The sequence below is a fragment of the Pinus tabuliformis genome, chromosome 5_1, assembly GCF_031772625.1.
Source record: "Pinus tabuliformis cultivar Carrire ecotype Pingquan chromosome 5_1, CPIR1, whole genome shotgun sequence".
NCBI classification, from domain to species: Eukaryota; Viridiplantae; Streptophyta; class Pinopsida; order Pinales; family Pinaceae; genus Pinus; species Pinus tabuliformis.
In genome coordinates, this window is record NC_142305.1 from 479,498,144 (window position 1) to 479,570,232 (window position 72,089).

The following is a 72,089-nucleotide window of genomic DNA, read 5'->3' on the forward strand; positions in this document are numbered from 1 at the left end:
TGATGCGAAAATTGCGATTTAATTGGATTTTCGCGATTTGTATTTTTTCCCGATATAATTGCCTGATTATTAAACCGAAAATTTATTTATTTTTATTTTTATTTTTTTTCATGATTTTATTTATTTATTTTATTTTTTTTCGTTGTCAAATTGTTTTCTGAAAAAATCGCGATTTTTTGAAATAATTGCGATAACAATGCAAAAAATCGAGATTCGATTAGTAAAAATCGTTGGGTCGGCGGACAGCGGGTTTATATTAGCAAAAAATGATTTTTTTTTTATTCATTTCGACAGACAAGGGCAACGGTGGATTGGGAGTGACCTAGGAGAAAAAACTTGTCGATTGGGAGCTGATTGGAGGAGAAAAACGACTCAAAAGCCCTGGCGGATTAAGAGCTGAGGGGGAGAGGATCAATTTTCTCCAGCAAACCGGTATGGGCACCAAATTTATGTGTGTGTGTGTGTGTGTTTTTTTTTTTTTTTTTCTATGTTTTTGGTTGGGTTTGGATAACCCATTGTTTATCAAATATTTTTGAATTGATTTGATGGGGTTTTTGTTTGTTAAATTTGTCAAAATTTCCATGTGTTCTGTCATGTTACTCATATATGTAATTTTTTTAAATCTTTGTAACTTGCAATCATTATTTTGCCATAGGTTCACCATTCAACTTCAAAGTTCAAAGTTCAAATTTCATCTTATAAATTTAAAACTCAAGAGTCAAGAGTTCAACCAAGTTACAAACATGTCAAGGAAATTGGACCCGCTGTGGGAATTTGGTGAACTTGATGGAGGGTTTGATAGAATGAACTTGAGTTGCAAGTTGTGTGGGCATCATATGTCGGGGGGGTTTATAGATTGAAGTATCACCTTGCACAAATCCTTGGATTTGATGTAGGGCCTTGCACAAATACAAATCCGGAAATCATCCGAAGAACCATGAGATCATTGGAAGAATTAGAGCACGACAGAGAGGCCAAAGCAGAAATGAAGAGACAACTAGCAAAGACGGTGTTAGGTTCAGGTGAAGGAAGTGGCATTGGTTCTACTTCAGCATCAATATCTACAATCAACCCGGTAGCTGCCTCATCATTTTTTGTTCCTAGAACCACGCCTGGTTCACAACCATCTATCACTTCAATGCTTAAAAAAACTAAGAAGAACATGCTGACAAGTTGTTGGCCAAATTTCTCCTTTGGAGTGATATTCCTTTCAGCGTTGCAAGGAATAATCCATTTTTCCAGCCTGTTGTTGATGTTATTGCAACTATTGGCCTAGGGTACAAAATCCCTTCTTACGATGACTTTAGAGGTCAGATTCTTCAAAATGAAAAGGTTGACTGCACCAAAAGATTGGAGGAGTTTAAGCCATCATGGGCACAAACAGGATGCACTGTGATGTCAGATGGTTGGACCAACCAAAAGGGGATGACCCTTATAAACTTCTTGGTTAGTTGTCCCAAGGGGACAATGTTTATGAAATCTATTGATGCATCTTCACATGTCAAAGATGCAAAAACTTTATGTGATTTTTTGGATGTGTTTATTTTGGAGGTGGGTACAGAACATGTTGTCCAAGTCATAACGGACAATGCTGCAAATTATGTTGCTGCTGGCAGGATGCTTATGGAGAGGCATCCTACTTTATTTTGGACACCTTGTGCCGCACATTGTATTGATTTGATGTTGGAGGACATAGGAAAAATTTCCTTTGTCAAAGATATTGTTGAGTCATCAAAAAGCATTACAAATTTTATATATAATCATACATCTGTGCTTAGCTTGATGAGAAAATTCACCAACAATAAAGAGTTGGTGCGCCCTGCCATTACACTGTTTGCCACCAGTTTCATATCTTTTCAATCCCTCTTGAATTCTATGTGGGATGTGAAGAGAATGTTTCTTTTAGAGGAGGCATGCTTTGACAATGAGCCGCAAACCAGAGGGAGAGGCCATATGCAGATTAGTTTCATACCAGGAAGACTTCTGGGCGGGAGTGCAGGAGGTGTGCACCATTACTGAACCTTTGGTAAAGGTTTTTCAATTAGTTGATGGTGAGAAGCCCGCAATGGGCTATTTGTATGAGGCCATGGACAGGGCCAAAGAATCCATTCGGGCCTACTATGATGATAAGGGAGATGAGGGGTTTTAGAAACAACTCCTCCTATGGGAAGTGATTGATGAACGATGGAACAACGCACTCCATCGTCCCATTCATGCTGCAGGGATCTACCTGATTACCGCATTTTCTTACCCATGTCGGTTCGTATTTGATGCTGAGATCATGGATGGATTCTTAACCTGTGTTCAGAGGATGGTGCAATTTCCAGCAGAATGTACAGAAATCTCCAAAGAAATGGAGACATACAGGATGGCAGGTGGCACATTTGGCTTTGAGATGGCTGTGACTAATAGGACGACTAAAATGCCAGGTATTTTTTAGTTTGTTTCAAATTTCATCCTCTTCAGATTCATAACTTCATGCTTTGCTTCAATTTTCAAATTTATTTTTTTTTCTTATGTTTATTTAAAATTGTATTTGTAATTTTGTTGTAGATGCATGGTAGAGAATGTATGGTGCCAGGGTACCCCTTCTGCAAAAACTTGTCATTCGAATCCTCAGCCAAACATGTAGCTCCTCAGGATGTGAGCGCAACTGGAGTGTATTTGAAAAATACACAACAAGAAGCGCAAGAGGTTAAACTTAAAACTTAAAATATTGCAAATTTCCAAATAATTTTTTGAATTCATTAAACAATATTTTTTTTTTATAATTATTATTTCATGATCTTTGTACAGGTTGGAGTCCCAACGACTTAATGACATGGTCTACGTCTACTACAATATTCAATTGTGGGTGTGGCAACTTGAGAGGACACTTGATATGGAGGCCATCTCATTAGATGGGATTGACACCACTGCTGCATGGAGGGTTGAGGCCGAGAGGCCTCTCATGGATTTTGTCGATGTTTGGTTAGAGCAGGAGGTAGTGGAAGGCGTAGAGGGGGAGGAGGAGGAGGAGGAGGAGCAACAGGAGGAGGACGTGACACCACCTACCCGGACTACCCCTGCCACCAGTAGAGGATGTGGTATACCTCCTATAGCTCCTAGTTCTTCAACTTTTAGAGCACAATAGAGTCCACTGCCAACTCCATCGACATCTACATCTAGAGGGAAAGGGAAAGCTATTGCATTTTTTCGCAAGAGGGGCAGAGGAAACCAATAATATTAGTTTATTAGACTTTAGTTATTTTGTTCATTTCATTGTATATGACATTATGACTCATGATATGAGATACATTATTATATTTTTTGTTGATATTTTGAAGCTGAGTTGGGACTCAGGAGTCAAGAGTTAGGACTTACTATTCAAGACATGATTCAATGTTATGTGTGATGTAGCACTAGAAATGATATTACACATCTTATATATTAGTTCTTTTATCATATTTATGTGTCAATGTATTTATTTTATGTTGTAGATGCTTTAGATATTAAAAAAATTGAAAAAAAAAGAAGAATATTTTTGTATTTTACGATTTTTTCCCGATTTTGACGATTTTTTCTGATTTTTTCCCAATTTTGTCCCTTGCCAATAATATCCCGATAACGATAACTGCAACATTGCTTATGACACAAATAAATCCTCTTTCACAATGTGTAACATACCCAAATGGGTCTTTCATCTTTGACATTGACTCTATGGACTTTTATGACATGATTACTAATCTTAGAGGCTCACAATGGGAGCCTTAACTAAAAATAAAATTCCTTGATCATGAAACCTATGAGACAAACATTAAAAGTAATTATATTTTCTTCTTTACATCAATTACATAAAATCATAATTACACATGTCATTATGAAGATCGAACTTAGTTACACTTTTCAAAAACTTGCATACTTGCCCACAAAGATGTGCCCATACTCCTGCCAAACCTCCAACCCCAAAAAGTAATGCATCAGCCCCATATCAGTGATGTCAAACTCTGAAGCAAGATCTCCCATGCAATGCTCGATGAGACTGTCCTCCCGTGTAATAAACAAGTCATCCACATACAATACTAGAATGAGTGGATCGTCACCTACCAGGATAAAGTATAGGTTGGGATCTGCATCACTCTTCTGGAATCCCATCTGCTGCAAGTAGCATCTATCCTCTCGTACCATGTCCTTGATGCCTGCTTCAGTCCATACAAGGCTTTCTTTAGCCTACATACATGAGACTCCCTCCCATGTAACTCAAAGCCCTCAAGTTGCTCAATGTACACCTCCTCCTATATAACACCATTGAGAAAGGTGGTCTTCACATCTATCTGGTGAATCCTTTGACCCATCTCAGGTGCTATAGATATCACTGCTCTAATGGAAGTATAACGAGCAACCAGTGCAAAGGTCTCCTCATAGTCAACTCCCTTTACCTGTGAGAATCCCTACGCCACAAATCGAGCTTTGAACTTCTCAACGCTTCCATCTGCAACACGTTTGACCATGTAGAGCCATCTGGAAGTCACAACTGACTTCCCATTAGGACGTGGCACTACCTCCCAGACATCATTCTTCATAATAGAGGTATACTTCTCGACCATGGCATCCCTCCAGATCTGTTGTCTAGCGGCCTCCTCAAAACTAGTTGGCTCTGTCTCCACAACATCTACCTCTAAGCCACCCAACCTCTTTGGTGGTCTACTCTCACTCAGTGACCACTTGGGTCTTCCCACTGCCTCCTAAGCCTCCTTCAGGGTCTCCCAAATCCATCTTGGATTCCTCTTCCCTGTAGTAGTCTCCTATGGTGGTATGGGAAAATCCTCAACTAGTGCCTCTCCTCCAGGCGAGGAAGGCTCTGAAATAACCAAGGGAGATCCTGAACTCTGAGATACTCTTCCTGATGAACCTGCACCAGGTGAGCCTGTGTCAGGCAAAACTATACCCCGTGAACCTGTCACCCCTGAAGAAGGTGAACCTCCTGATCCTAATGTACCACCTGATGCACCTGAAACCTGTGGTGTGGTCCCCTACTAAGGAGCTTGCTGCTCTACTTGATCAACCTCCCGAGACCTCCTCAAAGCCCTCTCCTCCTCAAATGTCACATCCCTCCTCAGGACAATCTTCCTCTGTGCAGGAAGATATATGTGGTAGGCTCTACTGGTCTCACTATAACCCATTAGGATACCCCTCTGTTGTGGGTTCCAAACTCTTCCTCTTCTCTTCAGGGACGTGTGAATATGTAAGGCACCCAAATATCCTGATGTGTCAAACTTCCATCTTCTTACCGGTATATATCTTCTCAGGAGTCTTGCTCCCCAAGACTCTATGTGGGCTCCTGTTCTGCAAATAAAAAAGAGTGTTACAAGCCTCGACCCACAAGAAGAAAGGTAAACTCTGAATATGCAACATCACTCTAGCTGCACCCACAATGGTCTTGTTCTTCCTCTCCGCCACCCCATTTCGTTGAGGGTTATAAGGCACAATGAGCTCCCTCTTGATGCCAACACTCCCACAAAAGTCTTTCATCTCTGTTGAAGTGTACTCACCCCCATTGTCTGATCACAACACCCTGATCTTCCTCCCTGTCTGGTTCTCCACAAGAGCCTTAAACTCTTGGAATCGCCGGAAGACCTCATCCTTGATCTTTAGGAAGTAAATCTAGGTCCTCTGGGAGTGGTCATCAATGAATGTCACATAGTACTCATATCCACTCAATGAGACATGGGACATAGGACCACATATATCAGAATGAATCAAATCAAGGATACCTGCAACTCTGCTATCACTGCTTTGGAAAGGTGTCTTGGTGTACTTTCCCAAAGCATACCCCTTGCACACATCATGATGCTTAGTGTTAAAATCAGCCAACCCGGTAACCATCTCCCTCAACATCCTGAAAGCTCCATGGTGCAAGTGGGCCATCCTCTTATGCCACAACTCACATAAATCATTGCTACTGGTCTACGCTACCATAGCTCGAAGAGGCTGAAACATGAGTCACTATAGTCTCCCACTGCGAGCTCCAGTCACACGAGCAAACTATGCTGGATCCTCTAGGATATATCAACACTTGTCCGTTCCAAAACAATACCTCATACCCCTTGTCCACCAAGCTAGAAACTGATATCAAACTCTTCTTCAACCCTGGGTTATAAAGAACATCTGTCACCTTCAGAGGAGGTGATGACTCCCTCTGAAATGAAATTGCCCGCATAATTGTCACCTTGACTTTGGGTGTCATGTCCCTTCCCAAATGGATTTGTAAGAGGTTTTGGTCTCACCACAATTTTGTATAAAATTTTGATAAGTAAAGAACCCAAGCAATTTTCACTTAGGGACTTAGGAGAAATGAAGGCTGCATTAAATTGCTAGTGGAAGGTGGGGGCCACCCACGTGGGAAAACACATTAGGCACTTGGGCAATTCGAATTGCCTTGGAGGGGAAATCATATGACTTGTGGAGGGGCCCACATGGGGGGAAAGGAGGTCCATGAAGTTATAAGGAGGAAGAGCTCCTCATTTGAGCATTCATTCATACTTGCATATCGAACTCACTTGTATGTTTGCTCGAGTTGCTTAGTTGAGTCAACTGGCTGTTTAGCCACGAGTCTCTCAGGCGGGAGATTCAACCTTACCTTTGGGGGACTACGAGTGCCACCCTAGGAAGGCATTTTCAGATTACCTTGAGGAGCATCGGGGAAGATTTGTAGCCATTACACTCAGCCCACAGACAAACAGAGCGTATTTATGGACCACGCAGAGAGGGGAACACGCAGTTGTGATCAGGGGTTCATCCAGGCAGCACTTGCCAGAGAAACTTGGAGAGTTGGAGTACATCAGGAGACCAGCCTTTGGGAGGAGTTTTGGAGCAAGTGGGTGCAACATTTGAGTAGTTTGAAAGTCAACATTGGAGGATTGCGCAGAGGGCCAGACTAGGCTCACCTGGGTATTGAGGGAGAGCTATAACAATGGGACCAGATTGTTGAAATTCATAAGGGATAGTATCTCAATGGTTTGGGGTAGATTTGGAGATATTTCCTAGCACATTTAAGACAGGCCGAGTTTGCCAACCTGAGGAGGAAGACGTGCTCCTTGGGGGTCGATTTTCAAGGGTCTGAACTAAACCAAACCCTTCCTGGGTTTTGGTTGAGGATCCAGGAGTTGAAGTGTCATAATTTTCTGAGCAAAGGGAAGCATGGTTTTCAGCACATCCTTTCCAACAGACAACGCAATTTCTGGGCAGCATGGATCACTTCTGGAGTAGCAGTTGGGCAACCCTTATATCATCATTTGCTCACTTGGGTTTTGTCACACCTGTCCTTGGAGACAAGCCCAGGTGTACCATTCCATTCACTGATGTATTTGCCCCATGATGATTTAATAAAATGGCTCAAAAGTTCTCTATTTCCAGCGTTTTCATGGGTGTTTAGTGACTGCATCTCATTTCTGGATGTTGGTTTGTCTGTTTGCTTTGTCTATTACTGAATTTCCTAGTTAGGAACATTACATTGGAGTTGTTGCCAAGCACAACCTCCAAGTCAATGTCCTCCTCCAAAAGGATCGTGAAGTGCTCTCTAACTCTGGTCATATAGCAGAATGCTCCACTGTCTATGAACCATGCATGGGAAGATGTGACATGAGTGGCTAAACTCACCACCAAAGCACACTCTGAACCAAACATAGTCGCAAAATCATCCACATCTGTTGAAGCTGCAACTCTTTGTTTCTTCTTACCCTTCTTTTTGGGACATTGAACAACATAGTGACCCATCTTCCCATAAGCAAAGCATTTCACTTCGCTCATGTCCTTCTCCTTAGCTTTCTATTTCCCCTTATCCTGCTTTACTCCACTAGAAGACCCCTTCTTGATCTTCTTGTTGATTTGGGGTAGCATCGCATGTGCTCTAGCCATGAAAATTGGTGCTGAAGCTATAACTCTTTATTTCTTCTTACCCTTCTCTTTGGGACACTGAACAACATAGTGACCCATCTTTCCATAAACAAAGCATTTCACTTCGCTTATGTCCTTCTCCTTAGCTTTCTGTTTCCCCTTATCTTGCTTTACTCCACTAGAAGACCCCTTCTTGATCTTCTTGTTGATTTGGGGTAGCATCGCATGTTCTCTAGCCATGAAAATTGGTGGAGAGGCTAAAACAGATGAGATCTCCAAGACCCAGAAATGGTTTGGGCAGATTCTACCCGGTTAAGGATATATTAAAATAATTAATATTTAATGGAGTTCCTAAGTCTAAACTTAGGAAAAAATAAATATTAATGGGTATTAATATAAAACTGGGTTAGAAGGTTCTAAAGAACATGGATCAAGCCAAATCTAGTCTTAGCCGTTGATTAGAGATGTAATCTCAGCCGTTGAAGGGCCAACAGGAAAAATATAAGAGGAGGCTTAAGGGTCAGTTGGAGAAGACACAAGAGTGATTAGTCATTTGATTTTCTAGAGCGGGGTTTGCTAAGAGAAATTGAATGAATGACTAGAGTTGCAACAAGGGGCAGTGAGTATGAGGCAGAGAGGCAGAGATAGTGCCCGAAGACCAACGCAAAAGCAAAGAGGTAGATGTAGAGCCAGAGGGAGCCACGCAGAGGCTAGCAAGGACTGCGGAAAGGCCAAAAGGTCCTGGGTCATCCACGCAGAGGCTGCAGGAGTGACATAGAGAGCCTGCACAGAGCCTAGAGGGCTGACGCAGAGGCTAGGAGGGCTAATGCAATGCTTCAGATTGTGATGGAGAGGGTTTCGTGGGGTATATTTTCAAAATATCTGCTTCCAAAGAGAGGTATTACTGCCGGGTTATTTTTCTCTGTGAGGTGAGCCAGTTTGGCACCCAGTTGTACTTAAGGAAAAACTTCATAATAATAAAACCCTCAGAGCTGCTGGTTTTTCCACATTGGGTTTTTCTGGGGATGTTTGTCCAAAAATAACGGTGTCACTTGTGTGTTTGTCTATTTCTTTCAGCTGTTGATCTGTAGATGGTTGACACTGTATTGTGTTTATTTCAGTGTTTATATGGTTAAACAACTTGTTAGTAATTAAACACGTAGGCGAAATAAACCAAAGAATACATATAAAATTTCTAACGGGTAATACTTAGAAATTTTAACATGGTATCAGAGCTTTGCAGATCACAGGAGAGCTGAAGGCACCAGTTGAATCAGAGCATTTGCAGCAGAAACAACTGTCCCGAGTGACAGAAGCTGTTCCTTGCAGAAAGCAGCAGAGAAGGGTTGACGCAGAGGGCCTACATCATCAGTTCGAGCTAGAGAGAGGCCAATGCAGAGGTTGAGGAGGGCAGAAGAGGCTCACAAAGAGCCACGCAAAGACTAGGAGGGTTGATGCAATTGGTTGTTGGAGCAATTCAGCCAGTGTCGGGATTGCACAGAGCCTAGAGTGTCAGTCCTTCAGGTGCTGCGGCATAGGAAGTTGTGGGAAGATTGCGGGGAGTGAATTTGGTGGGGTGTTGTTGCTGCCGAGACAAAACAGTGCCTAACGGGGCAAAACCAAGGTAGAGGGAGTCGCTAATTAGGCAGATTTCTAGCCACAAATCCAGATCAGTGTTGCAGGTGGATAGGAGATCAGAGAGGTGCAACTTGACGATTGGCATGCAAATTTCCAAGAGGGGAATCGAGACTCAGAGGGAGTCTAGTAGAGAACTTCCAGGAGGGAAGTAGTGACTCAGAGGGAGTCGAAGAGAGGAGCAGAGATGGACGATGATGACGATTGTGCCATGAGTGCTCATGTACCTCTAGGGAAGAGGTGGGGAAACATCGAGCTGTAGTCAGGGAGACTACAGGCGATGAGGGGTAGGATCTTTGAGTTACCCAAACTCTTGGATTATACTTGGCTATGGGAGCCCCGAATTGAGAGTAGCAGCATGGCGGATGTCGGTAGAAATGGATGCGGATGAAGCGGTCGAGAGTGCTAGAAGTATAGTAGTCCTTGGCAGAGCAGAGAGGCTTGTAGCAGTGCGAGAGGCACAAAGGAGGTTGCAATAGTGCAGGATGGCACATAGAGGTCTGCAGCGATGCGAGAGGCACGAAGTTGTTGCAGCAGCGCAGAGGCGGCAGATGGAGCACAATATAGCGGCAGAGAGAGCTTCAACATCAGGAGTGTTTCTAGCCTGACAGAGATGTCAGTAGTTGGGTGGATCAGGTACTTACTTCTCTGTAACTAAGTTGCAGTGCAAATGCAATGTTGGGAGAAAGGACCAACAGTAGCACAGATGCAGAGGGAGTTGTCGTACGGATGTAGCAATGGCAGAGCCATGGGCAACAATACACGATTCAACAGTGCAGAGGATGTTGGGCAGAGAGGACTAGCATCAGCACATGTACCGGTGCCATATAATCAGAGTAATGCTCAGTGTGGAGTATTAATAGAGCATTGTCCTCGCTAAGAGGAAGTGTTGATTTGGGGTAGCATCGCATGTGCTATAGCCATGAAAATTGGTGGAGAGGCTAAAGCACATGAGATCTCCAAGACCCAGAAATGCTTTGGGCAGATTCTACCCAGTTAAGAAGATATTAAAATAATTAATATTTTTAATGGAGTTCCTAAGTCTAAACTTAGGAAAAATAAAATATTAATGGGTATTAATATAAAACTGGGTTAGAAGGTTCTAAAGGACATGGATCAAGCCAAATCTAATATTAGTCGTTGATTAAAGATGTAATCTCTATTGTTGAACGGCCAACAGGAAAAGTATAAGAGGAGGCTTGAGGGTCAGTTGGAGAAGACACCAGAGTGATTAGTCATTCGATTTTCTAGAGCGGGGTTTTCTAAGAGAAATCGAATCAGTGATCAGAGTTGCAGCGAGGGGCAGTGAGTATGAGGCAGAGAGGTAGAAATAGTGCCGAAAGACCAACGCAGAAGCAAAGAGGCAGATGCAGAGCCAGAGGGAGCCATGCAGAGGCTAGCAAGGATTGCGCGGAGTCCAAAAGGGCCTGTGTCATCCACGTAGAGGTTGTAGGAGTGATGCAGAGAGCTAGAGAGCTTGCGTAGAGCCTTAGAGAGTTGACGCAGAGGCCAGGAGGGTTGACGCAATGCTTCAGATTGTGGTGAAGATGGTTTCGTGGGGCAGATTTTCAGAATATTTGCTTCCGAAGAGAGGTATTGCTGCCGAGTTATTTTTCTCTATCAGGTGAGCCAGTTTGGCACCCAGTTGTACTCGAGGAAAAACTGCATAATAATAATACCCTCAGAACTGCTGCACCGGTTTTCCCACATTGGGTTTTTCCGAGGATGTTTGTCCAAAAATAACGGTGTCACTTGTGTGTTTGTCTATTTTTTTCAGCTGTTGATCTGTAGATGGTTGAGACTGTATTTTTTTTATTTCAGTGTTTATATGGTTAAACAACTTGTTAGTAATTAAACAAGTAGGTGAAATAAACCAGAAAATACATATAAAATTTCTAACAGGTAATGCTTAGAAATTTCAACACTTCTTGCCCTTTGTTGCAATAGCAACATTCTCCTCTTCACCTCCCCCACCACTCTTGTTGCCACTTTTCATACTCTTGATCTCCTCTTGGAGGAAATCATCCCACATCCTCCTCCAACCAGGGAAGTTCTCTCTGGCCACCAAGTTGTGGATAAAACTATTCCACTTCTCGGTGAACCCCTCTAAAGCAATCCAAATCAACTACTCCTTTGGAATAGTCTCTCCAATAGCAGCTAACTCATCCTTCACCTGTGAGACTCAGGTGAGGAAAAAAGTGACACTATCGATCTTCGTCATCTTGGTGTTGCGTAGTTTGTCTCAACACCATCTTGCTGTTCTCATTAGAACTCTGGTGCAAAGAGACCATTTGATATGCATATTTCATCCCTGGAACATGAGGGAATAAATGGTCCTTGATGGCATCTAGAAGGATCCTCTTTGCTTTCACATTCTTCTTGTTTAACTCGACCAATTGAGCTGGATTAGTGGGTGCTTGCACAATTGCTTCAACAACATTCGACACTTCCACCTCCTCTAGTAAAAGCATAATCCTCTCCTCCCATGGGCCAAAGTTTTCAGCCCCCTTCAATATGTCCTCTACTCTCAAACTAGTAGCCATGACCCCACAACCAACAAAATGAAGCAAATCTGGAAGCTAGAACCAACCTCCCTCTGAACTGCTGAAGTCTTTGGGTTTCTGGCAAAGTTTCAAAGGTATGGTTCACTGTTTGAAGACTTTGGTAGCTTGCTGCCCTCTTTATCAGCTGATTGAAAATGACGATTTAAGCCTCAATTTGGCTCAACTTTGCTTTGATAAAATTTAGAAAATTAATGATCTGCACCCTTAACCCAGTTTACAAGTTTGCATGTGTTTATTTGGCCCAACCCACATGTTTTGTTATGCTGATATAAATTTCAGAATGCATCAATTGTAAACATTCAATGAGTACTTTTATTGTTTTTCACTTTTCCTATCAGCTGAAATTAATACAAAATTTAGGCAAACACACAAGCATCTGAGACACTTATTTTTGGTCAAGGTGACCTCGGAAAAAAACCCCACAGCCTTTTGGGGAAAACCAGTCTTCAAAGGAGGATTTTATTGTTTGAGAAATTAGTCTAATTACATAAAATTAAACGTAGTACTTTTCTCCTTTTAGTTGAAGCATTAAATGCAATTTCTGGAAATTTGTGCCCACTGAACAATTCAGATTTTTTAGCAAATTTTCATGCCCAAAATTTCTGCATTTTCTCACAGCTCAGATCCTAGGAAAATGTGCCCAGAATCAGCCTCGGTTTCTATGCAGGAAGATGCCTCGAATTCTGTGCAAGTGGTTGATTGTACCTCAAAATTCATGCCAAACTGCTGCTGAAATCTACCTCAAAAAGTGCGTTGCATGTAGGTGACAGTCCTGAATTTCATGCCTTGAATTTCGGGACAGACTGTTGTTGTTCCTCCTTGAACTGCGTGTTGGTCTGCTCCTTGGTTTTCGAGCCTGTCGCCTTGATTTTTGCATTGCCAATCTTGAAATTCGTGCAACCCATCTCCTAAAAAATCGTGCCACTGCTCCTTGATTTTCGTGATGCTTGTACAATCAATGCCTTGGAATTCGTGCTCCCTCCTTCGCTGCAATTTCTCCTTTTCTCATTCTCAAGTGTGAAGTGAAGAATGAGCCTCCCTTTTCTCGTTGTGTCTCTTAGAAAAGTTTGAATCCCTAAACCCAGGATTCAATGGATGAGATTTAATCTTCAAATCTCAAGATGTGTGGTTGAGAGTAACTCTCCAATTGACACCCCTCACATGTTGACCCCATTACTTAAAAGCCTCCTAGTACCTTTTTCAAGTTGTGTACCTTTTTCTATTTTTCTCATAAAGTGATTTTTTCAACTCGCTTTAATATTAAAAAGTACACTTAGTACTTTACACATAAAGTCACTTTATAAATTACAAGTGACTTTAATATTATGAAAGTACATGGTACAACACTTTTAAGTACCTTTTCCACCCATGACATTAATATAACTCATAAATGTTTACCAAGACAAAAGTCATTAATGTGTCTATTAGGCTAAACGGGATAAATGCCTAGTAACACCTCTCTATGGTAATATTTCCAACGACACCATCTGTATTAGTGCTCAATTCATCCCATGCATAACGCATCACCATAGCACCCAAGGCTTGTTTCACCCTTCAATAGGTGCATAAAGGTGAGAAAATAGCTGGAAAATCTAATTTTTTGCAATTCTAAGTAGTTTTAACCTAGAGTGAGTGCCATGATAGTAATTGACCCTTGCTTTATCAATTACAAATTTGATTAGTTATTTCCCTCTCTTGTAGAAGTCATTAATCTATCCACATTCTTTATGCTTTACAATATCATGCATCAAAAGGTTCAAGATGTGAACAAATTTTTGATATTGTAGCTTGGAAGGTGATTTTGCATGGATGAGGTGCCATGACATGCAACGAGCCACCTTAATTATCTCCTACGACAATTAATTAATGAATTTCCTAATTTGGGACTTTCGACGACAATTCGATTTAATTGCTGAGTACCTTTTTGTACAAGCGAAAAGAAGTCAACGACAGATTAAGTCCTGACTATTGATCTCAGTAAAGTGAGATCTATTCTCAACCATTGAGATTAGGGATTTCGCTTGAGATTAGGGTTTGATATTTTTAATAGGGGGTTCAAGCCAAAGGAGAAATATAATTGATTTGGCACGAGTTGGGATTTTGTGGAGTGCAGTATGTGGCAACAAGAATAGGCTATATTTAGCCAACTAGAGCGAGATAAGGGCAAGTGATATCAGTAGAGAGGTCGAGTGACCTTGCATGTGTGGGCCAAGTTATCTTGAGAGAGTAGGCCAAGTTTTCTCTTGGGCCGTGAGGCCGAGCTTTCCTTGTGCGCAAAATTTATTTTGTTGGGCCGCATATGTGGACCTTACAAGCACCGAGTGAGAGAGAGGGATGAGATCGTTTGCTATGTATTTGTTGGAGCAAATTCTTGTAAGTCAGCTGTAAAAAGTATTTCTCCTAAAGTTGAATAAGTAGCCCAACATTTGCTGGTTGTCTCCACATTAGGGTTTCTGAGGTATATTTGTGTTATTCTCTGTTGCATGTGATTGGTTTCATGTATTTTCGCTTTTACTCTTTATTTGGTTAAAGACCCAAAATTTTTAGTGTTACAAATTAGATTAGAAAGCATTATTTATTTCAGATTTGTGATTATTTGTTGAGATAGTAAATTTGTAATTGAGTTTAAAGAAATTAACATGTTATTAGAGTGGTAGTCTCTAAATACGAAGCCTAGAGATTTGACACAGGTATCAAGAAAAGGCTCAAAGTTTAGTGTTTCAATCTCTTCTAGGTTATTCTACGAGTTCTACTAGTGTTTGATATGACGACAGGCTTGAGGGTCCTTCAAACTGTTTGGAATGGAAGGTTCAAGTGTTAGCTGTTCTCAAGGAGAATAAGCTATGGAATTTTGTTAATACAATAGTGGTGCCGCTAAGCTTAGATCCAATTGCTCTTGATCTGTATGAGGTGAAGGAGGCCAATGCGTAGAGGATTATTCTTGATGGGGTCAAAGATCATCTCACACTCCATCTGTTGGAGAAGGATACCACGAAGAAGGGGGATATTCTCACAAAGTTGTACCAGAGCAACTGTCAGAGTCGTAAGATATTGCTGAGGAATAAGTTGCATACCATAAAAATGTTCGAAAGTGTGACATCTTACTTGACCAGGATAACGTGGTTGAGAGATCAGATGGCAATTGTCTCTGACGTGATTCCAAAGACTGAGTTAATGCTTATTGCCTTGAAGGACTTTACAAAGCGGTGGGAAGTGCTCGTAAAATGTTTTTTGGCTGATAGCCCCTACCCTCTTGGGAGGGGATGTATGACAATTTCATCCAAGAAGAGATCCAAGAGGGTGCTCAACGTAGAGATAAAAACAAAAAATTTGAAGAAAAGGAAACCCTTTCCCTAGCAAGCAAGGGTAAATTTAAGGCCAAGAAGGGGCTGAGTGATGGATCTACTTCCAATGGTGAGAAGAAGAGGGATCCAAGCAAGGTTAAATGCTTTGCATGTCATCAACTAGGTCACTAGGCCAACTAATGCCCTAATAAGAAAGAGGGAAAACAAAAGAGGCAAGTTTCTGCTACCTCAGAGGTGGACGGATTTGTGGCACGATTAGAGAATGGGTTTTTGCTCATTACATGTCTCTCAAGCTCAGTTTGCACCAATGTGTGGTACATTGACAGTGGGGTTTCTTACCACATGATGGGAGTCAAAGAGTATATCACCAATCTAAAGGAGGAGTTGGATTTCTACATAAGGCTTGGAGACAATGCCAAGTACCAACCAATTGGTATTGGCATGGTCAAGTTTCAAAGGGAGTCTTGCAAACCCTTGGTGGTGGAGGATGTGTTGTATGTTTTGGGTATGACAAAGAACATGATCTCAATTGCTACCTTTGAGGACAAGGGTTACATTGCGACCTTTGAGGAGGGTAAAGTGTATATTCATCCTAAGAAACTCCAAGACAACAAAAGTGATAGGGGTCAAGAAGGGAAATTTGTTTCGATTGCATTTTGAACCAACACATGCATTGGTGAGCTGTAGGAAAGGGCTGAGAGAGTTATGGCATAAGAGGATGGCACATCTTCATTATGGAGCACTGAATGTTCTCAAGGTGATAGTGACAGGGCTGCAAAAACTGAAGGTCAAGCAACATGAAGTGTCCGAGGGTTGTGCACTGAATAAATATGCCAAGACTAGTTTTCCAGGTAGCGACGCTAGGTCCAAAGGGGTTTTAAATCTAGTACACTCAGACGTGTGTGGGCTCATGTCAACGGTATCCTTGAGTGGGTACCTATATTATGTGACCTTTATTGATGACTTTTCTAGGAAGACCTGGATCTATTTCATGAAAAATAAGGACGAGGTCTTCAAAAAATTCAAGGAGTTAAAGGCTCTAGTTGAGAATCAGACGGAGAAAGATCAAGACTTTGAGATTAGACAATGGAGGCGAGTACACATCTAATGCCTTCAAGGATTGCTATGCGTATGAAGGCATCAAAAAGGAGTTGACATTTCCATACAACCCTTAGTAGAATAGGGTCGTAGAGCAGAAGAATAGGGCTATTATTGGAGCGGTCAAGGCCATGCTTCGTAACCAAGATTTGCCATGGTTTCTATGGGTAGAGGCTTGCAATATTGTCATATATTTTCAAAATACAATCCCACACAAAGTGCTGGGAAAATTGACACTAGAGGAGGCGTTGATAGGGAAGAAACTAGATTTGGGACACATTCACATCTTTGGGTGCTTTGTGTATTGCCATGTTCTCGAGGAGAAAATGACCAAGTTGGAAGCTACTGTAGAGAAAGGTATCCTTATGGGGTACAACGAGACTTCAAAAGCCTATCATGTTTACATTCTTGCTCTTAGGAAGACAATAATGTGTAGGGATGTGAAGTTTGAAGAAGATAGGGCTTTCCGGAAGTTTAACGACATGAGTTCTTCTACAGTTGAGGTTTGGGAGGAGCAGATACCAAAGGTTGAGTCAACGTAAATTCCTCAGAATTTAGTCACATAGGTTGGTGAGCATAGCAAGCATGTTGAGCAAAGAGATCAGAATGAGGAACATGGGATTCCTCACACCTAGTGTTAGATTCCAAGCACAAGGAGGAAGAAGGCCAAGTGGGAAGAGTAAACATTGAGAGAGGCCCAGGAGTATGTTGGTACTCCATGATATTCAATTAGACAAAGCAAGGCTCCCAAGTGTTATTCTGGGTATATGGCGTTCATGAGTGAATTGATTGAGGCTGAACGTGCCAACTTTCAGGAGGTATTCGAGCATCAAGTGTGGATGGATGCCATGGTGGTGTTGAAAAGTGTAACTAGGTTTGGTCTCGATAATGACATGTGTAATTATGATTTTATGTAAATGATGAAAAGAAGAAAAATAAAATTATTTTTGTAATGCTTATCTCATGGGTTTCATGAGCAAGAAATTTTATTTTTAGTATGACTTCCATTGGGAGTCCTTAGAATTGGTCATGAAGTCTAATTGAATAAACGTCATTTATGAAGGACCCTTCTTGGGCATGTTACATCTTGTATGAGTCATTTAATAAGTGTGTAAGCCCTCCAAAACCAAGTAGGAAACCTCTCCTTGAAGTCGGCTACGAAATGGAGAATATAACTTACTTAGTGGACATGTCGGCTCTCATTTACTCATGTTGGCTCATATATAGGGGAAAACTACTATAAATATGATGTTCGGATTTCATATTTGTCATAGAAGTTTAGTAATCTCAGTCTGAAGTGCGAATGTACTACAGTAATTACTGGAGTGCAAAAGTGCAACAATGGGAAAGGACAACAGTGCGAAGGTACTAGGATAGAAGTGCGAAGGTATAAGGACATCAGTGTGAAGGTGTAATAGTGAGGCCAATAATACAACAAGTGTGAGGTACAATAATTTGAAGTTAAGCAGTACAAAGGTGACAAAGAAGGAGCCAACGAAGGGAGAGGAAAAGATACGAAATATTCCAGCATTATTTTTGGGATTGTTTTTGGGCTAAGGATATTCTGAAGTGTAGTGTTGAACCACGGAACTGAAATTTTGAAGAGTAGCCAAGAAGAACAAAGAAGCAAAGGTTTGATTATTGCAGAAAAAACCTCTTTAAGGAGGATTTGTGTCTTGGTCTTGGAGGGGAAAATAGGTCAAGGGTCTTGGTCTTGTTATTCACCAATTGGAATCTCTATAAGAAGAAGAATTTGTTCGGGTTTTCCTCTCAAAGAGTGAGAGGTTTTGGCCCTGGCTGATAGCCTATATTCTGTGTCTCTTGTCTCTTTATGGTTTATGCATTGGTAGCTGTTTGATGGCGAAGAACAATGATAACCTAAGTAAAAGAAGATCCTAATCTAAAGAAGTAAAAAGAAATCATAAGCAGTTACTAATAGAAGAGAAATCACTTAATTTGTATGCCCTATATTTCTCAACATGGTATCAAAGCTAAGGTCACTAAGTCAAGGAAGGGCATCGTATCAAGGGACACTCAAGGATGGAATCTCAAGAAATACATCAAAGCAAAGATCATCATGAAGTCAAAAAGTCTACAAAGAAGTATTAGGATCATCATCAAAGAAAAGAAGGCCAAAATTCTACTGATGTTGAAAGGATCTACAAATCAAGTTGAAGTGTTTTGGAATGTATTCATCCAAAGGAAGCTAGAGGTGTTGTCATCAAGACTCTAAGGCGATCTCTCTCAAGCAAGATCCCTACCATTTAAGACATAATCATCATCAAAAAGATCCAAGGGAGCTCTCTCTCTGTGGGATCAAGAATCATCATTGAAGAAAACTATCTTCATCAAAAGGAAGTTTCTATCCTCTATATGATCATCAACATCAAGGAAGCAACAAGGAGAAAGGAGCATCCTATCAAGTAAAGTATATGACCTTACCTGAATCTGTCATAATGTCTTTTTGTAAGGAAAACAACAAATTGGTTGGGGCTTCAAACTATCTTGCATGGAAGAAAAGGACAAATCTGAATCTCATTGAAAATGAGGTTATGGAACATGTCAAAGGATCTATCACAAAACCAGGAGAGGAAGATGCTTAAGCGCTTGCCAAGTATATGAAGGGGGAAGTTAGGGCTCAAAGGATTCTTATAGAATCAATCAAGGATCCCCTCATCCCATATGTATCTAAACTCAGAACTTCAAAAGAAATTTATGACAAACTAGTATAGTTATATTCCATAAGCACTGCTGGAGAAGTCATCTCATTAAGGCAAGAACTCTACAAGATGAAAATGTTTAGGGAAGATGGAATAACCTCATACTTTATGAGGATATCTGAGATCGGAGATCAACTACAGGGACTAGGATAAGTCATGTCTGATAGTGAAATGAATATAGTGGTATTACATGCACTATCAGAAGAGTGGGGTAACTTTACTTCAATTATTTATGGGAAGAAAGAAGCTACTCCATTCTAGTATCTATGGTCACTATGCAAGATTGAAGAATCTAGACTAAAGGTCAAATTTGATGTGGGAGTAGGTGAGCAAAATCAAGCTTATGTTGCAATGACAAGAAGAAAGGGACAATTTCTAAAGTTTGGTCCTCAGAAAAATAAAAAAACCATGGCTAAAATCCAATGCTATGGATGTCAAGAATTTGGACACTATAAAAGAGACTGTCCTAAGATCAAGAAGGACAATAACAAAATAAGAAGAGAAGAAGCTCATATTACCGAATAAGTGGCGAAAGCTGAAAATAAGAAATCCAAGAAGGAGGAAGTAATAGATCTCCATTATTGAGATACTCTTCCTCACTGAAGTTCTTTTCAAGTTCCTAAGTCTTCTGTTGTAAGATATGTCTATCATGATTCGGATGCATCAAGTCATCATAGAAGCATTTAAAGCAAGAGCTTGGGACATCATCATAGAAAAGCATGAAATATGGTTAGATTCTATGGAAGTCAAGGATATAGCTCTTGGGAATCTTATTGGGAACATAAGTGGCAAGGTCATCTAGTAGAAGGTCCATCATACATCTGTCAAAATGAAACATCTGTTGATGGGGTTACTTTAGATCCTCATGATTCTTTGATGGAATCTTCATTGAAAGGTTCACCGATCATGAGGAAAAGCAAGTGTTTCATCAAGAATTCCAATCTTGTGGAATTCATGGGATGATGGTATGATGACAGAAAAATGAAGCAGGTCAAGGGATTGAAGCTCTTTCAACCAAGGAAGCTGCTGCAAGAATTCTGGTTGACCCAAAGGAAAATGGAGGTATGCATGCTTACATTTGATATTGTGGAAGTCATGTCATATGGTTGTAAGTAACATGGATCAATACTCTATCTTGAGAGCATGATCAAAAGTAAGGATCACCTCCCTCAAAGGAATGCAGAAATGCATGGATCACATATTCACTAAATGAAAATCAACATAAAATGTCCTCATCTGCAATATGAGGTGGTTGACTACAACTCAGGAACTCTGAGTGGAAGCTCCTGGGAATATAATGTGCGAAGAAAGGAAGGAAGAGATCATGAAACATGTAACCAGTATGAGGTGGTTGACTACAATTGAGGAACTTTGACTGGAAGCTCTTGGGAATGTAATGTGAGAAGAGAGGAAGTAAGAGATCATGAAATATGTAACCAGTATGAGGTGGTTGACTACAATTGAGGAACTCTGACTGGAAGCTCCTGGGAATGTAATGTGCGAAGAAAGGAAGGAAGAGATCATGAAATATGTAACCATGGTAAAGGTAATCAACATCCGAAAGACCAAGAAGATTTGACTAAGATATCTCCATGGAAGATATGAAGACTCTGATGAAGTTTGAAAAGGAAAGAGACCCTTGACAATAAATATATCTTTGTGAGATGTGTCGATATGTATGCAAGATGTTGATGCAAACTAGAAGATGTCATGATGAAAGACCATCACAAAGGTAATGTTGATTTTAATATTCATTCCTCTATTTTTTATATATCTGGATGGGTTTATGCAGAGCTACCAAGAGAAGATCTATGGATGTCTTCCACCACCAATGCACATGTAGTAGGATGTAAAGATCCTTAAGTAAACATGGCATGAAGAAATCAGTATGGCATGAAGGAAGGCCAAATATGGACTAATGGATCACTTTCCGGTGATGACATGGCTAACTCATGGATGAAAGTGATGGATAGTCGATGCTCTATGTAGAAGTCACATACATGAAGACTCCTAAATAACGAAAATAAGTTCATGACATCATGAAGAGGAGTTCTTCAAGCAACTAGTTGTCTCGAGGAGTTCATCAAGCAACTAGTTGTCTCATCATCTCCACCTAAGGAGCTACTATAGGTCCCTAATTAACAAGGAATCTGGAAACAAGTTTCTTACTTGGAAGAAACTTGGAAATTCCTAAGCCAAGAGGGAGCTTAGGTACATTCCTTCTATAGGAATGAGTACAGTCCTTTATTGGAATAGATATGTCCTCCATAAGAGGGAGAGATTGACACATCATTCTTGTCTTCACTTGGGAAGACAAAATGGAGGATTGGGTAAGAATCTGGCATCCAATGCTCTTTTAGAATGCATTAGGGTATCCAAGATAAGGGTAGTCCTTGAGGACCAATATTCTTTGAGGACTAGGAATCCAAGTTAAGAATAGTCCTAGTGGAACACACCCTGAGAACCCGAGTGGGGTATGTTCCAAGAGAGACAATGATGAGGGTTTCAATACATCATTGGTCTCACTAGCACTGTGCTCAGATCTCGTGGAGAGATAGAGTTGTTAGTCAAGGCCTTGCTATGTGACAATGCTGGTTGATATGATGCTAAAAAGATGGGTTACCAATCCGATTCTTCTTATGAGAAATTCTTCAGATTGAGAATGACCAGGTACCATTATGATTACCTCCCTACTTAAGAGGGAGTGTTGAAAAGTGTAACTAGGTTCAGTCTTGATAATGACATGTGTAATTATGATTTTATGTAATTGATGAAAAGAAGAAAAATAAAATTATTATCGTAATGCTTGTCTTGTGGGTTTCATGAGCAAGAAATTTTATTTTTAGTATGACTCCCATTGAGAGTCCTTAGGATTAGTCATAAAGTCTAAGTGAGTCATTGTCATGTATGAAGAACCATTCTTGGGCATGTCACATCTTGTATGAGTAATTTAATAAGTGTGTAAGCCCTCCAAAACCAAGCACGGAACCTCTCCTTGAAGTCGACTACGAAATGGAAAATATAACTTACTTAATGGACATGGTGGCTCTCATGTACTCATGTCGGCTCATATACAGAGGCAAACTACTATAAATAGGTTGCTCGGATTTCATATTTACGCCGTAAGGCATTCCCTCTAAGAAAGACATCCCTAAAATGTGACGTGTGCGATCCTAAGCCATTGATTCTATGTTAGTCGATTGGGGTGTTTTCCGCCGTTGGTTTAATATGTTTTTTTCATGGAAAAATGTCTTTTTTTCCCACCGGCTGGAAGACAGAGAGGGAGGATCTGGCTATGGGCTATGAAAGGCTAGGCCTCCTGGCGATGAGACTCTTGGCAATGACTGAACCGACGAGGGCCGCACGAAACGTGTCTTTCTTCCCTGGTTTCGTGTCTTTCTTCCCTGCATGAGGGCCGCGTAGCCCGCGTAGCCTTGTGCTTCCTACCAGAAGTTTATATAGGCATACAATCTGGCGTAAATACGCACAGATTTTCGTATGGAGGTACCTTTGATTTGGGATATAAGCAGAATAGAAATTCGCATGCTATGTACACATTAAGCCATGTCCAAGAGGGTGTTAAAATAGGTTATTGCTAAGTCTCACAATGTTTTCTACACAGAGTAACCGTCAAGGGTAACCAGCTCCACACAAGAACAGGTAATTCTTTGTTTTCTGTTAACATAAGAGCGATTCTATACGAGTATTCATCTGATGTACTTAGTTAATTAAGTTTTTTGGTAAAGAGAGTCTGTTAAATCCCAACTGTTTGATCAGGTCTATAATATGTAAATTGAAATCCAGTACCTCATATTGTATTTCCAGAACAGTAATGTTTGTTTATGAAACTCAGTCATGTATCTTAGGGCTTTTGGATATCCCTTCTTTTTCAATGAAATTCTTTCCTACTTTCAACTCTGTTATTATTTTCTGGTCCATCCTCTGTTTCAGAATCTACAGCAACTGTGCTTTCTGTTTCAGAATCTGCAGTAGTTAGTGATGTGTCCACATTGTGATCAAATTCTTCCTTCGTATGGACAGCTTGATTTAGGTCAAATGGTTTTGCTCTGCCTTCCAAATCATCATCTTCTTGCTTGCTCTCATTGCCTTAAAAGATCACAAGTGTATCAATGTCTTTCAGAGGAATATAAACACTGTTGTCATATTTTTTCTTCCATTTGACATAAGCCATGAGTTTATTTTCCATTTTATCCCCCAATAGTAACAAAATATATCTTCTATGTTCTTTCTTGCTTTAGTCTATTGAAAGGATTACTTCCTCCGAAAATTACCAATACCGGATAACAGCTTCAGTCACATCTTTTAAAGGAAATATGCTGGAAGATATTATGCTTCAAGCAGTGCTTAGAAGATGCTGCTAGCTTAACTTGTCAGAAGAGTTGTAATGGTAATTTCAAGTCGAAATTACATAGCACACTGATTAGAAAATGCTGCTAGAATAACTTGTCAGAAGATCTGTAATGGTAATTTAAAGTCGAAATTATATAGCATACTGATTGGTTCTTGTGATGCTCCTAAAGCTGACTGATTTAAGTACCATTGCCAAGTCTTTCACTGTTTGCATTAATCAAGCTAACTACAGAGAAAATATAACAGAGTCACAAATAAAAGCTTAGCCCGTATGCTCGCTGTCAAAGACAATTAACATTCCCATAGAAAAAAAAGGAATCAATAGTTCCGGTGGCTTAACCAATAGCTAAGCCCACTTCAAAATTCTAGCCTGCCTGTGAATCTGTTTACAACAGAGCTCGCCAAATTTCTATAGCAGGCATAAAAATCTCAATAGGCCCTTCACAAGCTTCATGACTAGCATAAAAATCTCAATAGGCCCTTCACAAGCTTCACGACTATACTATTGTATTGCTTGCTTGCTTGGTCATCTAAGGGGTTGAGGGTTCTATATAGTCTGTAATCATGCAGAACAAAATAATCCTATGCATACTATATTTATGCAACAGCCTCATGATCATATTACAGATAGAGGACAACAAAATAATACCATGCATACTAGTAGTTATGTAGCAATCTCCTGATGCTCATATTACAGATAGAAGGCAATAAAATTTTCATCTTTCCAAAAAAGGTGGAATATGGGCCTATTACAGTCTGATAGCTTGGTCTTTCCTTCATCTGCTCGAAGTAATATATAAGACGAGGATGCTTCCGAAAATACTCTTTGTCCAACTTCAAAACCTCTATTCTGGCAAGCACAGGGATAAATGCACAATCTGCCACAGAAAACTCAGCTCCAGCCAAAAACTGTGTGTTTGTAAGCTGTTTCTCAGCCTCATTGAGTAGCCTTATAAGTTCATTCGTGTTTGAAGCCAAAGCCTCCTGATCCTTCAACATTTCCTCCATGGCATGCATGGTTTGAAGTTTGTTGTGATATTTTTCTGCCAAATCAGGATTTTCCACAAGACGAGTAATGACAACTTGCCTTTTGAATTTGCTAAAAAAATGAATAGCATGATCACTTGGACAGTGATTTAGTGTGAAGAGTTTCGAGTCCCATGAATCAATCTTCTCTAGCCACTCCTGGACCTTGCTCTGATCTACCCTTTTATGGCCTAAAGGCTTGCCAATCTTGGCAAGATACCTGTTTACCAATAAAAATTGATAGGATACGAATCATTAAATAGACATCAATAAGGCCTCTGAAAATAATTCAAATATTATACATTCTGTAGGTGAAAGAAACTTACCGAATCATAGTCAGTGAGTCACAGAAAACTTGATCCGCAGTGATTAGTACAGGAATGCTACCATTAGGACTTTGCCTGAAAAACTCTGCATCCAAATTCCTTGCTTTGAAAGGATCCACAATGTGGGGGTTATACTTCGTATTTTTCTCTTCCATCACCAAGCATACCTTTTGGCAGTCAAGTGAAAGGGGATGGTAATAAAAATCCATCATATTGAATGCCTTACAGTTCGCAGACCTTGCAATAGATAATTCACAGACCTGCTTCTTACTGCTGTTTCCGACAGCAATGAATGTGATGCATATAGCAATGTGAAAGGGAAAAATTAGGCTGGTAAATTATTCTCAGAGACAGGACAAATTTTTTCATTCAGTATGTAATCTATTATAAAATCGCACTTTGATGCGTTCAATTACTGGAGAAGCCTCAATGCTACAGTTAATCAACAATTTAGGTGTATCAATGTCTTTCAGAGAAATATATACTCCGGTATATCTTTTCTTTATTTTGGATGATTCTTAAAGTAGAAATATATCGTTATTCAATATAATAGACAAATTAGACAAATTGAGACTGGTTGGTCCCTACCTAGGTTTCCAAGTGTTTGTACCTTGCAACATTTTTTGCTTCATGGCGTTTGTTAACTATTAGGGAAGAGGTTATATGCTTATTTGCTAGGACACCCACATTTGCTTTGAAAGGATCCACAATGTGGGGGTTATACTTCGTATTTTCCTCTTCCATCACCAAGCATACCTTTTGGCAGTCAAGTGAAAGGGGATGTCAATAAAAATCCATCATATTCAATGCCTTACAGTTCGCAGACCTTGCAATAGATAATTCACAGACCTGCTTCTTACTGTTGTTTCCGATAGCAACGAATGTGATGCATATAGCAATGTGAAAGGGAAAAATTAGGTTGGTACATTATTCTCAGAGACAGGACAGATTTTTTCATTCAGTATGTAATCTATTATAAAATCGCACTTTGATGCGTTCAATTACTGGAGAAGCCGCAATGCTACAGTTAATCAACAATTTGGGTGTATCAATGTCTTTTAGAGAAATATATACTCCGGTATATCTTTTCTTTATTTTGGATGATTCTTAAAGTAGCAATATATCGTTATTCAATATAATAGACAAATTAGACAAATTGAGACTGGTTGGTCCCTACCTAGGTTTCCGAGTGTTTGTAACTTGCAACATGTTTTGCTTCATGGCGTTTGTTAACTATTAGGGAAGAGGTTATATGCTTATTTGCTAGGACACCCACATTAGCTTAGGATTTTATAACATAAGAAAACCTTTAAATTCCTGCAAAACCTTGAGTTTTACAGTGACGATATACACAGCAGTCAAGAACCCCAACATTGAGAGATTCAAATATGACAACAACACAATTGCGTTCTATTACTATGGTACGCAGATTGGAATTATCAATTCAGTTCCGGGAGGACGGATAGTGGCAGAGGAAACAGAGTATCTTTCTGCAATCCTAACAGTTCAACCGTTTCCTTTCTTTCCTGCTTCTTAGAATCCAAATTTCTTCTCTGATGCCAATTCCTCCAAGATTATTCCCATAGACTTCACAGTATACATGGGTGGAGATGCCAGAGTGTTATATTTCTTCACTTCTTATGTTAAATCTATTGTTTACTGCAACTTTGTGATTGATATCAAGCAGGGGAAAAATCTTAGAATGGAATGTTCGTAGATTTATCAGTCCATTTTTTTGCATGTCAATAATGGGTTCGAGTATGGAACAAAAATAATGGGTTCGAGTATGTAACAAATAATTATATTCAGATTCAATTCTCCCCAGTGATATGATGATATTTGATTTATAATTGGCCAGAAGAGAAGCATACCAGAGATTTCACATCTCTCAAATACTGTTGCGAGTTATACTTAAGTTATTCAATGAAATAAAGCCAGTTGTGAACCATCCATTAGATCATGGTCTGTTGTAGCCTTCAAAATATACGGGTGTATCAGAATGTTTTGTTGCCTAGATCCATTAGAGCATGGCCTGTTATAGCTTCTTAGGATTTGATAACATAAGAAAACCTTTAAATTCCTGCAAAACCTTGAGTTTTACAGTGATGATATACACAGCAGTCAAGAACCCCAACATTGAGAGATTCAAATAGGACAACAACACAATTGTATTCTATTACTATGGTACGCAGATTGGAGTTATCAATTCAGTTCTGGGAGGACAGATAGTGGCAGAGGAAACAGAGTATCTTTCTGCAACCCTAACAGTTCAACTGTTTCCTTTCATTCCTGCTTCTCAGAATCTAGATTTCTTCTCTGATGCCAATTCCTCCAAGATTATTCCCATAGACTTCACAGTATACATGGGTGGAGATGCCAGAGTGTTATATTTCTTCACTTCTTATGTTAAATCTATTGTTTACTGCAACTTTGTGATTGATATCAAGCAGGGGACAAATCTTAGAATGGAATGTTTGTAGATTTATCAGTCCATTTTTTTGCATGTCAATAATGGGTTCGAGTATGGAACAAAAATAATGGGTTCCAGTATGTAACAAATAATTATTTTCAGATTCAATTCTCGCCAGTGATATGATGATGTTTGTTTGATAATTGGCCAGAAGAGAAGCATACCAGAGATTTCACATCTCTCAAATATTGCTGCGAGTTATACTTAAGTTATTCAATGAAATAAAGCCAATTGTGAACCATCCATTAGATCATGGTCTGTTGTAGCCTTCAAAGATCACAGGTGTATCAGAATGTTTTGTTGCCTGGATCCATTAGTGCATGGCATGTTATAACTTTAAAAGATCACAGGTGTATCATAATGTCTTCCATTAGATCATGGCCTCGTATAGCCTTAAAATATCACATGTGTATCAATGTCTTTCAGAGGGATATAAACAATGTTGTCATATTTTTTCTTCCATTTGACATAAGCCATGAGTTTATTTTCCATTTTATCCCCCAATAGTAACAAAATATATCTTCTATGTCCTTTCTTGCTTTAGTCTATTGAAAGGATTACTTCCTCCGAAAATTACCAATACCGGATAACAACTTCAGTCACATCTTTTAAAGGAAATATGCTGGAAGATATTATGCTTCAAGCAGTGCTTAGAAGATGCTGCTAGCTTAACTTGTCAGAAGAGTTGTAATGGTAATTTCAAGTCGAAATTACATAGCACACTGATTAGAAAATGCTGCTAGAATAACTTGTCAGAAGATCTGTAATGGTAATTTAAAGTCGAAATTATATAGCATACTGATTGGTTCTTGTGATGCTCCTAAAGCTGACTGATTTAAGTACCATTGCCAAGTCTTTCACTGTTTGCATTAATCAAGCTAACTACAGAGAAAATATAACAGAGTCACAAATAAAAGCTTAGCCCGTATGCTCGCTGTCAAAGACAATTAACATTCCCATAGAAAAAAAAGGAATCAATAGTTCCAGTGGCTTAACCAATAGCTAAGCCCACTTCAAAATTCTAGCCTGCCTGTGAATTTGTGTACAACAGAGCTCGCCAAATTTCTATAGCGGGCATAAAAATCTCAATAGGCCCTTCACAAGCTTCACGACTAGCATACAAATCTCAATAGGCCCTTCACAAGCTTCACGACTAGCATACAAATCTCAATAGGCCCTTCTCAAGCTTCACGACTATACTATTGTATTGCTTGCTTGCTTGGTCATCTAAGGGGTTGAGGGTTCTATATAGTCTGTAATCATGCAAAACAAAATAATCCGATGCATACTATATTTATACAACAGCCTCATGATCATATTACAGATAGAGGACAACAAAATAATACCATGCATACTAGTAGTTATGTAGCAATCTCCTGATGCTCATATTACAGATAGAAGGCAATAAAATTTTCATCTTTCTAAAAAAGGTGGAATATGGGCCTATTACAATCTGATAGCTTGGTCTTTCCTTCATCTGCTCGAAGTAATATATAAGACGAGGATGCTTCCGAAAGTACTCTTTGTCCAACTTCAAAACCTCTATTCTGGCAAGCACATGGATAAATGCACAATCTGCCACAGAAAACTCAGCTCCAGCCAAAAACTGTGTTTGTAAGCTGTTTCTCAGCCTCATTGAGTAGCCTTATAAGTTCATTCGTGTTTGAAGCCAAAGCCTTCTGATCCTTCAACATTTCCTCCATGGCATGTATGGTTTGAAGTTTGTTGTGATATTTTTCTGCCAAATCAGGATTTTCCACAAGACGAGTAATGACAACTTGCCTTTTGAATTTGCTAAAAAAATGAATAGCTTGATCACTTGCACAGTGATTTAGCGTGAAGAGTTTCGAGTCCCATGAATCAATCTTCTCTAGCCACTCCTGGACCTTGTTCTGATCTACCCTTTTATGGCCTAAAGGCTTGCTAATCTTGGCAAGATCCCTGTTTACCAATAAAATTGATAGGATACGAATCATTAAATAGACATCAATAAGGCCTCTGAAAATAATTCAAATATTATACATTCTGTGGGTGAAAGAAACTTACCGAATCATAGTCAGTGAGTCACAGAAAACCTGATCCGCAGTGATTAGTACAGGAATGCTACCATTAGGACTTTGCCTGAAAAACTCTGCATCCAAATTCCTTGCTTTGAAAGGATCCACAATGTGGGGGTTATACTTCGTATTTTTCTCTTCCATCACCAAGCATACCTTTTGGCAGTCAAGTGAAAGGGGATGGTAATAAAAATCCCTCATATTGAATGCCTTACAGTTCACAGACCTGGCAATAGATAATTCACAGACCTGCTTCTTATTGTTGTTTCCGACAGCAATGAATGTGATGCATATAGCAATGTGAAAGGGAAAAATTAGGCTGGTAAATTATTCTCAGAGACATGACAGAGTTTTTCATTCAGTATGTAATCTATTATAAAATTGCACTTTGATGCGTTCAATTACTGGAGAAGCCTCAATGCTACAGTTAATCAACAATTTAGGTGTATCAATGTCTTTCAGAGAAATATATACTCCGGTATATCTTTTCTTTATTTTGGATGATTCTTAAAGTAGCAATATATCGTTATTCAATATAATAGACAAATTAGACAAATTGAGACTGGTTGGTCCCTACCTAGGTTTCCAAGTGTTTGTACCTTGCAACATGTTTTGCTTCATGGCGTTTGTTAACTATTAGGGAAGAGGTTATATGCTTATTTGCTAGGACACCCACATTAGCTTAGGATTTTATAACATAAGAAAACCTTTAAATTCCTGCAAAACCTTGAGTTTTACAGTGACGATATACACAGCAGTCAAGAACCCCAACATTGAGAGATTCAAATATGACAACAACACAATTGTGTTCTATTACTATGGTACGCAGATTGGAATTATCAATTCAGTTCCGGGAGGACGGATAGTGGCAGAGGAAACAGAGTATCTTTCTGCAACCCTAACAGTTCAACCGTTTCCTTTCATTCCTGCTTCTCAGAATCCAGATTTCTTCTCTGATGCCAATTCCTCCAAGATTATTCCCATAGACTTCACAGTATACATGGGTGGAGATGCCAGAGTGTTATATTTCTTCACTTCTTATGTTAAATGTATTGTTTACTGCAACTTTATGATTGATATCAAGCAGGGGACAAATCTTAGAATGGAATGTTCGTAGATTTATCAGTCCATTTTTTTGCATGTCAATAATGGGTTCGAGTATGGAACAAAAATAATGGGTTCCAGTATGTAACAAATAATTATTTTCAGATTCAATTCTCGCCAGTGATATGATGATATTTGATTGATAATTGGCCAGAAGAGAAGCATACCAGAGATTTCACATCTCTCAAATACTGCTGCGAGTTATACTTAAGTTATTCAATGAAATAAAGCCAGTTGTGAACCATCCATTAGATCATGGTCTGTTGTAGCCTTCAAAGATCACAGGTGTATCAGAATGTTTTGTTGCCTGGATCCATTAGAGCATGGCCTGTTATAGCTTTAAAAGATCACAGGTGTATCAGAATGTCTTCCATTAGATCATGGCCTCGTATAGCCTTAAAAGATCACAGGTGTATCAATGTCTTTCAGAGGAATATAAACACTGTTGTCATATTTTTTCTTCCATTAGATCATGGCCTCTTGTAGCCTTAAAAGATCACAGGTGTATCAATGTCTTTCAGAGAAATATAAACTCTGGTATATCTTTTCTTTATTTTGGATGATTCTTAAAGTAGCAATATATCGTTATTCAATATAATAGACAAATTGAGACTGGTTGGTCCCTACCTAGGTTTCCAAGTGTTTGTACCTTGCAACATGTTTTGCTTCATGGGGTTTGTTAACTATTAGGGAAGAGGTTATATGCTTATTTGCTAGGACACCCACATTAGCTTAGGATTTTATAACATAAGAAAACCTTTAAATTCCTGCAAAAGCTTGAGTTTTCCAGTAACGATATACACAGCAGTCAAGAACCCCAACATTGAGAGATTCAAATATGACAACAACACAATTGTGTTCTATTACTATGGTACGCAGATTGGAATTATCAATTCAGTTCCGGGAGGACAGATAGTGGTAGAGGAAACAGAGTATCTTTCTGCAACCCTAACAGTTCAACCGTTTCCTTTCATTCCTGCTTCTCAAAATCCAAATTTCTTCTCTAATGCCAATTCCTCCGAGATTATTCCCATAGAATTCACAGTATACATGGGTGGAGATGCCAGAGTGTTATATTTCTTCACTTTTTATGTTAAATCTATTGTTTACTGCAACTTTGTGATTGATATCAAGCAGGGGAAAAATCTTAGAATGGAATGTTCGTAGATTTATCAGTCCATTTTTTTGCATGTCAATAATGGGTTCGAGTATGGAACAAAAATAATGGGTTCTAGTATGTAACAAATAATTATTTTCAGATTCAATTCTCGTGAGTGATATGATGATATTTGATTGATAATTGGCCAGAAGAGAAGCATACCAGAGATTTCACATCTCTCAAATATTGCTGCGAGTTATACTTAAGTTATTCAATGAAATAAAGCAAGTTGTGAACCATCCATTAGATCATGGTCTGTTGTAGCCTTCAAAGATCACAGGTGTATCAGAATGTTTTGTTGCCTAGATCCATTAGAGCATGCCCTGTTATAGCTTTAAAATATCACAGGTGTATCAGAATGTCTTCCATTAGCTCATGGCCTCGTATAGCCTTAAAAGATCACAGGTGTATCAATGTCTTTCAGAGGAATATAAACACTGTTGTCATATTTTTTCTTCCATTAGATCATGGCCTCTTGTAGCCTTAAAAGATCACAGGTGTATCAATGTCTTTCAGAGAAATATAAACTCCGGTATATCTTTTCTTTATTTTGGATGATTCTTAAAGTAGCAATATATCGTTATTCAATATAATAGACAAATTAGACAAATTGAGACTGGTTGGTCCCTACCTAGGTTTCCAAGTGTTTGTACCTTGCAACATGTTTTGCTTCATGGCGTTTGTTAACTATTAGGGAAGAGGTTATATGCTTATTTGCTAGGACACCCACATTAGCTTAGGATTTTATAACATAAGAAAACCTTTAAATTCCTGCAAAACCTTCCCCGTGAGGATTAGATTGTGTGGATTATATTAGGTTTTTTTCCCACAAAGACTATTAATTTCCATAACACTGTACAGATTATGTTGGTTACTCACACAACAATGTTAAATACAGGTACTTTGCATCACTTCCTAAAAAAGCCTTGGCCTACTCTGTTTTAAGTTTTTTTGCAAAGAGAGTATGTTAAATAAATTAACGAAACATACAAATCAGAAACTAAATATAGTCAATTTCCAATTTCCAAACATCTTTTTCTTGGAATCTTGTACATAGTCATCACACCTCATATCCACATGGATATGTTGAATTTAGGGTCTTGTTAGGGATTTTGGACTAAAACTTGGGTTTGTTTCCCTACAGATACATTAGGATTGCCTAAGGCTCTATTGCCATTATCCCATACTCCCTTTTTTTTCTTTTTATTGTATAGTATATTGATTCCTATCTATTCTTTGATTACTGTTTAGATTGTATGCTTAATAGTAAGTGGGTATTATGGTGTTGCATTTATTCATTCTAAACTGGAGGGTCAACCTCTCAGTAAATGCCAAGGATTAACACCATAACAAAATTAGACTTAGAATTCTGGAGGCACTTTAAAAACAATTATTGCAAGTCATTCAAATGCTTATTTTCCTTGAAAATTCAAGACTATTCGGGGGCCATGTTGGAGTTTTAGATTTCAATTAACAAGTTATTGAAAAACTGGAAATGCTAATCTGTAAGAATACTTGATACAGCCCACTGTTATCTGTCTAATTACGTAGTCTGAAACAACATCATTCATAAACAAAGGGATTTGACCATCATATAAAAATTTCAGTTATTTATTTATAGAATAATCGGAAATGCCCATCTAGAAGAAGGGTTTGTATAGTTCATAACCTCTCTCTTGTATCCCTGTCAGGCTGTTAATTTTTCTTCCATTTCATCTACAATTTTACATCAACCTCTCTCTTGTATCCCTGTCAGGCTGTTAATTTTTCTTCCATTTCATCTACAATTTTACATTTTGTGATCACTACTGTCGCTTTGAAAGAAAAATAGTTGAGATCTGTACTTAACATTCTTTTTGTCATTCACACATTAAAAAAGCGGAAAACAAATACATGCATGTGCATTTGCATTTAGAATGCATGCGGAAATTGATTTAGGACAGTGCATCTTCGTGTGTGCTCCTTGCTCTATGTTGAAACAATTTCACTTCTCTTTCCTTAGTAGCTAGGATTTTCATTGCAAAAAGAAATTAAACAGTTGTTTATCATCTTAGATTGCATATTTAGGAATTGTAAATCTACATCACGCGGTCAACCTTAAAGGCAAACTTCTTAAGAAAGATCAACTGTAAAATAAATTTCAATAAACATAAAAATGCTTTGGAAACCAATGCACAACATTTAGAAGTCTAGGCTAGAGACGTTTTCCGGCGTCGGAAAGCTTGGTAACTATCGCTTTCATCATAGGTTGGGTGATTCCTCCTCTTTGAGACGACAATTGCTAGTACGGACTTGTGCTCCCACGTACCGTCGAGTATATATTGGGAGACCACAATAGGCTATATCCTTTATCCTTAGGAAGCCGTGTCTGTCGCCCTATCGATCGCAATGCACTGAACACAACATTCGGGAAGATTGACTGCCGTACCATAAAAAGTATTCTACAGTTTTACGATTGGTTTGGTAATACCCCTGTCTAGATTTCCAGAGTAGTCACTTTCATTCCTTTTCAGACTCCTTAAAAGAAAAGGTCCATCTGAGCACTTGTCACTTCAAGCTCATTAAAAATCAAAGGAGATTAGAGTCATCTTTAGCTTTTTCTCGACTCTTAAAAATTGAAAAAGCAAGTTGTGTCAAAGCGTCATAAAATTTATTTTAATTGGAATAACATCATTGTTCCCTCGTTGGTCTTAGGTTGAGAAAATGGAGTCCACCAATCAAGGATTTCCCCTCGGGGGAATCCTACTCCCTTTTCCTCTAGGGGAGATGTTGGTGCACCTCATATGGCTACATTGTCCCTTCCAGGGCTTGCAATTGGCCCGCCAGTATGGCTTTTCTCGACCTCTGTCGTTCAAAACACCGTGATTCTTGAGCAATCAAATTAGCACCCAAATGATACTAGAGTTACCCAAATCGAAGGCGACTAGAGTCATCTTTAGCTTTTTCTCGACTCTTAAAAATTGAAAAAGCAAGTTGTGTCAAAGCGTCATAAAATTTATTTAAATCGGAATAACATCATTGTTCCCTCATTGGTCTTAGGTTGAGAAAATGGAGTCCACCAATCAAGGATTTCCCCTTGGGGGAATCCTACTCCCTTTTCCTCTAGGGGAGATGTTGGTGCACCTCATATGGCTACATTGTCCCTTCCAGGGCTTGCAATTGGCCCGCCGGTATGGCTTTTCTCGACCTCTGTCGTTCAAAACACCATGATTCTTGAGCAATCAAATCAGCAACCAGATGATACTAGAGTTACCCCCCAACCTTCTACTTCGTTTGTTTCTCCCTCTCCTTCTTCCTCTTCGCTTGGTGAAACTAGTCAAACTAAAAACCAAGTAATTGAGAAGAAGAAGAAAAGGAAGGAGAAGAAGAAGAAGAAGCCAATGACGAAAGGGGGCAACCATGCATCATCTGACGAAAATCCACACACTGCACCATCCAAACCTAAATCTCCATGTGTCATTTGCAAAGGAGATCACAATCATCGAGATTGTCCTTGCATCCCACGGATCTTAAGGGACTGGTCTCCCTGCTTGCCGTTCCTTTCTAGCACTACTTTTGGCTATTGCATATTCCTTTACTCTTTTGAATGACATACTTCATTTTATCCTCTCATCTAGCTTTCACAAGACTTGTCCTTTCTTTGTTTGTGAATATGTCAACTAAACAAATGCCAACTGATCCTGAGGATTAAAAACATCTAATTCCAAGCCCGTACAACATACTAAGTACCAGGCAGGTAAGCTGTTCAGAGCTTTTAGATGTTCCAAAATGGTGCCAAAGGTGAAGTTGTTTGGCTTAAAAACACTCTCCTCATTTGACCTAAAACATTTCGGGCCTCATGGCATTACCCAACGCAGGCCTTGACAATGGTGCCAAAGCTGAAGTTGTTTGGCTTAGAAACAATCTGCTTATTTGAGCAAAAACATTTAGGGCCTCATGGCATTACCCATTCTGTGCATATCATCAAATTACAAATCCTGAAATTACATAATTTTATGTAACCTCATCTAGCATAGGCATTGCATTAAATAGTTTCAGTGCTTGGTCATTGGACCTATGTTGAGCTTAGCCACCTATCATTGCATTCTGTGCAATTGCACAACTTCTCTCCACCATTATGTACGGCATTCGTTTTCTCTGGAAACAAAAATACTCATTCAAAACCCAAATTCCACAATACAACTTTGCCCAATGTAAAACCCACAACGTAGCTCCAACGTAGCTCTAGTGTTGCTACTGCCAAATTCCCTAAAAAATGTATACATTATTTGGCACGGGAAACTCAATCATCGTGTCCTATCTAATTGTTTCTACCTGATTGTTTCTAACATGTGTAGGTTTCTGAAATTGTTAATTTACAATTTTAACTATGTTTAAAAAAAAATGATCATATAAAAGTTGTTGTAATAAATATCTTTCTTCATTATGTTTACAAGCTTAGATACCCACTCATTTAGAAACAAATTGAACATGCTTCTTGCCCTTTGCCCTTTAATTCATATATTTTCAAGTAATGTTATAGGAATGTAATGAATATTAAACATCTTACGTGAAGAAAACAACATTTTTGTGTTTTGCTTTGTATCAGAAAATGACAACAAACCTTACTCAGAATGCAATTTCCTCAATGTTATCTGGATCAACTCATATTCAACCATACCTACAAATTGTTGAACTTGAACCAATACAATCAATGCGAAATTCAACTCCACGATATCGTACTGCAATTTCAGACGGAACACATAAGAAACACATCATGCTTCCAAAAGATTTCAATGATCTCGTAGCAACAGGCTTGCTACAAAAGGGTTTTGTTATAAATGTTAAAAGTTGGACTACCTCAGCTATCGATCCATCAACGTAAGTTTGTTCTAAATTTCTTATTTCAAATTTAACATTTTTATTTATAACACATCCGCTTCTAACAATTATTCCTATGGCTCTCATTTGTCGTGTAGGTCTATAAAGCTAATAGACTTTGAAATATCTACTTCATTTGCACCCTTAATTGGCAATCCAAAAACTATGAGTATCCCGATCACATCTGATGAAAACACTCCATCCTCATCGAACCCAAATCCTTTATCAAAAAGACACTGCCCTCTTCCAACTACTCCAACTCCATCCGTTCTGCCAGTTCAAATTCCCATCAAATCGTTAAACCCTTACCACTCAAATTGGTGCATAAAAGGATACGTCCAAAGGAAACAGCTCTTCGACAGTTTCAGAATCAATACGGACCCGTTAAAGTGTTTGATTTTGATCTGTTCGATACATAGGGTGGAGAAATACATATTACATGTTTCAACAATGTCGTAGATTATTTTTTCGACAAAATCCAAAATGGAAATGTCTACATTGTCTCTAAAGGGAATGTAAAAATGGCTAATAAGCAATACAACCACTTGAACAATGACTGGGAAATTTTGTTGAATGCAACATCTACCATAGAACATGTTGCCAACGAAAAAAAACATAATCCAACAGTGCAATTCAATATAAAATCAATTAATTATATCAGAACAACAAACTTCAACTCCATTGTTGATATTCTTGGTATTGTCACAAACATTTCCAATGTATGCACTATACATAGAAAAGACGACTCTGAAGTTAATAAACAAATAGTACAACTTCAAGACATGTCAGGGTATAACATAGATGCAATCTTTTGGGGAGATAATTTTAATGCCGTGTCATAGGAAATCTCCTCCCTATGTGCTACAGGAAATAACCCCATCGTTGCAATCAAATCTGCGCGTGTTGGAGAATTTAATGGAAAAAATATCGGCACTACAACGAGATCCATTATTCTTGTAGATCCTGACATTGAAGAGGCCCATACGCTAAAGTCATGGTTTAAAAAAGAAGGTTCGATTGCAGCTTCTACATCTTTGACAACAAGATCTCCTTCTGGCCATCAACAAAAAAAAATAACAATTGTTGATATTTACAGTATGGATTCCTTAGTTTTTCCAATTAAAGGGCACAATAACAAAAATTGGGATGGATAGTTTTTACTACATTTCTTGCCCGTTGATCGTTGGTGGGAAAAAATGCATGAAAAAACTTATTCCACAAAATACAGGGATGTGGTTCTGCCCAAAATGCAACGCTGAAGTAAGTGACTGTGATTACAGATACTTATTGAAAATCGACATACAAGATCACACTGGTGAATTAGCTTCATCTGTTGCTTTCGAAGACGCGGGCTCTACAATTCTTGGAAATAATGCCAAAGACTTATATTTATTAACTTCAGATCCAGAACTGGTCAAGGAAATTGTCTCTAAAGCTCTATGGACAGATCATATCTTCACACTATCGGTGAAGACAGAAACTTTTAAAGAAGTGCCACGATTGAAATGTGTTATCATAAAAGAAGAAACGTTGCATTTCACGACAGAATGCAACAACATCCTTCGAGAAATTCAAAACATCTCGATATTGTAGATAAATATCGCAAAATGTATTCCTTGCTTTTTGACAATTCCTATTGTCCAATTTTATAAATACAACTTTACACGATATACTGTTGCATGCCTTCTTACGAAATTTTCTTATATACCATTGAAATAAGTATTCGTCCTCCATTGTATCTAGCATTATGTGAGTAGACAAATTCACATTCTTTTTTTCTTTTATCATCTTCTTCCTTTTAGAAAATGGCGTAACTTGCTACGTTACACATGAAACTATCTACATGTATAAAGAAAAAATACTAATATGTTCTTTCAAACACATTATTCAAGTAAAAAAATTCACATAAAACTATTCAAAACTTAATTTTTTTTCCCTTCTTTCGCTTTCACTTAAATTTTTTACCCTTCTTTCGCTTTCATACAATAACATGGTTGTTGTCTCCAAATAACATTCTTCTTTTCCCCTCTCTTGCTTATAGGTACCATAAATTTTGCGAATGGCTTCTTCTTCTAATAATGAACGTGCTCGAAGATACTATGCAACAAATAAAGAACGAATAAATGCACGTCGCCGTGAGCTTTATCAAGCAAAAAAAGACATCAGAGAATTTCAAAAACACAAAAAACAGAATGAAAACCAACATTCCTCGTCTGAAATGGCCCACCCCAAAAACAATCCTCCCTTGCAATTATCAAACTCTTTATCTTCTCAGCAAACCTCTCAAACAAATACATCCATACCTCATTGCCCTAACCCCTCCTTCGCACATGCTTTCAGCAACGTTTATACTACTCAAGCACATCGAGATTTCCGTGCAAAGATTGATAAACTTCCACCTAAATGCCCATGCTCCATTTGTCTTGAATCATATCCTGGAATACATATCCGCAATTCCAACCACATGTATTGCTGCTCCAAATGCGTCTTTGAAACAAAGGGTCATTGCTTCTCATTATCAAACAACATGGACCCTAGTCCTCAACCAGCTATCCTTACATCTCTTTCACAAATAGAAGAAATGCTCATTGCTAGGGTTAACCCTATACTGCAAGTAACAAATGCACGTGGTGGCCAATATAAATACAGTGGCCACACAATTTGTTTTCCTCAAGACATTACAAAAATCGCAAACATGTTGCCACGACGTGTTGAAAACTTGGACATCCTAATTGTCACTCGTCATAGTAATGACCATAAGGCTTATGATTTCATTGTCAGTAGACATCGCGTTCTCGTTGCATTAGAATACAAATTGGAAAATGACCCATACTATAAGAATGTTCATATTGATAACAACGCACTGGCATCCTTACCAGCAATCCCCACCGATGTCTCCTCCTCCCTTCACCATTCCAATACTACAGAAACCACTGTCCACCTTTCACTTGAACCACCACATGAGCTCACCGAAGATTCCGCAGACCCATCCGTAAACCAAACATCATCATTCGTACCCATCATACCTAATACAAATACAGAAATCCAAGAAATCTGCCATTATTTACATGCTTACAACCACCAATCTAAGACTACAATTGAGTGGCCAACAATTGGTTTATCGCCAATCAATGAATACAACACAAAAGGTCTACTCTCTATGGCTTTCCCCACCCTTTTTCCAACAGGAGCTGCAATGCCAAATCAGCCAAGAATGAAAGCAGTGTAGTTACATGAATATGCACTTCATCTCATACGTTACTATGATAACAGATTTGGAAAGCACCCACGCTTTCGTTATTACATATATAATCTCATGATGCGACATCGCAGTCAAGCAACAACATCGATTTTTGTGAAAAAGAACATCACAGATAACTTCCCAATATCTATTCAACATCTGAACATCCGATTAGAACAATTTCCAGATGAGCAATTGGCGGAGCAAGTCATGCGATTCGATAGCTCTTTACGTCGAACAAGATCATTTTGGCACAAAGCTAAAAATGAGCTAACGGACATGATATCTCAACTCGGTTGCAAAACAACAAAAGTGGAGAAATGATAACATTATCTCTAACCCACATTTAACATCACTATATATGCACCATAGATTCACAGCATTTCGTGAGATTATCTTAGAGAAACACATGAAGACAAAAGATTACTAGTACAAGTATGCATTCTACCGCATTTTTTTTCCAAAAACTCGAAACAACATTCCTCACCTATTACAAAATTATCTTACAAAAATGCATACTTGACAGGTATGAATGGCAACATAGGGGATCTGCGCACATCCATGGTTTCCTTTGGATAGAAAATGCACCTGATATGGAAAACCTCAACTAGGAAGACACAGAAGCAGTTGATATTACGAGGCAGTTCTTCGACAAATATATTTCCGCTTGGAACCCTCGTACTCCTTCGACTTCAAACCAACCAATTGCTTGGACAAATCCCGGAGACCCTTTTCTATTGTCCACACCGCAAATCTTCAGAACCAATCCTTTCAATGACTATGAACAGCTCATCAATTGTGTTGAACGTCACACAAAATGCTCAGAAAGCACATGCCTAAGAAAAAATGGATCCTCACTCCAATGTCGTTATAAAGCACCATGGGAATTACATCCAAAATCGGCCTTATTCATTGATTCCAATGGCCAAAAAACATACACCCCTACTCGCAACGACGATCGACTCAATAGCCATAACCCTACCATCCTATCTATTTGGCATGCAAATGTTGACTGCCAACCAGTACTCTCCATACACGCTGTACAAAAATATATCGCCAAATATGCATCCAAAGCAGAAAAAAAAATCTGAAAGCTTCCACCACATGCTACGTAGAATTGTCCTGGCTTCACCCATTGCTGACCCAGCAACATCCGCATTTCGAAAATTTCTTGCAGAAACCCTTGTTGATCGTGACATTGGAGCACAAGAAACCTACCATATGCTGCAAAAATTACCATTAACATTATGTAGTCGACCATTCATTTCTTTAAATGTAAGCCAAAAAATTCTTATGCGCCTTCCACAAACGAACACCACCTCCACTACATCCCCACACATCATAGATACATATATCCAACGCCCTTCTACCCTAGAATCCACATCACTAATAGAATTAGCAAGATCCTGGTCATATGATCCTCGTCGCAAAACAAACAAATGGAAACAAGGACCTACAAAAGCAATTGTTCGGGTCATACCACGTTACTCCTCCATACCATCCACAACTGAACCTTTCTATGCTGACTTTTGCAGAGTTGAACTTATGCTATACAAACCTTTTCGCCATATCGTACAAGATATAGGAGATTCTGCTGCAAAATTCATCACAAATTGGCAAACATTTCGTCCATTCTACAAACCTTGGTATCAACACCGCACACTATCTGATATTGAATCTGTCACAGATGATACCTCAACTATTCATGAAACCAATCCTCCAGACACCATGGAAATAAATGAATGGGAATTACTTTCCCAATTACACCCTAGAAATGAGCTTCTCATAGATGACCTTGACATGCTTGGTCTGCGTGGCTTTGTCATTGACACCCATAACTGGAATCATACCACTATCCCATTCGATCTACAAAATAATGCCATACAATTCATTGAGAATAGCCACTCCATCCACCGCATTCTTCAAACACATCAACATATCCTGGCGACCCTTACTACATTATCTCCAATGCAAAGAAAAGCTCTAAATATTATTTCTAATCATTTTGCTAAGAAGGATTATTTACCCACTCTCAGAATGATAATACAAGGCACTGCTGGTACAGGAAAATCCCTCCTTATCAATTGCATCAAAGATATGCTCATAAGCCTTGCAAGCCCAAAACCTTCACCGATCATGCTCCTCGCCCCTACAGGGGTTGCTGCCTTTAACATACAAGCATTGACAATCCATTCTGCTCTGCACCTTCCTATAAAGGATCTTATGCCCTTAGAAGGTAATGCTCTTGCAAAATTCCAAGAAGAACTCGGGCATATGAGATACATACTAATCGATGAAATGAACTTCATTGGGCCAAAGCTTCTCAGCCATATTGATGAACGTCTTCGAGAGGCATTTCCATAACAAAGAAACACTCCTTTCGGTGGTTGTTCCATTATATTGGTTGGTGATCTCGGTCAGCTACCACTCGTCAAAGACATACCTCTATATGCAGGGACGAGCCACGGAAGCGCACTGTGGAACTCCTTCAACACAGTCATCACATTAGATACAATATTTCGTCAACAAGGCGACAACATCGCACAGGTTACTTTCAGGGACATTCTCCAGAACATTAGAGATGCAAATCCAACAATTGACAACTACAACATACTCATGTCGTGCACAGATTCCTTTTTATCAGAAGAAGAAATATGTTCATTCCATGATTCCATGCATCTATTCCCCACAAATGCTCAAACAATGGTCTATAATAAGCAAATGATGAAATCTCTAAACACTCCTATCACAAGATCCATTGCTAAAGATGACAACACATATTCCAACATTTCCTCAGAAGACGAGCAACTTGAGTGAATTGTATTACTATGCAATGACAAAAAAGTTATGTTGACTTCCAACCTTTGGGTTTCAGCCGGACTTGTTAATGGTTCCCTCGGAGAAATTGTGACCATCTTTTACAAAGAATCAACTGCACCACCACAAATTCCAACATTTGTTGTCGTAGATTTTCCCAAATACTTCGGGCCTCCTTGGGATGAACGAAACCCCACTCATTTGCCTATTCCAACAGTGAAAAGAAATGGACGTGCACAAATTCCATTGAAGATGACTTGGGCTTTAACCATACATAAATCTCAAGGTATGACACTTCCAAAAGCAACAATTGACATTGGAAAAACAAAACGTCAAGGTCTCACATTCACAACAATTTCAAGAGTACCTTCTCTACGAGATCTCCGGATTAGCCCCGCATTCAGTTTCGATCGTTACAGTAAAATGAAGGACAACAAAAACATTGCTCGCAGAAAACACGCAGAAGAAATTCTCCGTTCAATGCCGCCTCCAGATAATCTGCTCCAACCCATACTTTAACATCACCAAAAGGTTTCCTCCATTTATTTACCTCATTCTATTTCATAACATACTTTTCATATCTTTCAACAACAACCAACTTTAATCAATATTAATAATTAACCAAATATTAGAATGTCTTTATATTATCTATACATCTCATTCTAACATTTTCTTTCTTTTGCAACAGGACACATGGACTCAGAAATAGCATACCTAAGCAACTACAAGTAGAATGGCAAGCAAAAAATATGCATCTCCAACTACGCATAGACCTCCAATGGTGTTCAATATGCCGTTATTCACCATGCATCTTCCACTAACAATATATAAATCCCCATAGCAAAGGTAACTTCATTTCCATTCATTCCAAATTCATTTTAACACAACTCACCTGCAAAGTATTACTAATAAATTTCCACAACTGATTTACATATTACTAATTCTAACAAAATATACATTTTGCAGGTCCATTACTACTTCTTCAGGTCTTCGATGCCTCCAACATGTTTTGATACAACTTCAAATTGTTAGGATATTCCGACACATAGGATATAGTTAAGTTCAACTTGGTCTAGTATAGAGTTAGGTTAGAGTTAGGTAAAGTGTGTTTCTTTACCGTTGTACATTTTGTAACTTACAATCCGACGGTCACGATATGTAGTGATCCGACGGTTCACTCTCACCTCGGTATTACCGACACTTGATCCGTGGCTTGACACCCGATTGGTCCATGAGTTCTATTTAAAGCGCATGGAGGGTCATTGTTCGGGTAATCCGTGCATGAGAGAAGCTTATGTAAATTTTCATTCTTTGATTAATAAATTGCCTGTCCCAACGTGGGTACTACAGGCAATTTATTAATCAAAGAATGAAAATTTACATAAGCTTCTCTCATGCACGGATTACCCGAACAATGACCCTCCATGCGCTTTAAATAGAACTCATGGACCAATCGGGTGTCAAGCCACGGATCAAGTGTCGGTAATACCGAGGTGAGAGTGAACCGTCGGATCACTACATATCGTGACCGTCGGATTGTAAGTTACAAAATGTACAACGGTAAAGAAACACACTTTACCTAACTCTAACCTAACTCTATACTAGACCAAGTTGAACTTAACTATATCCTATGTGTCGGAATATCCTAACATCCCCCCTTAAGAACAACTTGGGATAGGATTGAAGGATTTACAAATATGACACAATAGGAGAAGGAAGGAGGCACTAGAGCCTATTCAAATATGGAATGACAAGCACAATGTTCTTTAGAATATTATATTCTTCCTCGAACCTCTTCTGTTACAATTCACTATTTGTATTTTCCATTTCAAACTTAAAAAAAAGATGTTTCAAGATCAAATACCATTTTGATGGTTTATGTCCTCACAACTATTTGTATTTTCCATTTCAAACTTAAAAAAGGATGTTACAATTCACTATTTGTATTTTCCATTTCCAACTTAAAAAAGGATGTTTCAAGATCAAATACCATTTTGATGGTTTATGTCCTCACAACTATTTGTGTTTTCCATTTCAAACTTAAAAAATGATGTTTCAAGATCAAATACCATTTTGATAGTTTATGTCCTCACAACCAATTCATTGTCAATGGGTTTTAACATATTTTGTTAACAAAATCAATTGATTTTAATGAATATAATACATGTTTTCAATATATCTTCATATTAATTTAATTTCCCCTTTGAATAATGATTTCTTAAATAAACCTATCCAAATCAATATGGATACCCGGTTGTTGTTCGCATGGATTCATTCATTTATCTTCACCTTTAACTCCACAATTTTTACCAACTACAAACAAAGGTCTCTAAACAAGTTCAATGGACATTTATGGCTACTTGCATTCCATTTCAGTGGAATCATCGACCCTTGATTTCAAAAAAGCCGACAAAAGCCCATTCACATTTCAATATTCTTCCACACACTATGCCTTACGGCGTTTCCTTTGCAAGATTAGGTGCAAATGCTAGTTGTCACAGTTCAGTAATGTCAGTCTGAAGTGTGAAGGTACTACAGTAATTACAAGAGTGTGAAAGTGCAACTGTGGGAAAGGACAACAGTGTGAAGGTGTACTAGGATAGAAATGCGAAGGTACAAGGATATCAGTGCGAAGGTGCAACAATACAACAAGTGCGAGGTACTGTAGTTTGAAGTTAAGTAGTATGAAGGTGACAAAGAAGGAGCCAACGAAGAGAGAGGAAAAGATACGAAATATTCCAGCATTAGTTTTGGGACTGTTTTTGGGCTAAGGATTTTCTGAAGTGTAGTGCTGAACCAAGGGACCGAAATTCTAAAGAGTAGCCAAGAAGAACGAAGAAGCAAAATTTTGATCATTGCAAGCAAAACCTCATCAAGGAGGATTTGTGTCTTGGTCTTGGAGGGGCAAATAGGTCAAGGGTCTTGGTTGTAGTATTCGTCAATTGGAATCTCTATAAGAAGAATAATTTGTTTGGGTTTTCCTCTCAAAGAGTGAGAGGTTTTGGCCCTGGCTGATAACCTATATTATGTGTCTCTTATGTCTTTATGGTTTATGCATCGGTAGCTGTTTGATGTAGAAGAACACAAATAACCTAAGTGAAAGAAGATCCTAATCTAAAGAAGTAAAAAAAATCACAAGTAATTATTAATAGAAGAGAAATCACTTAATCTCTATGCCCTAGATTTATCAACATGTAGAAGAGTATTCTTCCATCATGAAGAACAACGTTTGGGAGGTTGTGCCACAACCAAAGGGCAAGTTAGTGGTTGGCTCCAATGGATGTAGAAGATCAAGCTTGTTGCGGATGGCAGTGTAGAGAAATTCAAAGCCTGTTTTGTGGCTAAGGGCTTTTCGCAAAAGGAAGGGATCGATTATGATGAGACCTTCACTCTAGTAGCTAGATAATCATTCGTTAGGGCAATTATCTCGGTAATAACACAAATGGGTTGGGGGATTCACCAGATGGATGTGAAGACGATGTTCCTCAATGATATCATTGAGGAAGAGATCTACATAGAGCAACTGGAGGGTTTTGACGTGCATGGGAGGGATTCCCATGTGTACAGGTTGAGGAGAACACTGTATGGGCTCAAGCAAGCTCCTCGAGCATTGGTATGTGCGGTTTAACAATTATTTGCAGAGCGTGGGCTTCACCAAGAGTGAGGTAGACCCGAACTTGTACTACTTTCAGGTGAATGGCGAGCCTCTTGTATTGTTATATGTTGATGCCTTGTTTCTCATAGGGTCTGAGGAGCTCATAGTGCACTGCAAGTGGGATTTTGCAGAAGAGTTTGAAATGAAGGATTTGGGGCTGATACACTACTTTCTAGGGTTGGAGGCGTGGCAGAGAGGGAGACACTTTCTTTGGAGAAAGAAAATACACAATTGAGATCTTGAATCGTTTTAGAATTGAGGATTGCAGACCCATGGCTACGCCATTTGTGATCAATTGGAAGAAGATTATTGCTACTAGATCAGATTCAGTGGACCCTACCTTGTATAGACAATTGATTGGATTTCTCATGTATCCGATCAACACTAGGCCAAACATTTGTTTTACAATGAACACACTCAGTCAGTTTATGGTTGATCCTAAGCGAGGTCACTAAATCGCTGCAAAGTGTGTTTTGAGATATCTTCGAGGCATAGTTGAGTATGGGCTGGGGTACACTTAGCAGGATGGAATGAAGCTGGGATGCAGATTGGGTAGGTAGTACAATTGACAGTAAGAGCACTTCTGGGTGCAATTTCAATTTGGGATTAGGAGCAGTCTCTTGGTACAGTAGGAAGCAAAAGCTAGTTGCACTGAGTTATGTATAGGTTGAGTACATCGCTGCCAGTTTGGCGACATGTGAGGTTATTTGGCTTCATAAATTCTTTGTTTGAATTTTTTTATCAAGAGCTAGATCCGACTATCATCACTGTGATAATCAAAGTTGTATTAAACTCTCTGAGAATCCAGTATTCCATGACAAGTTGAAGCATATCGAGATCAAATACCACTTCAACATAGATTGTGTGCAAAAGGGGACAGTGAAGCTGCAGTACATTCTCACATACGAGCAGGTACCAAGCATCTTGATGAAGGCCTTGATAAAGGGAAAATTTGTATTCCTCAGGGATAAGATGGGTGTTGTGCATAACACCTTACTTGCTAAGAGGGATTGTTGAGATTGCAGCTTGGAAGGTGATTCTGCATGGATTAGGTTCCTTGACTTGCATCAAGTCACTTTAATTATCTCCTACGACACTTAATGAATCTCTTAAGTTAGGACTTTAGATGACAATTTAATTTAATTGTTGGGTATCTTCTTGTAAAAGGGAAAATAAGTCAACAACATATTAAGCTGTGACCGTTGATCTCAGTAAAGTGAGATCTAATCTCAACTGTGGAGATTAGGAATTTTGCTTGAGATTATGATTTGATCTTTTTAATAGGGGGTTTGGGCCAAAGGAGAAATACCGTTGATTTAACACGAGTTGGGATTTAGTGGAGCACAATATTTGGTAGCAAGAGCGAAAAGAGGCTTGATTGAGCTAGCTAGAGCGAGATCATGGCAAGCGATATCAGTAGAGAGGCTGAGTTACCTTGTTACGGGTGGGTCGAGTTATCTTGAGCTAGTAGGCCAAGTTTTCTCCTAAGCCGTTAGCCTGAGCTTTCCTTGTGCGCATAAGTTCTTGTGTTGGGATGCATTTATGGGCTGTATAAGGGCCGAGTGAGAGAAAGGGCTGAGTTGTTTTGCTGTGTTTTTGTCGGAGAAAATTCTTGTAAGTCTGTTGTAAAAAATATTTCTCTTGAAGCTGAATAAGAAGCCCAACATTTGTTGGTTTTCACACACTGGGGTTTCCAAGGTATATTTGTGTTACTCTGTTGCATGTGATCGGTTTTGTGTTTTTTTTCTTTTGCTATTTATTTGGTTAAAACCCAAAATATTTATTGTTACAAATCAGAGTAGAAAGTATTGTTTATTTAAGATTTGTGATTATTTGTTGACAATGTAAATTTGTAACTTGGTTCAAGGAAATTAACTCCAAACACCTAGACCAAAAGATGTGTGGATGAACTTGCTCAATGATTTTGCTTGCTTTCTTACAATTTTCTGCATTATTAGTGATTAATTGAGTCACATTAGAGGGACCAATGGTTTTCAATAGGAGCTATGAAATGTACTGAGTAGATGCAGTGATTGATGGGGAGTCATGTGTTGTAAGAGACAATGTAGTAGTAGTAGAAACATTAAGAACATTTATCAAATGTTGGTTTCTAACATATGTTCACCAATAACTTGTAAGGTATAATGAATACCTCAAAGTCCCCCCACTCATCCGTAAGTTTTGTTAGTGCTCTTTGAGTTTTGATCTTTCCCTGTGTAAGATTATTCTAGCTTTCTCATAACTAGGGCTCTTGTATGCTTTGAGGGCTTCATTGATGGCTTTGACCATATCATGCCAATATAAGGGGCGAAGCATATTGAATGGTATATCACAAGCATAGAGAAAGTGTACTGCTTTTTCATCCCCCTCATGCCTACCACCATTATCAATTTTTTTTTTGCTATTGATTTTCTAGTTTAAAGGTTCTAGAACCATGAGGATACAGAGATGTGTTGCCATGAAATCTAGATGATGCATCCAATGATTGAAGGTTCTGTTTTTTACCATGCTTTCTTTGTGCTGCTCCCTTTATCTTGATGGATTTTTGTCTTTATTTCTTTGAAATCTTAGGGCAAGTGAGATCCCAATGTCACCCTTATTGTCATCAATGCCCATTACCCCTCAAATATGCCTCCTCACACAGGTATATGAATTGGTATAAGATTTTCCTTGATGATATAAAAATTTAGTGGTTCCAACACATTTCCTCCATCAAGTTTTATCAGGGATCTCCACAAGGGTGTCAATCAAGCTTTGCCACCTTCATTTCCCTCTTCATTGTCACCTTGATCCCCTTCAAACTCATCTTCATCTTGATACATTAGGTCACTATGAGTATGGCACACTATCATCTTCTTCCCTTTGATGCCTATGCCCCACCAACATCATGAGAACCAAAAATGGAATGATAAATCACGAGTAGACCATTTTTCTTAGGTGTTAAATGAACAACTTGCACTAAAATGAGGGGGAAGCAGGATTGGGAAAGAGTAGGAGAAGAAGAAAAACCACAAACAAACAAAAGGGAATGAGGGAGTTGGGGTTTGGGCTTACCTTTTTAGCTCCTGAAAGAGATGGCAACTTTTTTCCTCTCCTCCAAGCTCCACTTTGTTCACTCCTCCAAGCTCTCTTTTGCTCTCCTTTGTTCTCTCGTCCAAGGCTATAGGCTCTCCTTTTCTCTCTCGTCCAAGCTCCCCTTACTCTCCACTCTAATCTTAGGCAAACAAAGATGAAAGAATGATGAAAAGAGAGTGGGGGGGGGCTTTTTTGTTTTCATTGTCACTTTTTTGTAAACCCCAAACCTTCCTGAGGTCCCACCTCAATATGAAAATTAGAATTTTTATTATATATTTTCATTAATGCATGGGAGCATCCAATGGCCTTAGGGAATGTCCTTGCAGTATCTAGGGAGTGCATTTGGAGCGTGTTCCCTAACTTTGGGAGTGTCCCAGGGAGTGTATCAAAATGGTTGGGAATGCACTTCCAAGGGGTGGTCCCTATGACACTAGTCCAAACAAATGAAGTAACCTTTGAAATATGTAGGCATCTTACTCATAGACCTCACACTTTGGGTTTCAAGGCTTGTAGAATGAACATCTCCATGGGGCATTGGTTGACCAGTAGGAATTGACCGCAATTGCAATTCCTCAAATTGGTGAGCCGATCCTTTGGAATCCAAAACAATGTTTTGTTATTGCGCTGGTGGTGTAACCTTGAGTATCGTGCATGAGTGACAACTTTTGTGGACTGCCATTTTCTTGGCACACTTGTTTCACAACTTTTATAAATTTATAAAGGTATTGTCATTATCCTGACCCTATGACTGGAAATCCTGAGTTCCAGGAGAATGTTGGTGGAACGTCTGATCTATATGTTACAGGAGGCTGAAAATCAGCTTGATAAGTTAGGGGTTGTTGATAGACAGGATCAATGTAATATGCTTGTTGTAAGGAGAACTTCATCCACAAACATGGCACCGAGAAATTATGCATTTTAAAGATTATATGCATGTTGATGTAACAATAACCAGACATCTAAGTCACCTGACACAACCCCCCCTCTCGTGTCTCGAATCCTTCGTGTTAGACACAACACGTGGGTGACACATGTCCGACACGAGTTTGACTCGTGTCCTATTCGTAGGACACAAGTTTGACTTTGTGTCGAACACGAGCCTTGCTGGTGTCCCGAAGTTTTGACACGTGTCCTGTGAAAAAAAAACATCCTGAAATTGATTTATTACCTCATTCTCATGCAATTCAGTCACAATTTTGGAGCTCTCAAAGGTTTTGGAGTGCAGCTAAGGGCAATTAAGCAATGTTAGAAGGGATTCCAAGTGTTGGGAAGTGGATTTGTCTAGGCCCTACTAATTCTATTGGATTTCATATGGAGATAGTAGAATTTTTTATCCCACTCAATGCCCAATAGACTTAACAGTTTTCAGGATTGGGGGATTACACCATTTCCATTTGATCATATAACACCTTTAAACTCTTTGGTTACGCAAGAAAAATAACATACAATTAATCCCTCAAATATATATAACTCATCACTTCATTATAATTACTTCAGTGACCTATACCACTAAAGGATTTTTCATTGGTTCAAGCAATTCAACTCTTCTCTTTGCCTTTTAGTGATACTATACATTTTGATTTTCTAACATATAAGTATTATAAATTTTTTCTAGATGAAAAAAGAAAAATAACTCATTACAATCAACCATTTAAAAAGATAAAATTTAATTATAATTATTTACTTCACTCAACTATATTATTACAAAATTTTCACTTCATTAGTACAATACCAAACACTTCTTATTAATTTCAATGATTCATCTCTTTAACCAAAAAATATGGTTAATTTATATCAATAAATAATTTGTTAATTCAAATGTTTGAATTTTTTAAATAATAAAAAATAATTAATTTATATATATTTATTTCATATAAAATTGATAATAAAAAAAAATTAACTTAAAATTTTATTTTAACATTTGTCATTTAAATATTTTCCTTAATATTAAATTCAATTTAACCACATGACTAAACCTTATCTCACAAAATAACTTCATAGATAGAGCTGAGCCAGGTCAACTAACCATAAAACGTCAAGCTAGAGAAAGTAGTCTGTGTGGATTCATTTTCCAACTAGCTTTTCCAAAAGATCTCGTCCACTAAGACTTTGTCTTTAATCTTGAAGCCCTATCATTAAGCCATATCACAATGGATTAATGACAATGACAATGTTTTAAGAGAGGCATTTTGAGCTTCAACTAGTGTCGTTGAAAAAATTGTGTATATTATTTAGTTTGAGGGTTTTATTAATTTTTATTTTAAATTAGTAATATATTGAAAACTGAGTGATATTCAACTATTTGATAATGTGTGTAAATATTTATAAAAATTATTTTTATGGAAGAATATAGGTAGAGTTAACTAAATGATAGTCAATTATTTGATAATTTGTGTAAATATTTATAAAAAATATTTTTATGGAAGAATATAGGTAGAGTTTTGTATTTATGATGGTTGATTTTATAAAAGTCATGAATCAATTATTTGATAATTTGTGTAAATATTTATAAAAAATATTTTTATGGAAGAATATAGGTAGAGTTTTGTATTTATGATTGTTGATTTTATAAAAGTCATGAATCATGTTAAGGGAAGTTTAATGTAGTGATTTTATGTTTAAATGAAAAATAATTATAAGTTAAGGTGGATTATTATTAGGTAATAAGATTTTCTTAAAATATAAATTGGTAATTTTAATAATCATTGATTTAGGATCATCATAAAGATAGCATAGAAACTAATGCTTCTTAGATTGGATGGTAGGGAGGTGATTAATCCCCAATGAAGGGTAATGACATAATTTCATGTTGTCAAAGCTCTAATGCAACTCCAGGCTTAATGCGTGGTGACATATATGCAGTTCATTCATAGCATGCAAGTTGTACTAATGAAGAGTGAGATTGTTGAGAAGGTATTTGCTATAATAACATTATGTGGGAAAAAAACATGTTATTATGTGTTGTGGTTTCATAGGCATAGGCACCTACTTTAAGGGATGGAGATCTAATTGGATTTGGGGTTGCAAGATCACCCTATGTTAGTTCATTCCATCAATCATCAATTAACTCTACTAATTGTATGGGTAGGCATCACCTCATGGCTTCTATGGCTTCTACATTTGAATTGGTTTACTATGTTATTTTTTTAATTTGTTGGTTTCGTATCGGGAGTTTATCCATCATTGGGTTTCTCTAACCCTTGGTCTCCTCTACAAGATATAGTTAACAAGATAGGGTACACCAATTTAGTAATTATAGATGTCGTTCTAGAGTTTGGTGCTCAATGAGGATCGTTCTCTATGTCTGCTCCCCCGCACTTTTCGTTTTATTTTTCTAGGAGGAAAGATGCCATGTGGATGCTTAGGGTGTCCAAGCCGAAGAGGTCTTAGAATATAGGGACAATCCTATTCCCAACAAGGTGTTGAGACGTCTATAGGAGCTTTATGGGACCATACCCCACTGCTCATTAGAGTCGCAATCGAGTCTATAGAGGAGGAAGCAAGGCTAGAGATGGTTCATTCCAAATGTTGATATTGATGTTGAGAAGAAACCTTGGGTTCCTAGATTCCTAACACTAGTAACGCAATAACCACAATAACCATGGAAACTAAGTATTATAGAACTGTGGACTCGTAGTGACAAATTATAACCTTATTGGGAAAAGTATTGCTAGAAAGAAATGAGAATAAGCAAGAGATTCTACTCCAACTGGATGAAATACAATAGCAAATCAAGGCTTTTTTATAGTAAGCCCTAAATCCTAGCAAAAAGAACAAATTCCCATGCATAAGAATTCAATATTCCGTCCGACTAATAAATAATTATGGTTAGGTTTTGTGTTTCTAGATTTTTACTTGTAGTAATAACATAGTTACAACCTCATATCACTTAGACTTAAGAAATCTAGGTCATTTTTTATATATGTCCTATTTCTTATTGTATAGTTTTTGACAATTTATCTCAACTCAGATGGACAAGAGACTTGTGGTTTCACTACTAGTTTGGTTTCCCTGGAGTTAAAATGATAAACCCAAATTACATATTACAATTTTCTTTAATATAATGTAATCTCTCAATGAGTTTAAACAAAGTATATAAAACATAAACACCAATATAATGATGATTTCAAAAATGACCTCTTTAACATTGATTTCACTACCAAAAAAGTTACCATAAAAGGAAATAGGACGTATCAAATTCTTTATAATAATAATGTCTAAACAAAGGATTGCTTGAATCAAAAGCAACAGAAAACACATAAAAGGATATTAAGATCTTGAGCCAAGCCTCGGGAAATAATAACATTAAAATGAATAGCTTAAAAAAATTACAAAAAAATCAAAATTAAAGCATGACTCTAAATATACATCATAAAAGTAATAGAATTATGTTAACTTGTGTTTATAAAGGAAAATGCATGTTTTGTTTTTATAGAAATGAAAAGAATTATAATAAAAAACTTTTTCAATGTGCACTTTTTCAATGGCTAAAAGAAAACTCTTCACCTTTGTTAAGGAACCATGATGAGGAAAATTATTTACCCCTTCAACAAGGAAAACTCTACACCATTGTTAAGGAACCATGGCTTCCGTATTCCTCAAGGAACCATGATGAGGAAAACTCTTTACCCCTTTAACAAGGAAAACTCTTCACCTCTATTAAGGAACCATGGCTTCTGTATTCCTTAGCTCCTTTGTCTAATGCACCTAATCAATATTGATTAGCCCCTTTGTCTAATGCACCTAATCAATATTCCTTAGCTCCTTTGTCCCTTCAACAAGGAAAACTCTTCACCTTTGCTAAGGAACCATGACTTGCATATTCCTTAGCTCCTTTGTCTAATGCACCTAATCAAACTCTTCGCCTATGTTAAGGAACCATGACAAAGAAAACGCTTCACCACTTCAACAAGGAAAATTCTTCGCCTTTGTTAAGGAACCGTGACTTTCATATTCCTTAGCTCCTTTGTCTAATGCACCTAATTAATATTGATTAGCCCTTTATCTAATGCACTTAATCAATGTTCCTTAAATCCTTCCATATTCCTTAGCTCCTTTGCCTAATGCACCTAATTAATATTGATTATCCCTTTATCTAATGCACCTAATCAATATTCTTTAGCTCCTTTGCCTAATGCACCTAATTAATATTGATTAGCCCTTAATCTAATGCACCTAATTAATATTGATTAGTCCTTTATCTAATTCACCTAATCAAATATTCCTTAGCTCTTTTCTCTAATACACCTAACCTAATCAACTCCTTCCATGTTCCTTAGCTTCTTTGTCTAATGCACCTAATTAATATTGATTAGCCCTTTATCTAATGCACCTAATCAATATTCTTTAGCTCCTTTTCTAATGCACCTAATTAATTTGATTAGCCCTTAATCTAATGCACCTAATTAATATTGATTAGCCCTTTATCTAATGCACCTAATCAATATTCCTTAGCTCTTTTGTCTAATACACCTACCCTAATTAATATTGATTAGCCCTTGATCTAATGCACCTAATCCGTATTCCTTAGCTCTTTTGTCTAATGCACCTAATTAATATTGATTAACTCCTTTGTCTAACACACTAATCAATATTCCTTATCTCCTTTGTGTAATACACCTAATCATACAATACACCTAATCAATCCTAATCAACTCCTTTGTAATCAATATTCCTCATCTCCTTTGTGTAATGCACCTAATCACACAATACATCTAATCAATCCTAATCAATATTCCTTATCTCACAAGATTAACTCCTTTATCTAATACACCAAATCAATATTCCTTATCTCCTTTATGTAATCATACAATACACCTAATCAATCCTAATCAACTCCTTTGTAATCAATATTCCTCATCTCCTTTGTGTAATGCACCTAATCACACAATACATCTAATCAATCCTAATCAATATTCCTTATCTCACAAGATTAACTCCTTTATCTAATACACCAAATCAATATTCCTTATCTCCTTTATGTAATGCATTATTAACTCCTTTGTCTAACACACCTAATCAATGTTCCTTATCTCCTTTGTGTAATGCACCTAATCATACAATACACCTAATCAATCCTAATCAATATTCCTTATCTCACAAGATTAACTCCTTTGTCTGATACACCAAACCAATATTCCTAATCATACAATACACCTAATCAATCCTAATCAATATTCCTTATCTCACAAGATTAACTCCTTTGTCTAATACACCAAACCAATATTCCTTATCTCCTTTATATAATGCACCTAATCAATATTCCTTATCTCCTTTGTGTAATGGACCTAATCATGCAAAATTGGGTCTCAACCACAATCATAATTATTTGAATCATGGTGCTTTCACACCACAAGTTTCACATATGTTACATCATGCCTCATCATCCCTCCATGTTTTCAGGTAGCTTATACTACATTTCTTAAGGCACAATCCTTTTAATTTAAATTCATTGATTGTTGTATGATTATCCCGGTGGGATAATTCCTCCAATGTGTGCGCATTGGGGTGACCCTTATTTTATTTGATAGCCTCCCGGCTTCACAATGCCTCCTCTAAAAATTCTCGCGAATTGTTCTTGGTTACACCTGTGGCTAATTTCTGTTTCCTAGGATTTGGGCTTTTGTATCTCATCAACCTTCTCAAGATTTCGCTACTTCTCTTCTTACATGGCTGCAAGGATTCTGGCTTTAGTACTACTATTCACTAACCTTTCTGTGGATTCCATTGTTTTCCTCCTTACACAATTCCTTACACATATGCTCGTCCCTTTGATCCACACTTCATGGATGCTTCTCTTTTTTGTATGGTCATGTGAAGAGCCTTGATCCTTCTCTCCCCGCCCTGATTTCTGTGCTTCGAGTTCATGCAATGTGGTGTAGAGACCCCTTTATTTCTAACTCTAAACGATGTGGAGGAAACTTTCATCTCAATGCTGAAGTGAAGCAACAGAAGGTGGAAATGGACCAACTCAGACAAACTCCCAATAGTCCGATTCAAGCACAAGCTCAAGAAATCAGGGTTATTCTCAATACATTATAAACACATGGAGCGAGCTTTCTAATCCGAAAAAGGAAAACAAAAAAATTAAAGGAAAAAATGGCATATTTGATCCCACAGTCTACCATTTCGAACGAGTCTTACATAGCTTCCTTTCTTCCAGTGGAAGAATTATCAGTGAATCAAGATCAAATGAATCACAAACAAAAATTCAGGACTCAAAAATAAGTCAAAAGAACTGAACCCTCGCTAAATTTGAACTTACATTTGTAATGATTAAATGTTTATCTAATGTTTGCTGAAGCCAAGTTACTTCAAGGTTTATTTACGCAAATAGTTTTTTTTAAGGAAGTCAATTGCCTTCCAATAACTTTTTTTTCTTAAAAAGGCAATAGTTCGTAGAAATTTTTTGCTTCAAAGCTCTCTAAACATATTTGCTATGCAACCTTTTTATAATACAAATCCTAAGGGTAAGTGAAAAAAAAAATCAAAATATATATATATATAATTAAAATTTTTATAATAATAATAATTACACATGAAAACTAACCACAAATATGTAAATATGTCATATCATGGTAGGAAAGAGGAGAAATTTGTATGGACAAAATCATGTGTTAAACAATCCCAAACATCAGTTATGAGCCATTTGAGAGCAATCTATTGATAAACATAACATAAACACCGAAATACCTAAAGGTATCATTTAAAAAGCACGCTGCATAATTTTATATCACTTCAAATTTGTCACCAATACAGACTAAATCGTCACTAAGCACCTGAAGATGAGCCCAACCTGCAATTCAAAATGTTGAACATCAAAATTCAATCTTTAACGCAGTTTCTTCCTCCAACTCAGGTGTTTTTTTTGTTTATTCAAATGAGTGAAAGACACGAGAATTTTCCAATCATCACATAGAAATTGTCGCCAAAACAAACTAAATGGCCAAATTACTAAGGGAGTCTTCTACGGGGCGGAGGAATTGCTTGGATGGTAAAAATGTCAGAATCCAGGTAAAATAAATTCAAAATTTTTTGTAGATACAGTGTTTGAATCATAAATTTTGATAGTGGAAATAGATTCAGCACTATCAAAAACTTTTAAAAACATAAAATTATAAAGTTTGACAATTTTTATTTGAATTTACAAAAATCTGCCCTTTTTCAAAATATGATAGGAATTTCAAAAACTTCGGGAAAAAAGAGCATAATCATTATGTTACTCCTTATCAACCAAATCCTCCAATGGATGATGGGCATCGTGCAATTTCTGAATCCACCACTCAAAAGCTTTACTTATGTCCAGGCCATTTCTTCGATATTCTTCCACCCAAATATTGTAAAAGCGTTTTTGTTCAATTAGTGGTAGGGTTCCTGCTACATCAGTCATTCCTCTTTCCAGTTGATCCCAAAAAGTAGGCCTTTCAGTCCCAGGTAAAATACAAATGAGCTTGACTATGACAGGGACCCAATTTATGAGAAAAGAAATACGGAATGATGTAGGCATAACTATCTTCCCATTCACAAAGTATTCTAGAAACCGGTTAACTAAAATAGTTAGCATATTTTGTGCAAAACTCCTGTTTTTGTTTTGCCGTACGCTCTCAATAACATCAACATCTTCGCAGAACAGTCTGATCACTTTTTCACACAATTCATCGTCGCATTGTTGAATCAGATCGAGCAACCACAAGAACACAGAACAAACATGTTCGACGCCATAATCTTTGGATTTAAGACTATTGATAATGTCACTAAACTTGGTCAAAATGACAGATCTGCACATATCTGCAATGCCCAAGGATGCATTTGCTTCCAGGTTTTGTACAATATAGTTCTCCACTGTGCTACGGATGTTACAATATTGAGACGACCTGAAATTTGAACCCACTGAAATGAGAGACAGCATTCCCTCTAGAGCCTCCTCTAGCATCTTTAAATGCTCACAATCAGAGTCACACTCGTACGTACCAAGCCTGGCAGCCAAATCAGGCAAAATTTTTATTTGCAAAGACAATAGCAGGGCTCGAAGTTTTTTTTCTTGCTCACTAGTCCAGTTCACAGTATCCAAATATTGCATACATGCATCTATACAGTCATGAAACATGAGTTCAGAAGCGACTGGTAAAATAGCCAAGGCTTCATCCGCACTGGAGAAACAGAAGCGACTGCTCTTTTGAGAAGAATACATAAGTCGAATACATTTAATATACATCGCAGCAGAGTTAGGAGTGCTTATCTTGATTTCAGTAGGCCGTTTTTCAGGAGACCAGCGGTCCGATAACAAGGTTTCATAAAATTCTGATTTTCTCAAAACTTGAGAATGAAGGTAAAGAGTATTTGTTTCGTACTCTGTTCCATCTTTGCTTATTAGCTGTAGCTTCGTGTCAGCAGTGCTCTCGTCTCCAAATTGTGGCAGTTGTTTTGCCATTGCGACCTGCAAACACACATAGGCATACTCAAAAAAAGTATCACCCAGCGTATTCGACGTGTATTTTAAACCAATAAACAAAAAGAATCCACAGTGTATTTGACATGTATTTTAACCAATAAACAGAAACTCTGATCCACATCCACAACAAACATCAAATGGTTTAATGGTTCGTTGCTGGTTTAGCTCAATACAAAACAATTTGAAAAATTAGAAGATTGGCTACAGAACTGAAGTTCTCGATTAAAATCATGAAGTTGATGAGGAGGTCAGGATGCAATGCACAATGTGAAACGATCCACTCGTTTTTAAGACACAAATAAAAGGCACCTTCCATATAGACTCATTAGTAACTTTCGAGAAGAAAAGGAATGCATAAAAAAAATTCTGGAATTTTGTAATTTGTAATGTTTCAAAGAGTCAGAACACCATTATAACTCTGTAATTATTGAGAAATCATGCTTGAACATAGCCACTCGATGATGGCATTTTTCCTATGGGTTTTCTTTAGGATAATCTCTGCGTCTATGTAATTACTATGCGAATGAAGTTCTCTATCTATTTTAAGTTCTTGTGTTTGTTAATCCCAGCACCACAAATTTAATACCCAATCGAACCTCCACATCCCTGAAATCTAATTGTTTGGAACTTTCGACTGCATACACAGCAGAATCTCTAGTTTGCTTTAACGCTTAATTGAATTAATTGCTTGTGGTCTGTGTAATCCATATCCACTGGTCTGTGGCATTGAATCGCATTGTCCATCAACTAGACGATGTATAATTGCCTCTGCAGCGATCCCTCTGATTCGTTGAAGCTAATACAATCTAAAAGTTGCTTATAGCTCGAATTGTTCTTGTTTGGATCAATGGATTGTACCTATATCTCCACTGTCGACTTGTTGAATCACTGTTGTGAGTAATTGAGGATGCTCTGTTCAAACCGAATGCCGACAGTCGGTAAATCATTTTGGCTATGTGGAACAGCAGAACGCCACCTTATCCCCTCAATTCAAAGTGCAATGATATCACTTACATCCATTCGCATGTAAATAAACATATGTAATATTTCAGAGCTGCAATGACAAGAACTGAGTCTGTGCATCTTGTTTATTACCTTGATGATGGAATGAGTGAGCAGAAGCGTGTGTAATAAGAGTGTTGGGTTTGGATATTTTAATAAACGGAGTATGGCATTCAGTTGGCAGAATGGACACACTTGGCTTTGTCTGAAATATGTATCTCATGGCCACAGGTTTAAAGTAGAAAATGCTTGCGTAATGTTCAACTTACGGCTATCGATAATACAAAAACATCATAATTTAGTTCTGCAGTGAAGATCCATGTTAGAACAGGCCATTAACCTATAAATCAGACACATTAATGGTTTCATTCAAAACCTTTCAAAAAGTACCGGAACGTACTTGACATATATTTTAAACAACAATTTCTCATGATAATAAACATTATAATGATATAAATAATTAAAGAATGCAAAAATACATTCCTTTTAATAATTAATTTTATTGTAATTATTATTGTTCTTTACGATGGTTAGTTTAACTTTGGCTTTGAATTCACTCAAAGAGTTCAAGTTCACAATGGTATGTTGCTCATAATATTGTATATAATGAAGCCTAATAATATTGAAAGATGCCAGTAGTAAGAAAGCACCACGCCCACTTGGTCGTTAGCTTGGAGAAATGTGGTTAAAAAGTAGTCAAAAAAAACTTTATCGCCAATTTTTCCTGCAAAGATTTCTCAAAATAAAATATTATTTTTGTTACAGATGTATTTTTTTTTATATTTTATATCTTTCCTTGGACATGTAACGAAATATCTATACTACCTCAATCTGAAAAATATGAACCATTACTTTAAATACACTGAAATTAAATCAGTGAATGTGGTGCTATTTGATGCTAGTTGAAATCCCACCATTCGACCCAGCCAATTGTTATAGCATCCCCACTTGTGTTTCAAAGAAATGGAGTCTTAACATTAGGATATGATCCTGTAGTGGTGTAATGTTCCTACAAGTGGTGCAAAGAAACCATTTGTACTACGTTCCTAGAACTTCACGAAGGCTTGTACGGCTTTGTAGTGCTGTTCTTAGCCTTTGTGTTCCAATAAATAAAGACCCGACATTTGCTAGTGTTCCCACTTGTAGTGCTCCACTATTCTTTGTTGCTCTCACTTGTTTTGTTATGGCATTCAGTAGTGTTCCAAAATGTGGTGCTCTAATTAAGCATTTGTAGTGGTTTCGAAAAGTGTTTTTCCGCCATTAGCTAGTGTTCTTATTAGGTGCACCGTTGTCCTTATGTTCTATGATGTTCATTATAGTCTTGGTGTGCTCCCATGTGGATCTGGATTACAAAATTGGTAGGACTAGGACTAGACCCACTTTAGCTTCAATTGCTTTTGGATGAACTTCAATAGGTTTCTAACCCAAGTTACCAGACCGATGGGGTTTTGATGTTGGATTCACAGATACAAATACAGACCTACCTAGATTTACATAGGATTTGCTACATAACAGATTTTTTAAACTCGGAAACGGACTCGTGCTACTTGTTAAATTTTCATGAAACTTTGCAACTACTAAAATGAATAACTAAAAACTGAAATTAGTTAACTTTCACCAAGATACAGAAGCCTCTTACAACTTATAAGCAGTGGAATAAAAACACAGATCAAAACACGTCACACAAATTGACACACTTTTGTTTATCAGGAAACTCAACAGGGAAAACTTGGTTGCTTGATTTCGCTATTTTATTGATTGTCTTGAGCACTTGGATCTATTACAAAACAATCAATCTCTCTTTGAGAAAGTGTTATGCTTCTTAGCTAATACAATTGATCTTGGCCTTCCTTGATCACAACTTGATCTCGGTTCCTGCACACAATTGATCCTCTGTTGCGTCCTTGTCTTGCTCTGCAAAACCTGTTTTCTTGTTTCAATTCAGCTCCTCCTTGCTTGTGCACTTGAGCCTCCTTATTCCTTGTGTTGATCTCCTATTTACTATCGCACTTTTGGCCCTATTTCTTAGCGCACTTGAGTTCTTATTTTTTAGGACCCCAGCTCCACACAACCTACGCATAACCAATCCTCCTAAATCCTAGCGCACTTGTGCTTCTATTCTTTAGGACACAATTCCTCCGCTCCAAAATCAAGGCTTTTTTTCTCACAATCTCGTGATCTTGCTTTACCTCACAACCTCATGCGCAACACAATTGTCAATTACTTGTGCCTTCATCCTTCCTTTATAGATTCGATCCATGCTAAATGAGGCTAGTTCAAATTTAGAACTCGAGTTGTGATAGCAAGTTAAATGAGAGTGTTACTCGCTCTCCTTCCAATCAACACTGGAGTTGTTAAATCATGCTCTCTCCTATCAACACTAGAGATCTAACTCACTCTTCCTTCAATCAAGATTGAAGACTAACTCACTCTAACTGAACTACTCATTGCCAACCAATCCTGTATTCAAACTGATGAAAACTTCCACTTAATTGGACCTCCAACACTACGCATGAACTCTTGTTGATTATTCTCGTAAACTGAAAATAACTCATTCTCACTGAAGTCTAACTTATGAGGACAACTTGAGATCTTCACTGGCTAAGGTACAAGCCCGAAGACCTTGCTCGCTACATTTTTAACACTCCCTCTTAGCGAGGAAGGTACTTCTAGAAGAACCTCGTCCACCTGGATTTGTCTTCAACACTACCACATTCTCCGTTATTACCGCTGCTCCCTTTGAACTAGAAGACTTTCCTACTTTCTACTGCGGAATCTGATCTGAAGGCCTGTTCTTTCCTACATGCTCTGCGAATCTATCACCTCAGTCATAAGTGTCATGTACCTCGTATACCTCTATGGCTACTTACTCTAGCTAAAGGTGGTACTAGGAGGTCCAACTCTATTCTGGTTCCCCCCAAACAACTCCTTTGCCACTTGGCTCGAACTCTTCCTGTACTGGGAGTCACTGATTGAATGGCTACATCCACTTGCCCTGGGCTCTCCTCCTCATCATCTTGCTGATCAGCCCAACTTCCAACTAGCTGAGGCTCAAACTAGGATACTAGCTAAGGCTCCATCTTCAGAGCTTTATCTTGCTCTCGCTCAACCATCACTTTTCTACTCTGCACACTTCCTGCCTTGCTACTCAAGGCTGCACCTGTCTCAACTTGTAGTAAGTACACGTTCTTCTTCCTTAAACCTATCTGCTTCTTGCATCCAAAAGCTAAGTGTTGGAGGTAAGCCTTACCTCTGCTGAAGATGACATCATAACCCTTGTCCTCAAGGGTGGCTACTGAAACAAAATTTTGCTTCAGGCCTGGAACATCCCCTCCATCTCTGAGATGGAGGGGATTACTTGACTCCCTCTGAAAACTAACAGTACCAACTCCTCTAGTCGCATACATGCCATCATCTCTTATAGCTCAATTTGAAATTGCATGTCCTTCTCCTTCAGGTGGCTGAAATACTTCTTGTTCCCGGTCATGTGGAAGGATGTTTCTGAATCAATATACCATATGTTGTTGTCTACTAAGCTTGCCATGCGAGCTATCAATGAGAAATCTTTCTCGAATTGGGCAAAAAACGCATCTACCTCTGCGAATGTAGCCACATGATCTCTACTGGAGTCCTCCTTCGGATTAAGGCACTTAGTGACATAGCCCAAACTCATGGCAATGGAAGCACTTGATCTTGCTCAGATCCTTCTTCTTCTCACCCTTCTGACTAGACTCGACGTCTCCTTTGCCCTTCTTTCCCTTGGCGCTGTTACCTTTGCCTACCAGGGAAAATTTCTCATCATCCTCTGCTAGAGCTTCTCTACCAACTCTCATATCTCTCCGGATTTTTTCTTGAACGCAATCACTCCATAACCTTTCCCAACTAGGAATATTCTCTCTTCCACTTACTGCATCTTGGAAACTAAACCAAGAATTATGGAGTCCCATAAGTGCAAGACTCACAAGGTCTTTTTCAGCTATTGTTTCACCAAAACCGCCTAGCTCATCCCGAACATGAGTGAGCTTTGAAAGATGTGTGAAGATGAGCTCACCTTTGCTCATCCAAATACTTCTTAGCTTCTCTTTGAAAGCAAACTTCCTGGCATCATTGGAACCCTAATACAGATCTAAGATGGCTTTAAGCATCCCATAAGTTATCTTATTCTCATGGAGATGAGGAATAATATGGTATCTGATCCCCTCAAAAATGATTTGCCTCGTCTTGGTGTCATTCTTGTTATGTTGGGCCAACTGTTGGGCATCTGTAGGTGGCACTATTTGTTGCTTCACAAACTCTAGCACCCCATTATCTTCCAACACCACTGGTATCCGCTCCTTCCAAGCACAGAAATTTGAGGTTCCATCTAAACTGTGATCTGACCTTAGTCCTAGGAATGCCATATTGTTATCCAAAGAACTGCTATGCTCTTGAAACTCTAACGCTAGTCTTCCTGATGGATCTGCGCTCTTCACTAATTGATCATCTTGTGTTGGTCTTTACACTGAACTTTTCTCTGATACCATGTTAAATTTCCATGAAACTTTGCAACTACTTAGATGAATAACTGAAAATTGAAACTAGTTAACTTTCACCAAGATACAGAGCCAACAACATATAAGCAGTAGAATAAAAACATAGAGATAAAAACACATCACACAAATTGACACTTATTTTTCTCAATAAACCCAACAGGGAAAACCTGGTTGCTTTATGTGGCTATTTTATTGATTGTCTTGAGCATTTGGATTTATTACAAAGCAATCAGTCTCTATTTGAGAAAGCATTATGTTTCTCACACAAAGCTAATACAATTGATCTTGTCCTTCCTTGATCACAACTTGATCTCAATTCCTGCACACAATTGATCCTCTACTACCTCCTTGACTTGCTCTGCAAAACCTGTTGTCTTGCTTCAATTCTACTCCTCTTTCCTTATGCGCTTGAGCCTCCTTATTCCTTGTGCTGATCTCCTATTTCCTAGCGCACTTTTGGCCCTATTTCTTAGTGCACTTGAGCTCCTATTTTAGGACCCCAACTCCACACAACCTGTGCACAACCAATCCTCCTAAATCCTAGCGCACTTGTGCTCCTATTCTTTAGGACACAATTCATGCGCTCCACAAATCAAGGCTTCCTCTCTCACAATCTTGTGAAATTTCTTTGTCTCACAACCTCATGCACAAAACAATTGTTAATTACTTATGCCTTTGTCCTTCTTTTATAGATTTGATCCATGCTAAATTAGGCTAGTTCATATTTAGAACTTGAGTTATGATAGTGACTTAACTAAGAGTGTTACTCACTCTCCTTCCAATCAACACTGGAGTTGTTAACTCGTGCTCTCTCCAATCAATACTGGAGATCTAAATCACTCTTCCTTCAATCAAGACTGAATACTAACTCACTCTAACTAAACTGCTAACTGCCAACCAATCCTCAAGTCAAACTTATGAAGACTTCCACTTAATTGGACCTCCAACACAACACATGAACTCTTGATGATTATTCCTGTAAATTGGAAATAACTCATCCTCACTGAAGTCTGACTCATGAGGACAACTCTAGGTCATCATTAGGTAAGGAACGAGCGAGAAGACCTTACTCACTACCTCAACGCTACTAAAACGGATCATGTGCCAATCAACCTTCACATGTCGAATCCCAAGCAAATAAAATTAGAATTTTTGGTTTATTTTTCATTTTTTCAACAGTGTTTGTCATCTATTTGAAACCCTATAAAGCAAATAATATATTTGGATTTTTTGTTAAATTACTTATTAGTAGTTTGTAGGTTGTATAGTTATATTAATTACCTATAGGCTACATAGCACATGACAATGCTAGCAAAAAAAGGTCTAACACATCAAAATTTTAATTTTCAGTGTCTTATAATGCTTATAGGAAAGCTTTCAAACAATAATAGATAATAATATATAGTGTACAAAGGATGGTTTTGTTAGTAATAATTTAATTAGATCAATCTCATCTAACTCTAGCTAAATAGTCCTCTTAGAACACTAATGATACATAGACTGTAGTATGTTTTCAATCAATGTACAATATTCATTTAGCACTATAGCAAGATCGAAATTTTTAGATTTAAGGAAAACTTGACGGAAGATGATAGGTTAATCATGATATAAAGTTGAAATATTCAATTGACAAGCATATAGACCCATTTTTTGACATGTAATTAGACCTACTCTACAACATTATATCAATAGAGTGATCATTGATGAAACACTCAATTTTGTATTTGCAGTTATCCTTTTTGTATTAAATATGTTGCATCATGATTTCAATCTTCGGATTTATGAATTAATTTCATTTCTAATGTTGTGATTCATAAATGATTTTGATTTTCCAATTTGAATATATTTTTTAAAATTAAACAAATATTAATATTTTTTTATATGTCGCATTTCCCTACCATATTTAGATTTGGCTTTTCAAAAATCTTATGGATCCATATCAAGATCCAAATCTGTAATTGTGTCCATTTCCATTTCCTAGTAACTTAATTTCTAACTAAACTCAATCAACAAATGTTGCTTCTAGCACCTTTGCCTCTCACTCTATCTCTGTTATTTTCTATGCTTCAGCTTATGTTATGTCTCAACCATTGCAAGGAAACAAATTCTTTAACTTGATCAATAGGCTCTTGAACTGATCCATAAGCGGGTGCTGGTACAATTTCTCGTACTTTAGCATTTACCTTTTTCGCTTGATATCAATCTCTAATACAAGGCCAAGCTATGTATTACTTCAATATGCTCAGGGCTGTCTCACCATTTTTCATTTCTTTGATAGGGGGTTACTGGCTATGCTTAATGACCCGGAAGAGATGCTACTAGAGGTTCTCAATCTCAATATGGAAGCGATGCAAGTTATGGCTCTGCCTTTGTCTGTACTACTTACGATGCTACTGGAGGTTCTCAATCTCAATATGGAAGCGATGCAAGCTATGGCTCTGCCTTTGTCTGTACTGCTTACTTTAGAATGTGTCATACTCCATTCAATATCTGTCCCAACTGCTACATTTACCGTTTACTCCCACCCATCAATTTTATCGTTTTTCCTACACCATGTTCTGCCTCCAATTGGTAGGTCACTCTACGACTACTTGGCCTGCATAGATGGATTCAGAAATGGCTACTGGGTCATGTGTGGTACAAAGCAAGGATTTGGACAAGCTGGTGAATGGCTATCGACGAGTGCCTTGCTACATAACTGATACTTATACCAGGTATTAATCTCAATGTGCCTATGCTACCTGTATCTCAGTTATTGGGGCGTGTGTATATATATTCACGCTTGGCTACTGGGTCATGTGTGGTACAAAGCAAAGATTTCGACAAGCTGGTGAATGGCTATCGACGAGTGCCTTGCTACATAACTGATACTTATACCAGGTATTAATCTCAATGTGCCTATGCTACCTGTATCTCAGTTATTGGGGCGTGTGCATATATATTCACGCTTAAAATGGTGTGTCAAACCCTAACTTTCAGGGAAAATAGTTTTGTTTCTAACTTCTATACTGACTTTGCTGCATATGTATCCGCCTTTGAATCGTTCCATAATGAAAAGATTCATCAACTATATGGGACGAGAATCTGATGGAATAAATACAACATATGATGAATGTTTCCATGATAACCCCTAAAGTATATGAAAAGAAAAGTACTAGCAGTAAAGAAACGAGATAAAACAACAGATAGAAGTTTTCTAAAACAAATGATAGACGAACAGCTGAGATAATTGCTTCACATGTAAAAATAGGGAATACATACTCTGCAATCAAGCATGTTACTTGAAAATGAAAATTAGATCAAACAATCCTATAAGATTTGTAGAATACATAATTCAACCTCATGAAATGGAATATACCCCGAAATGAAACAGGTGTGCTTAAACGCCACAATTATATTAAAGGAAATGTCTATTATACGAAATTAGGACAACTATCCGACAAAGCAAGGGCTTGTAATTGTATTTACAAGAGCATGAGTAGTAAAAGGAATCTCACAAAACCTAAAGTCTCGCAATATAAGACTATTGAAGCCAAAAGACCGACCTGAAATCTAAAAAGCTTTTAACAAAAACCACATCTCAAAAATCCTTTTTTAAAGAGACTTAATCCCTTAGAGACGCAAATACCCATTTTCCCAATGTAGGCCTAGAAAGGTTTTTAAGATATTTTTTTCAAAGTAGGCAAAAGAGGTTATGCAAATCATTTGATAATGGCCACCTTGCCACAGCTAGCTTAAATACCAAACTCATACTTAGAAGTTACCAAGTAATGTCAAGGTGTTAGCTTTGACCTCACTCAACAACCCTAACCACACTACCCAAATCATCTTTTACCAAGCAATACCAAGATGTTTCTAAGCAATGCCAAGGTCTTAGCTTTGACCTTGTTGATGTGCATACACCATGTAGTTGAGTTTACTCAAGTGAGTGATCTAATCAGTGTTCATAATTAACTTATTAATGACGGGTAGGTGCACTACCAAACCACCTGTATTTAATGCTAGGCTCCTCCTAATTTATCATGAATATAGGGGAGCTCCTTGTAATTATACAACTGATATAGAACGGGTATATAGTTTTAATCTTTCTATCAGTTTTGCTTCTTGTGTTGCTGTTTTGTTTTGGATATGGAGTCCAAGCTTGTGTTTGATCCTGGTTAGCGCTCTTTTTTTTAAACATGGCATCAGAGCACGGGACATAGGCCTTTTCTCATTAGTGGTGAGGTCATTCATCTTGTCCTAGTCATCACTGGCATCATGCTCGACAGTGGATGGATTATTATCGCCATTTGAGGGCAGCTTCCTCCTTGTCAATTTTGTGGGATCTGGGGACCCCTGCTCCAAACAAGTATGCTTCGGGTGATCTACTACCAACTGGTGTAGAACACACAAGACTAGAAATCAAATCAAATGTATATTAATCAATCTCAAAGTATTATGTACATGTTGTGCATATAAATACATATAGGAAATAGTTGAATTAGTTCTTGGGAGTTCTTGGACTCCAATAACTACCCAAACTAACCCAAGGTTAATCCCGAGGATTAGCTATCTAACAGTCCCCCCTTAATCCGAAGGGATATACCAAAGTCCAAGAACGAGAGCTCAAAATGCAAAAATGCATCTCAGCCAAGAGCTGAATGTCTCTCAGAAAATTGTTTTTAAGGATGACCACAAACCAATATGGGAGAACTCAAGGTCTCAACCAACACCAACTCTGGAACCTTCATAGCGGTTCTCAAAACAACCAAAAATGTGGTTTTAAGGTGACCACAAACTCTGGAACTATCACAGCAGTTCCTCGAACAATTCCAAACATGGAAGTGTTCAATCAACTTGATCAACTCAACTCTGACTCAAGCTCACTTGACATCTCGAACTTGAACCTGTAGCAAACCATCAACTATTCCCGCCTTGTCGGATACAAGGTGAGAAGTATTAGTCTTCATCACTGCAAGGTTGGTCATCACTCTCGAACACATTCTTCGGTATGACCTGTAAATCTTCTTGGTTGTTTTTGTCCAATCCCAAGAAGCAATCCATCTGAAATTTACCTGCTCTCTTGCAGTCGTCATCTTTTTCGAACATCTACATGTATGATTATTTTGCTTTCCACAATGCTCACACGGGTGAAGATCAAAACACCGATCTTTCACATGTCCAACTCTATTACACTGTTGGCATCTATCAACTTGTTCTGGAAAAACACCATCCAGAAAACCAGCACTTCAGAATTGTATTGGTTTAACAAAATCTGGAATGTGAAAAGATACATTCAGAATATACTAGTTGTAACCCATACCAGTGCTGTGTTTATTGTGTCTAATCTCTTCCCATGGCCTTATGAAAGTTTTGGGAATATCAAGCTTCTCATAAGAACTTTCAGTTGCATTTCCTTTTGAAACCACTACATTACTCTGATTATTTTCTCACTGATGATCGGGCTCAAACAAACTATTATTTTGAACAAGAACAAGTTCAGAATTCTTCTTTTGCAGTTCTTCTCGTTGAAACTGGGATTCTAGCTCCAAAAAATCAATTTTGCTTTTCGCATTTTGCAAACAGGAGTGGATGTGAAAAAATGTGTCCTTGCTGACTTGGACACTATTATGACCCGTGGATGACATTAAACTGCGTAATAACTACAACAAATCATCGACTTTTGCCATTTTCTCCAACAATCAACTTTGAAAAAAGGGGTGTCAGCTACCACCGAAAATGCACCCAATATAAACAAATTTACGATGAATTAACCAGGTGTCAGGTTCAACCGAAAATGCACCCGTTTACAAACAAGATTCAAGAATAAAGAGATTATATAGCTGCAACTACACAATTAGGAACTTTTATCTTTGCTCCATACAATGAATACCATGAAAACTCAAGTTTGTTGTGAGTTATATCCAATATGCATGAGTTGCAAATTTATCAAATAGTGACATGCTCAAGGTCGCCAACCAATGGAAACCGAAATCATGTTCACAACCTCCAAAAATATCTCCCAAAATTAGCTTTAAAAAAAATATCTTTCAAAATTGTCTCTATAAAAATTTGAACTTGACCAAATAACTATATAATCTTCACTAACCACAATGTCATTTTCCCTTCTTGATTTTATATTCATAAACTCTGTTATTTAAACTTCAACAAAAACAAAATCAAAACTTGATGTCATTCCCCAGAAGCTCCTTTTCTCCACTTGCCACCAATCAAAATTACTCCATTTAATGAAAATAAGAGAAGGAAGGAGCAAGCCTTACCACTTCTTTTATCTTGGCTCCTTTTACGTAAAGTTTGTTGATTGACTTTAATCTTTTTAATAGTGAATTTTACATGTGAACATTATGGCAACATCTTGAGAGTTACTCCTTACTCCTGGGTATTTTTTATTCCTTTCTCAATTTAAAGAAAACTTTCACAGCTTTCTCAAAAATTAGCATTCACATTAGAAATTATTATTTAAATAATTTTCAAATTTCACCACAATTTAATGTGAATTCCATTTCTTCCATGCTTATCGACTTCTTCTACGTTATACCTCTCTCTGCTGCAAGCTTTACATAGTCAGTTACTCACTGGTCTAAGATTTTGCTGCAAAATTCTCACAGTCCCCTTCACACTCGACTGCAATATATGTCCACTCAATATATAAACTGACAAAATCTCTTTTTTAAATCCAGGACAATCAGAAAATTGACCACTCTTCAATTAAAAATTTAATTCAAACCACCATATATATATATATATATCTTTCATTTTAAGTGTCCTTCAGAAATCCGTCAAAAATATTTCAGTAAAAACTCCGGTTTGCAGTAAATGTAAATATTATCCTTCAGAAAATTTACTACTGTGATTAAACTCCTGTTTATTGTCATAAATGCAAATATTATCCTTCAAACATTTTACTGTGATTAAACTCTTGTTCACTGTACTAAATGCAAATACTATTCTTCATAATTTTTACTATGAATGCAAATACCATCTTTCAGAAATTTCACTGTAAGTAAACTCTCGTTTGACACAGTGGATGCAAATAAAACCTCCCAAAATTAAAATAACAAGCGACCCTTGGGTGCATGGAACTTAGACTTTTAGCAAACAATCCAACAGTTATTGGTATTCGACTCAGTGTTGGAACTTTTTATTGAGAACAACAAGCACTAAAAACTCCAACGTGTATTCTAACTTCCAAGGATATGTTAAAAAAAATTATGCCACTGAATTTCTCCAATTGTCTTTCATTATGACTGAAAGATATAAAACTTACAAAGAGTCAATAGTTTGGGTGTCCCACTGGGCTAACCTTATGTTGCATTCAACTATCCTCACAGCCTTCATGCTTCGCGTCCACTTTACACCATAGACTTCAAATACATAGAGTATAGAAACAACTCAACCAGGGCTCTGATAACATTCAAATTAACATTTGAAGTCTCAGGTTCATTTTATTTGATAGAGCAAATTAACCATGCTCTCATTCAACAAAGCATCTCACCTTCTTTGATACCATTGTAGAACACACGAGACTGAAACCCAAATCAAAGGTATATTAATCAATCTCAAAGAATTATGTACATGTTGTACATATAAATACATATAGGAAACAGTTGAATTAGTTCCTGGGAGTTCTTGGACTCCAATAACCACTCAAACCGACCCAAAGTTAGTCCCGAGGAACTTTGGGTCGGTTTGAGTGGTTATTGGAGTCCAAGAACTCCCGGGAACTAATTCAATTGTTTCATGTAT

The 72,089-nt window shown here is 37.9% G+C and overlaps 2 protein-coding genes and 1 pseudogene across 2 annotated transcripts in view; all 3 read right to left on the reverse strand.

Annotated features, from left to right (window-relative positions):
• Window positions 1-17,492: 17,492 nt before the first annotated feature.
• LOC149165594 (glutathione S-transferase TCHQD-like) lies at window positions 17,493-26,772 on the reverse strand. Its single transcript, XM_089432322.1, has 2 exons — window positions 24,921-26,772; window positions 17,493-24,814 (listed from the first exon to the last, which is right to left on the reverse strand). The coding sequence occupies exons 1-2, from the start codon at window positions 25,130-25,132 to the stop codon at window positions 24,226-24,228; spliced, it is 801 nt and encodes a 266-aa protein (XP_089288448.1). The 5' UTR covers window positions 25,133-26,772; the 3' UTR covers window positions 17,493-24,225.
• A 720-nt stretch (window positions 26,773-27,492) lies between these two features.
• Window positions 27,493-30,650, reverse strand: LOC149165595 (glutathione S-transferase TCHQD-like; annotated as a pseudogene).
• Window positions 30,651-57,434: 26,784 nt separating this feature from the next.
• The window catches only part of LOC149165596 (BTB/POZ domain-containing protein At1g63850-like), a 24,907-nt gene continuing 10,252 nt past the window's right edge, over window positions 57,435-72,089 (reverse strand). The window contains exon 2 of the mRNA XM_089432325.1: window positions 57,435-58,794. Coding sequence (XP_089288451.1) covers window positions 57,577-58,788 — 1,212 coding nt within the window. The 5' untranslated portion in view covers window positions 58,789-58,794 and the 3' untranslated portion in view covers window positions 57,435-57,576. The remainder of the gene's footprint in view (window positions 58,795-72,089) is intronic.

What these genes read in the sequence shown, in the direction of transcription:
- LOC149165594 (XM_089432322.1), bottom strand. Translation starts at nt 25,132, where the DNA reads ATGATGGATTTTTATTACCATCCCCTTTCACTTGACTGCCAAAAGGTA. An exon ending in GACTCACTGACTATGATTCG is followed by an intron (nt 24,815 to 24,920) that starts GTAAGTTTCTTT and finishes ATTGGTAAACAG; the next exon opens with GTATCTTGCCAAGATTGGCA.